The 70,669-nt window shown below is 42.2% G+C and overlaps 3 protein-coding genes and 1 pseudogene across 4 annotated transcripts; all 4 read right to left on the bottom strand.

The window, feature by feature from the left end:
- Window positions 1-173: 173 nt before the first annotated feature.
- LOC143160147 (alveolar macrophage chemotactic factor-like) lies at window positions 174-2,121 on the bottom strand. The gene is made up of 4 exons (XM_076337691.1): window positions 2,043-2,121; window positions 1,734-1,860; window positions 1,577-1,660; window positions 174-1,372 (listed from the first exon to the last, which is right to left on the bottom strand). The coding sequence occupies exons 1-4, from the start codon at window positions 2,119-2,121 to the stop codon at window positions 1,354-1,356; spliced, it is 309 nt and encodes a 102-aa protein (XP_076193806.1). The 3' UTR covers window positions 174-1,353.
- A 32,304-nt stretch (window positions 2,122-34,425) lies between these two features.
- LOC143160146 (interleukin-8) lies at window positions 34,426-37,817 on the bottom strand. The gene is made up of 4 exons (XM_076337689.1): window positions 37,631-37,817; window positions 36,732-36,867; window positions 35,843-35,926; window positions 34,426-35,249 (listed from the first exon to the last, which is right to left on the bottom strand). The coding sequence occupies exons 1-4, from the start codon at window positions 37,791-37,793 to the stop codon at window positions 35,219-35,221; spliced, it is 414 nt and encodes a 137-aa protein (XP_076193804.1). The 5' UTR covers window positions 37,794-37,817; the 3' UTR covers window positions 34,426-35,218.
- A 6,464-nt stretch (window positions 37,818-44,281) lies between these two features.
- LOC143160164 (interleukin-8-like) lies at window positions 44,282-47,925 on the bottom strand (annotated as a pseudogene). Its single transcript, XR_012995340.1, has 5 exons — window positions 47,919-47,925; window positions 47,384-47,491; window positions 46,460-46,592; window positions 45,275-45,358; window positions 44,282-44,666 (listed from the first exon to the last, which is right to left on the bottom strand). The product of XR_012995340.1 is annotated as an interleukin-8-like (transcript).
- A 3,061-nt stretch (window positions 47,926-50,986) lies between these two features.
- Window positions 50,987-52,918, bottom strand: LOC143160145 (interleukin-8-like). Its single transcript, XM_076337688.1, has 4 exons — window positions 52,817-52,918; window positions 52,497-52,632; window positions 51,616-51,699; window positions 50,987-51,017 (listed from the first exon to the last, which is right to left on the bottom strand). Exons 1-4 carry the CDS (start codon window positions 52,875-52,877, stop codon window positions 50,987-50,989), a joined length of 312 nt encoding a protein of 103 aa, XP_076193803.1. The 5' UTR covers window positions 52,878-52,918.
- Between the last annotated feature and the right edge of the window lie 17,751 nt (window positions 52,919-70,669).

The following is a 70,669-nucleotide window of genomic DNA, read 5'->3' as shown; positions in this document are numbered from 1 at the left end:
TACTGCTCTCAGTCCAGAACTCCCATGAAGGCAAAGGAATGCTGAGGATTGTAGTTTTGGAATGGTGAAAGTATATTGATGGGCGCAGCTTATACAAGCCATTAACTAAACCAACAAGATTTGATGTTGTAAGATCTGTCTTTTATGTTAACACATGGAAACAGACACCAGGCAAGTGTATCTAAATATTTATTTTTTAAAAAGCAAAACTCTAAGCAACAAGGGAAAATTTCTTAATTAGGAAACTTATATAGTAATAAAAACACTAGGAAAAAATCTTCCATTTGATTTACAGGAACTTATTACAGTTATTCTGGATAACTCATGATGCCTCTGCACAATGATTATACATATACAACTATGAGGGTTTCTTCAACATTTTGGAAAATGAGTAGATGAACAGAAATCATATGGTCTCACCGTGATGACATTTAAATACTAGTTTTTAAAAGTGGTGTAGATCCCCCTTCTTTTTAATTTTCTGCTGGACAGAAATATGAAGAGCAGAGGAAACTGCATATACACAACTCCAACAGGAATTTGGACTAGAATAAATAAACATCCAGCAACACAACAGCACATTCACTTACATATAACTTTATATATATTATGACATTATGCCATACAAAAAAAAGACATCACATGTCTAAGGTTGCAAGCAGCAAAACCCACCAGCTTCCTCAAAATGCAAACGCACAAGGTAAGCAGTGCTGTGCGTGCTAGGACTTCTGGCAGGAGAAGGAAACTACAAGTTGCTGATGAACTTGTATTGCTGACTGAACCTCTGGCTCTGGCACAGCAGGCTGCACGGCTTTCCCACAGTAGCTGGGAAAGTTTTTTTCCAGGCACATAGCTATACGATGTGCAAAACAAAACAAAAACGTGTTTTGGGAGGCAGCAGTTCCCTTCTTTACTCAGAGCTGCTATGTAGAATAAATGTTTCTATATGTTACTCAAGTCCTTACAAAGGTGTGTAGCATGGAAATATACTTCACGCTGATGCCAAAGCCTCAGCAGTGGTTTGCTGATGCTGGACCCCAGGCAGATTTTTTCCTGTGAAAGAATTCAGGATGTTCCCTGTATCTTTTCTCCTGCACAACACCCCAAAAGCAAGGTTTTAAAGGCAGTAAATTCGTACAGCACTTAGAATTGTGCTTTTCAGACAATGTCCAAATTAAAGATACATCTTGCATAGTACTTGCAATATTTAAATAAATACAATCAGATCTCATTACATTAAATAAAGTCTTCAATAAACAGGCTGAGCTCAAACGCAGTGCATTTCAAGAGAAGAAAGGCCCTGAAGCCTCAGGCTCAGCATCATCTCCCCTCCAGCAGGTTTCTTTCCCCCCGTCAGTTTTTCTGTGTGGAGCTGAAAGCAAAAAGCCAAGAAGACAGAGATCAGCACTGCCTGCCATCACCTGCGAGCCTTCAGCTTGCTGGGAAGCGGGGTACGGGGGAGGTGAAAGAGGCTGCCCCTCGCTTTACCGGGGGGGGTTCTGTGCGTGTGCTGCAGCCGGGGCCGCAGCCGCCCCGCTCCTTCCCGGGACACCCCCGCGGTGCACCCGGCAGGTACCTGTTGAGGATCCTGGTGACGATGAGCTTGACCCAGGGTGCGGAGGGGCTCAGGCAGACCGTCTGTCCCTGCTTCGTCGTGGCTCTGCGGGGCGAAGAGGGGGGTAAGGCCGGGGCCGGGGCCGGGGCCGGGGTGAGGACCGGGGCCGGGCACTTACATGACCTCGGGCACGGCGCAGTGCGGCCCCTCGGCGACGAGCTCCACGCGGGCCAGGCGCCGCGGCGGGATCACCTCGGACACGGTCCGCACGCAGCGGCAGCGCAGCTCCCCGGCCAGCGGCGCACCTGCCAGGCGGGAGGCGCCGCCTGAGCCTCGGCTCCGGGGCCCCCCGCGGCCCGACCCGACCCCCCCCGACCCCCCGCCGGGCCCTGGGGGCGCCGGCACCCCGCGCACCCCTGCCGGGACCCGTCCGCGGACGGCTGGGTGCCCCCGGCTCAGCCTGCCGGGCGGGCCCGCAGCCGCTTACCCCGGCAGAGAGCGGCGGCTGCGGCCAGGAGGAGGAGGAGGAGGAGGAGGAGGAGGCGGAGGCGGAGGTGCGGGCTCATGGCTAGTGCTGGGGGCGGAGGTGCTGCGGGAACCGTCTCTGCGGCCCCGTTGTCCGGGGGTGCTTTTATCCCCCGCCGAGAACTTTCGGGGAATTTCCCGGGCGCGGAATGGAGCCGAGGGGGGTGTGCCTGGCTGGGCTCCCGACCTCCTGTGCCTCGGGCTAGGTGGGGCGGCCGGGCCGGGCCGGACTCGGAGCCCCGTTAGCCCCTTTCCACCGCCGGGTGTCGGGTGCTGAAGGAGCGGGGCAGGGAGAGAAGGGGGGCTGCTCCCTGCCCCGAGAGGCTCCCAGCACAGCGGCTCTTTCAGGTACGGGGGAGGGGGAAGCATTTGTGCAGAGGAGTGGCATAGAAGGCTTGTATTAGTGGAGTGTACGTATGGAAATTTGCGTGTCTCCTAGTTGCAGGAAAAACAGATTTGCGGTTTTCAAAAGGCAGGTGAAGAAAGGGATGCTCGGGGGAGCAGCCCCCACTGGATGAGAGTGCGTAGTTGCACGGGGTTAGCCAGCAAGGCAAGGTCCAGAGCCCAAACCCTCCTTCGGCTCAGCACCATGCACATCTTTGTCTTCATGACCGTCAAGGCATTTTGCTAACTTTTGTTATAAAGCAGCAAAAAAGCAGTTTTCTGGGAGCTTTTAAAGAAAATTAGATGCAATTTTTCTGAGCTTTATTTACACATAGGTTTAGTTCAATTATGGTCAAAGCACTTTCTTTTATGATTAGTTTTGGTATGAAATATGACTTTGCACGTCCTTTTTTTGCAGGCGATCCTCTTTCTCTCTTCCACAGGTACTTGTGAACGTGAGTGGAGTTCAGCAAATCAAATTGTTCCTGGGTCAGGCTGCCATGTATCTTGTCCCAACAACTTGAATGCCTTGTGTATACCTAAAGCTTCTAGGTCAGTTTTTTTTGTACCACATGTCACGTGTTGCTTTGATTTATGACATGTTTATGGCTATGCAGGAATTTAAGATTTGCAAGTGTGTTCTTAGATCTCCCTTCCCCTGCAACTTTCTAATCTTTATTTACTTAATAAATATTTCTTTGCTGTAGAATATACATCTGAAACTTTAAGTGCTAATGCAAAACCAGATAAAACCAGTCAGATTTCAGTGAAACATTCCTGGTTTGTGAAGAAGAGATCTGCTCATGAATCATTATTAGAATGACATGAAACCAAGCATGTTACAGTGACTGTTTTGAACTGGCTTGACTTGATTATCAGGGGAAATTGACAGTGTTTCCTTATAAGAATGCTGTCAGTTGCAAGAAGTAGCTTCTTGCAACTGAAGTATTGTCCTGGTTTCGGCTGGGATAGAGTTAATTTTCTTCCTAGCAGCTGGTACAGTGCTGTGTATGGATTTAGTATGAGAATAATATAAATCCAAATTTTAGATTTGGATTTAGTATGAGAATAATGTTGATAACACACCGATATTTTAGTCGTTGCTAGGTAGTGCTTACACTAGTCAAGGACTTTTCAGCTTCCCATGCTCTACCGACTGAGAAGGCTGGAGGTGCAGAAGAAGCTGGGAGGGGGCACAGCCAGGACAGCTGACCCAAACTGGCCAAAGGGATATTCCATACCATATGTTGTCATGCTCAGTACATAAACTGGGGGAGTTGGCCGGGGGGTGGTGACCGCTGCTCGGGGACTGGCTGGGCATCGGTTGGCAGGTGGTGAGCAATTGCATTGTGCATCACTTGCTTTGTATATTCTTTTATCATTGTTATTATTATAGATATTAAGATAATCCTTTTCTGCCCTATTACACTGTCTTTATCTCAACCCACGAATTTTACTTTTCTTTTTAATTCTCTCCCCCATCCCACTGGTGGGGAGGGGGAGTGAGCGAACGGCTGTGTGGTGTTTAGCTGCCTGCCTGTTTAAACCACAACAAGTATGTAGATTATGTTTACTTTTTTTTAGAGACAAGCTAAGTAATCATTGTATGATAATGATATTAACAGGACAGAACAGGAATTAACTGTAGGTAAAACTATACCGGCAGGGATGCAAGATGGAAAGCAAAATAAGGTAATTTTTGAAATTACAAGGATCACAATACAGTAATCCTATTAGAAGATTTACTGTCTGAAAACAAACCCAAGTCAGGACTCAAAAGAGGTAAGATGTAGCATGTGAATCAGTCCTAGAGAGAGCTTAATTAGGTGGCAACCTAGTGGTACACAGAGACTCTCATTCCTGAGCTTTGTCGTCTACAGATCAGATAGCTCATTTGGCTGCTGGCTTAGTCTCTCGGGAGCCATGTGGGAAGATTGTATGTCATAAGCAAATGGCGATTGCCCCATGTAATCAGGAAATATCTAATGACTAATTTGCACCCCTTTCCAATTGCAGTTTGGTAATGACATCCTTGGAAGCTGCTGGCTTGTAGTTTGGTCTTAACAGGAAATTATGTGGTCAAGACGTATTTCTGTCCCGTTCACTCCCCCCGCTCCCCAATTTCACCCCTCCAGTAAAGTTTGTATCATTTGGCCAACCTCAGAAAGATTTGACAAAGGGCTATCAAGGGATATCAGCCAAGTTAGTACAAGTTTGTGGAGAGTCAATGTTGGATGGAGGGAGAAAGAGCGCCAGACCAGCACTGCCACTGAGGGAAAATCTGCAGCATAAGCTGTGCTCTTTCCGTCTTGCCAGCTAGCCAATCCAGATGTTCCTGCTTGCAGCCAGTACATAGCTTGACGTTAGCTATCTCCTGTGCTGTCTCTTGTCCAGCTGTTTAGGTATGATTAGAACATGAAAAACATTGGGGAAATGTGAGGTGGCTTATATGGTTTGGGGAGAAATGGAGAGGTTACAAGAGAAGCAGCTGTGGACTGTTGTCTACTAGAGGACATAGAGGTTGTGCGGGAGTCCAGAGGGTGTTACATTGAGTAGATTGGAAGAAGCATACATCTTTAAATCTGGGCCTGTTACCTTCCTGTGAATCATATGCCATCACTTTTTTTTTTTTTTGTTGAAAACTGATTACTTTTAATGAAAATGAATTCTCCACTGATGTGTATATGAAATTGTGCTTAAAGCTGATGCATCATGTAACTTGGGCTTCCGTCTTCAAGACAAAACTTTGTAGCAGAGGTGCTCTTCCAGGCTCTATTTTTGCAGCCTGACTCACCCTTCTAAGTAGTAATAGTAGCAGTAGACACCGCTAAGTAGTGTTGCATGGTTTTTTTTGAAGCCAGTTGAGTGGCAACTGAAGAGGTTGGAGCCAGGGAGAGGCAGGGGCGTGCTTTCCTTGAAAACTAGAGAGATTCCTTAAGAAAACCATAAGAAGCACAGCTGTTAAGAATGGACAATTGCCCACAGGTGCTTAGGGGCAACCACTAAGCGGAAAAGTTAGAAACCTTCCCTGGGCTCCCTTGAGATCCCTTGAGAGCTTAGGGGTGGAGCCACCATTCCCTCCAGGCTGTAGCACCACGAGCATTGCACTGTGACTTCCCGGTATGGCTGCCCCAAGGAAGTGCCATGTTCTTTGCAGGACAGCACTAATGAATGCGGATTTTATTTGCATATGTGCATTACTATGTTGATAGGAACACACACACTTGAGTGACCTTAATCTATGGGAATCGGGTGCCCTATTCCACCCTCATAGACCTCTGTGTGTCCATAGCTAGTTTTCTCCTAAACGTAGCCCTCACAAGCTGAACAGCAAAACTGAGGCTTACGCTGTATTACCAGGAAGAAGGATTTGCCCAGCTGTAGCAAACCAAAGCAATAAACTTGCAATAAAATGCAAGTTAGGATGATGCACAGATAATCCAGTGCAGGTCATTGAAACTATCATTAGCAGATCCAGCTCTGAATAAATGTGGAGAGCAGATCTGTTGAGTAAGAAATTGTCGCTCATACACAGATTACGTTTTGCTCTTGGACAGTACACTTGAGTAAGGACAGTTTACGTGACAGTGCTTGGTTTTATGCTTGGATGACTGTTCACAATATCTGAACTGTCAGACTCATTCCACAGTGGTTACTGCTGAGGAAATTCCAGAAGTCTCCTGGGATCTGAAGCGTGAGGCTGTTCTGGACGCAGAGCAGCAATGTGTGAAACTCGGCAGTCAGCTCACCAGCAGAGGCATGTGCTGAGATGAGCAGTAGTCAGAGAGGTCGTGAACATGATGAGATGCAGTAGGCATTACAGAGCTTGATCCCGTGAGTCAGTACTTGCTCAAACAGGCCTGGCACAAGGAAAATGGGTATCTCTGGGAGTATTTCAGAAGGCAAGACCACCTGCCTGAGCAAGGCTTTGTACTTGCAGACTTCCAGATCACCTCTAGCTACCTTCCATGTGAATGTGGGTAGGCTCTCTTCAGTCCAAATGACAGCAGCAACAAGGCTGAGCTGTAGATACATCTCCTGGATTCTACCCTTTCCTCCGGCTCCCCTCACCACCTTTGGCACATTTCCTTTTGAAAGTAAGGAAAAGACAGGGAACAGATAGCATCACATTAGCCAGAATTTAGAAAGCTGAGTTCTTCTGTGCCTGCTGCCATATCTCCTTCATTATAGATAAGTCTGTCATGTGTTGGCTTGCAGGTGGTACATATGTGCTTGAGTTAAGTTTAAATTAGTGGTGGTGTCAGTATAGCTATAACAGAACTCATCAGCGTGTTTGTAGTTGCCTTGTTGAAGTTACCATTCAAGTTACACACCTTGCTTAGGTTCTTTGGTAGGAGCTGCTGCGTGAAGATACTCTGAAATCCCTCAGTGTCCTTAGCGTGGGCCTCAGGGTTACCGGAGCACAGAAAGCCGTCCCAGCTTAGGCAGGCCCTAAGGAAAAGCATACAGAGTATTACTGGGCACATGACTTAATGTTCTTTGTGTTGTCCAGTTGTTAATTCATGAAATGCAGGAAGTGATTCTGTTGCTTTGTTGCATGCTTTGGCTGCTTGCCTTTCCACAGCAGGTATTTGTAGTGAGAGCATGCATTCACTGGCGGCAGATCCAGAAAAGCTAAAAGACAGTTAAACAAGAGGCAACGTCTCTTTCATTTCAACAAGTGAGGACTTTTCCTAACTGCACAAAAATGAGTTTGGAGGATATGTCCCAGATCCAAGTCTTAGGTCAACTTCTTAACATCGTCTAGAAACCATTTAACATGGGCAATCTCTGAAGAGGCAGGGGTGTTTCCTAACAAGTCAGGTGTTTCCTCCGGTCATGGAGGAATTCATGCTTTGATTAGGCATGAATTACGTTCTGATTTGTAAGAGAGAGCTAGAAAAATGTCAAGTCACTGCTGCCAACTAGTGTCTACAGTCAAAGGATATATACTGCTGATGTCCCCTCTTATCTTAATTATTATGTTACTTTTTTTCTTATACCAATACTATGTTTCATAGTATTTCCTAGCTATGACAAGGTGCTATTCCCTAGCACCTATGACTCCTCCTGTGGATCCAGCTCTGTCGTGAGGTACAAACATATTAATCTCTGCTCTCAGAGAGCCGATACTGTGGCTTTTCAATCTCCGGGAGGATTTGCTGGAGGATTTAGCCAAATTTCAATTTCATGCTACAGTTTTGTGCAAGATATGTTTTATATCTATCAGATGTTCTATTTCCTTGAATTTCTTTGTGTGTTTCTCTAGTTTTGAATTGCTTCCAGTCCATATTCCCTTGTAAGTAATACCTGAATATGTAAAAAATACAAGTGTCCCATTGTTCAACTTGTGTCACGAAGGATCTCAACTCAGTTTTGTCAACTGCATCGTGGCACACATCACACGCTGTTGTGTGCTCGTTTCTTTAATACCTTTTGAGATGTTAACATTTGCATTTAAAATGATGATCTATAACAAATGATGGTCAGTATTTTCTTCCCTGTCTTCTTGGATCTTCACCTAATTTTAACATTCTGGAGTCCTTAGGTCTGTCTTTTTCTCCTCAACAGAGTTAGAGGTTCTCCTTTACCTGTGTTCATTGGTGGCAATAAGAGCATGAACAAACACACTGTTAATACCTGCAAAGGAATGTGTTTGTATTACTCAAGCATTACCTTAGCAAATATAAAGGGTTGGCTTTGACATCAGTTCGTTTGGTAATAATTTATCTTTTTTTCAGTTTCAAGTGCCAACTTATCTTTTCTGAGGTAGATAGCTAAATGGGTTTGTAGTTACTGCCACACTGTGACCTTACTTTGTGTGACTCCTGGACATACAACAATTTCAAAAAGTGCATAAACTGACTGGCTGGTGGTGGACTGACTGGTTCTGGTATTTTATACCTCACATATAAGGGCAAGAGGGGCTTCATTTTGAGGATGGGAGCAAATTGTTCAAGCAATTTGTTCTTACCCCCACTGAGCGGGAAGAACCCCCAGGCTTTTTAGTGTTTTTGATCCTGGATAAAGATTACAGTTGGGTCACTCCTTCCAACCCCCGTAGCTGTTCAGTTGATAAGCCTTTGAGGCTTATCACAAGTCCTGAAAGGCATAAAGAGCTCCTCTTGGCCTTACCAGCAGCTGAAAATGCTCTGCATCTTATGAACTTCCTGCAGGATTTTGCCCTTGGATCTGTAAAAACATCAGGAACAACTCTTTATTCAGAAGGTGGAGTGGATCTTTTGCTGTGGGCTGTTAGGTCCTGCTTGTCTGCCAGAAGCAGGCAGGTTTTCCGATTGCTGGGGCAGATCTTGGTTCTGTGGTTTGCACATTAATTCAGGTTTAATTATACTGAATATGCAGCTGGCTGCTGCTGCTTGTGTATCTGGCTCTAACATCCGACAGCAGGACTTACACTTTGCCAGTGCCTTGTACAGGCATGATACAGCATATCCTGTAACAGTTGACGATTGTTCCAGTGGTGTTATCTAAGCATGGGAGAAAGGATGCAGAGCCAGCAATATGCTGCCCTTGTGCTGATACTTTCTAGGTAGTAATATTTGCAGTGGTGGGTAGAAATATGTGGGGCTCCCCAGGGAGCATGATCAAAAGCCTGATAAAAAAAGTGGGGTTTTTTCAGTTTGAAAACTTAAAACAGTATTTTCAGTTCAAGCTGAGCAGCTCATGAGCAGTAAAATGCATGTTTCACTTCAGGGCATTGTTAACTAAGATGAAGATTTTGCTTCCCAAGGGGACCCCTCAAAGAAGCTGTGAAAATAAAGTCCTCCCATCCTTATACTTTAAGCCTGATAGCAAAGATTTCCCTCAACTGGGAAATAAGCTGTTTCAAAATAAATACATTAAAATTTGTTACATCTGCAAATAGTTGGAAGTAAAGTAAATATGAGTCTCTTAAAAAATGAACTATTCACCCAGTTAAAAAATGAATGATTCACCCAATAAAAAAACCCAGCCCAAAACCCCAAAACAACAAAAAAACCCACCCCAAACCTGGGTTAAGGCAATTTCAGTCCAACTAAGTTTTCAGGTTCAGCGGAGCTGAGTAATTTTGGAGGGTGTGCTTTGGATAGTTGTGGTCTTTTGGTTGAAGTGATGACATCACCTGAGAAAGCAGTGACACGAGACTGATGACCACGTGAAAACGGGAAAACTTGTTGGAATCATCACAAAATCTTTTAAGTCTTCTCCTGTGACACAGTCATGGTTTAACCCCAGCTGGCAACTAAGCCCCACACAGCCGCTCGCTCACTCCCCCCCGGTGAGATGGGGGAGAGAATTGGAAGAGTAAAAGTGAGAAAACTCGTGGGTTGAGATAAAGACAGTTTAACAGGCAAAGCAAAAGCCACGCACGCAAGCGAAGCAAAACAAGGAATTCATTCACTCCTTCCCATGGGCAGGCAGGTGTTCGCCATCTCCAGGAAAGCGGGGCTCCGTCACGCGTAACGGTTACTGGGGAAGACAAACGCCGTCACTCCGAACGTGCCCCGCTTCCTCCTCTTCCCCCAGCTTTATATGCTGAGCGTGGCGTCATATGGTGCGGGATATCCCTTGGGTCAGCTGGGGTCAGCTGTCCCGGCCGTGTCCCCTCCCAGCTTCTTGCGCCCCCCCAGCCCGCTCGCTGGTGGGGTGGTGGGAGAGGCAGAAAAGGCCTTGAGGCTGTGTGAGCGCTGCTCAGCAGTGACGAAAACACCCCTGTGTTATCAACGCTGTTTCCAGCACCAATCCAAAACACAGCCCCATACTAGCTACTGTGAAGAAAATTAACTCTATCCCAGCCAAAACCAGCACAGACACCCACACTTTAATCCTCTATGCTACTTTCATTGGTTGCATTGCACTGAAGGAAAAATGAAGAAGCCATACTTGACTGACACCCTAGAAGATAATAAAGCTGCCATCTCAGGGAATACTTTCTTAAAGCACTTTGAGTGCTATGTGTCGGTTCATTCTTTAGTATATTTGGACTCTGTAGTAAAATCAATTACATTGTTCCTGGCAACAGAAAATGCCTGCTATTTAGTTGAAAGGAAGGAAAAAATAATATTGCTAAGTTTGCTTAATTCTCAGTGAATTATCCAAAATAGCATACGAAACTGCAAGAGGGACAAGTATTCATTTCAGCTTGTTAAAGGGAGGTGTTTAGAGAAGGAGGTGTTTGGATGAAAAACGTCGATCACATTTTTGATAAATGCGATCACCACTGAGGTTACTGTCAATAGTTATCTTCCCCATTATCTTGTATTTCTCTCTTTTTTTTTTTCCTCCTTTTTTAAATTTTCAGATTGGTTGACTTCAGATAGCCTCAGTACACACAGGGTACAGGAATATGCCAACAAACGTGAGCACACCACTTTTTCTTTCTTAAAATTGCTAGTGAGTACTGGTGTCAGGAGTACACAGAGAGGTCAGAAGAGTAAGTAAGCTAGAGGGATTCTATAGAAAATGGGCTACTGAAAAAAGCAACTTGTGATTTGCTTGAAATTCAGCATTTTTACCTTTGGTTTTGTTCTAAATAGTCAAAATTCCCATAAAATTATATCAATCAGGACATTGACTGAAAAGAATCATTTCACTTATTTCCAAATACTTTTTTCCTGTGAGATCAGAGTTGTTTAATTTAGAGAAACAGTTTGCCATTAGTGTTTGAATATATGCTTGTATTTGACAAAATCATTACTTTCTAGTGAAGTTTTTCAGTTTGTTTGAATCCTCATTGTTCTAGTGGAGCACTGTTCCATCAGCACACTTCCCATCTGGATGGCCCTGGCTTGTATTCATGGTACACATCATTTGAAACAAATGGTACTCAATACCTCTCACTGAGAACTCACTCTTGTAGACCTTATTGATCCAGCATTACCAATTTGCTGCTTATTCTGTTTCTTTTAATAGTCATTTTAGTATCAGAAGACATTTGCATGCTCTCCTTCATCCTTTCCTCCAAGCAGGAATAGTAGTATGAGAATTTTTCAACAAGGAAATTATTCTATAGCATTTGGCCTGCCAACAGGTCAAGTGTGTGCAGGTAGGTTTACAGCTCTTTCCAGTGTTTCTTACTCGATCTGGTTTCCTGCTGACTTCGGGAAGAGATTTGGGTATGCAAAAAACACTTTTTTTTTTGGTGTTAACTAGGAGTGGGTGAAGCTACAGTGTTCAATATGAACTAGCCACGACAATGCCTGTTTTCTTTGAATATCTTTTTATTAAAATTGTGTTCACAGTGAGCAGTGCTTACGTAAATTGCTTCTCTTGTGTAGAATGACGGTCTTTGCTATCAGAGGTGAAGTACCAAACAGAGAAAGCCCAGAGGGGAGCGAGAGAGAAGCAGGAGTTAGTGCGGCGTTGTGCACCCTACCTCTCACAATAGGAGCCTGAGGACACAGGGACTCCACCTGTCTTAACTTTCTGGGAAAGGAATTAGCATAAAGTGAGGAGTTGATTGATAGAATTTTGACAACAGGAATTCATTGAGTCAGCAAACATGTTTTTATTGGCTTGATTACCGGTCTGCTGCTGGCAATGTCTGGCTTAGTCAGCCATGAACCAGCCCGGATTGCTGTGCATTTGTTTATTGGTTATTGATAATTCAAACATAAAGCTTTCAGAGCATCAGATTTCTTGACAAATCACTCGCTCTTCATTATTTGTGTTGGGTGACTAAGTGCCTTTCACATAAAGATCCGACACCTGCATGGACAACTCTTGCTTTTCAGTAAGAGCAACCGAGCTGCGTTAAATATGAGTTAGTACTTAAGGAAAGACTGTGGAGGTTGATGGTCCAGAAGTTCTGGGGGAAGCACAGGCTATAGTTCAGATCCTTTTAATGAAAGAGAATAGAGCCTATGTGTTCACGTAGTGGATTGTGTTTGATTTTAAGCATGCCCTTCTGCTTCCAGTTACAGTATGCTATCTACAAACCTCTCCCAGACCCCACGTGGCACAGTGAGGAGCACATTAAATTTTGGCTCTGGTGTTCTGCTTGCAAATACAGTGAACATTTGTTCTGATTTGGCAGGAAGAAGGAAGTAAAAGTATATGGGGTGTATTCAGATTTTATTTGCACCCATTTTACACTGGTATCGTTATGTTACGGTGCTGGGTTATGCTTTGTTACGTGCAAACACAAGCTGTCCCGAGGCATGGTTTATATCCTTACTGACTGATGTTCAATAAAGTCTTAAAAGCAATGGCATATGCTGGTTCCTGCACCTGTGTTTCATTCTGCAGAGGCAGGTGCTTCACTGTCCCCAAGATCTGTTGAGCTTTTCCAGCAGTTGCTCAAAGTGTTGACATGCAGATACGGGATGTATTTTATGAAACTAGAATTCATTAACTTGCTGAAATACTCTTGACGCTTGTTTAGCCACCTAGATCTCCAGGTCTGATGAGTAATTACTTTACAGGGCCATCTGCTACTGTCCCAGCAACGTAACTTTTTGGAGGGTCAACACCAGACCATTTTGTGAAGCAGTTAGCACAGCAGTGCTAGTTAGGCAAGGTACTGGCGCTATCATGATTGTGCTTGGATTTGTGAATGACACTGAGGTCATACCACTGCAGTTTGTAGCTTGTCTGGAGGTTGTTCCAGGATTTTGATGCAAGGAAGTATGATTTATCCTGACCACGAGGGGTTTTTTTCTATGCAAAAAGTAACAAAAAGGTTAATAACTTCTAGAAGCTTCTGATGGGTGAAATTATTTTGTGGAGGAAACCTTAGACTTGGGCTTTAGGTTGTTCAATCAATACTGTTTCTAATTGTAGGCATTAGCATCTACATCTGATGTGACAGAAATTTGGAAACCTTGGCAATTCAAGTCAGGAGCTCTTTTTGTCAGTAAAACTGCTGAGTAAATGTACTGTTGACCACTTTCCTTTTTCACTCAGCCAGTATAATAGTTTTGCAATAAAAGCAATGCCAAAATAAGCCTTGCATAACAGGATGCGAAACCTATCAAACTGCACTTCTGGACTTCTATGGAGACTTGGCCAATCCTATATAGCTTCAAATTTCTTCTTGTAGTGGAAATACCCTTCTCACTGATTGTTCTTCTGGGGTAAATTACTTTTTTTTTTTTTTTTTTGAAATTGTGGTGTCTCTGACCAGCAATTTAGATCTGGTGATTTCTAGACTAAATGAAAATTTACTGTCCCCCACAGTTTTGAGAGGAAGCTCAGTTTGCCCATTTCGTCCTTAACTTCTGCTCCGTTCTGAACTGGCAAGTCTGCAGCTAGCCTTCCCCTCACGGCAGAAGTTTCATGTTTGCTGTTTCAAAAAAAATGTTTTCACCTCTAACCGCACACATCTTGCAGTTTTCTTTGGAAGACTTCCAGCCCCTGTTTTGGAACATTATAGCTTATTTTGAATCTTCTCCATCTCTTGGATTTCATAGTCTCACTGTCTTTTGATTTTAATTCCTTTCGTCTGTCTTCTTCCAGCCCCCTTTCACACCCACCCACCCCCACTAGCTCCTTAACTTACTTCATCTTGTTCCACCAGGAATGCTAGCTGACAGTGTATCTCCTTTGCAAACTGAATCTACTTCTCATACTAGTGTCACCTTTTCTTGTTATTGGTGATTAATCAAACTTTGGGAGTTCAAAGTGCTTTTTCAGTCAGAAGAAAAGATTTGTTAATGGAATTAGATATTTTTCATGTAACCCCATGTATGCCTTTCTTAAGGAGCCAAACGCCAGATGTAGCTTCCCCACTTCAAATTCCTTTTGTCCAGCATCTGGCAAAAGCCCTGTCTCAGTGTGTTTTTCTACTGCACTAATTCAACCTGCACCGGGCTCTTTTGTTTGCGAGGTTCTGGTGTGCTTGCCTACCTGTTATCTCTGCCTGGTTTCTACAGGAGCTCCCTTTCTCCCACTAATGTCCAGCCAGGCAGGAAGTGTTCGTGCAAAGCCAAGCTCCCATGGCTATTGTCCACAAAGCTGGGTTCAGCCTGCGGGGCTACGGCAGCCTGTCCTGACTGGGGCATGGTGGAGTGGCCTGCACAGTCCCATTGCGCAACTTTAACAAAACACTGGCAAGACTCTTGCTGAGTCCCAGGAGGATTGTATGGGCCTAAAACAACTTTTTTTTGGTCTTAATACTCTGACCTTAGTCTAAACCACAGGACAGTTCTTTGAGGCCTGTCTTTCAGCCTTTCTTTTTGATGGTATTTTCTGAGTGTTTCTGTGTTCTTGTGTCCTGTATTTGGATTACAAAATGTGAGAGGCAGTAATCGCCCGATTACCTATGTAATTACACCTTGAGCCCTGTATAGTCTGGAGGCATTAGCATTTCCCACCCTGAACCTGGAGATTTGACTGTTGAACTCCAATCGGTTTGCCTCTGGGGATGATGAACAATGTCTTGCTGTCACCACCTACTGCTGGCTCTTGTCTGTGCATTTTCTTTAGTAGGCATGAGTTTCCTGACAGTGGGGAAAAACAATTAAACCAAACCAAAACACCTGAACGTCTCCAACCAAACATGTTTGCCAACACCCTGCATTTGGGCGGGCAATCTCTGAGAGGTTTCCTGCATTGCATCAAAGAAACAGTAATAGCAAAGCTGTTGGGGTGCAGAGGGATTCACAGAGAATCATCAGCAGAGCCTTCAGCACAAAGAGTGGAGTGGTAAGCTACTGGGTGGAAGGGCTATGTGTTGTTTAAGCTACAGTGGCACATTGTCATGTATTCTACAGGTTGTTCTCTCATCAGTTGTACAGTTCATTTTTCATTATGCATATAGTTTGAAAACACCATCTGTTTGTTCTAGGTGGTCTCTCTTGCATAATTATTTAGAGAAAGGTAACTAAATGCTAGTGAGGGCTCTTCCCTGTGTCTTGTGTCACTTTTGTTTATTCTTTCTCTATTTCACCTATATTTTACTTGAAAGTCAGATTCCGTCTTTTTCCTGGATGATATAGGGGGACTTTGAGAATTAACTTCCAAATATGAAACGTTTTCCAGATTTCATTTCTTGGGGACATGCTAATAAAAGGTTCCCATAACATATGGAAAATAAAAAGCTGCCTGCCTCTGCAGAAGTAAGAGCAACAAATGGTTAGCTTCCCTGCTCAGTCGATTCCAGTGGGAGGAATGGCCCAGAAACTTTAACTTCTTAGCTGCAAAATCTTCACAATTTTTCTTACTGCATACTGGGTAGATCCTGAGGCACCTGTGAAGCCTGAAGCAAACAGATGTATTCCCCCAAATTTGTATCTCTAAGATACTGTCTGCTTCCAGTGAACTTTGGCTTGCTAGGAAGAGTTCAGCTATGCTCTTGTTTATGAACAGCTGAGTTCATAGTTGGAAAACTGTTAGTGCTACTTAAACAAATAATGGATGCACACAAACAAACATAGCTGCCAAACCCTCAGCAGCATGGCATCTGGAGCAGTATCCTGAAGACAAGTTACAATAAATCATACGGGGCTCACAGTATTTCAGAAGGACAGTGACAACTGCAGCTAATTGCATTTTCTAACTAACTCGATGAACACATGTTTTAGATGTTCCTGTCTCAGTAGATAAAAATTAGATGCAGATGGTATTCAACATGGACTAAAAGCTCTCTGCTATGTTGCAGAGTACTAAAAAAAATTGGCTTATCTTCTCTCTTCCAGATGCAAAACGTAACTGAGTGCACTCATGAGATCTTTAGTGATCTCAAATATTCCACTTTTAAATAAGTACGCAGAATCTGTATTTCCTTGTATCATATTTGATCTCTAGCAATGCTGGCAGGTATGTTTAACTTACAATCTTTTCACCCCATAGAACCTCGGAAAAACAGAAGACCAGTTTTTAAAAAGATTTTTTCTGTTTTTAAAATGCCTTCCTTCTGGAGTTCTGAACTTACATGGTTACTTATAAAACTGCTTTAATGTTTGGGTTTTTTTTATCAAGCAGATGGGCCAGATCTGAGGGGTTTCTAGGAGTCAGATCTAAAAGGATTTTTACAATGTCCCAGATTTTAGGCCTTATTTTGAGGTGCCCAGTTGTCCCCTTTCACAGACACTGAGTCCACGTGCTCAGGCTTCCGGTTTCCAGGGCCAAGTGAACAAGTTCTTATTTGTATTCTCCCCCTCAAAAGACCAATTTCCCTTCATAGTTCATTGTAGAACCTGTAGTTAACCTACTGAGACCTGCAAATAACATCACCAGTTTTTGTGCCAAGTAACAGGCCTAAATTCAGGGTTCAGGGAGGTAAATTTAGGAAACAGGAGAAAGTTCCAATGAAATCAGATACTACTTTGATTAAATTGTTTTTGCTTACAAAGAAAGCACAAAGTTATTTTTGCCTGGATGCTAGTGGCAAAAAATTTGTTTACACTGTTTTTTCCAGACAGCACTTAGCCCAGAGTGTCCCTAGTGTTTTCTGAGGAACATACTCTTAGTGCTTTTCTTGGCTGAACGTACGTATTTGTTTATATCCTGCTTCATTTCCATCTCCAACCTTGTCTTCCTAGTATATGGGAAAGAGATGTTTTCCAGCCTGGTGCCTGATTCTGTTCCCTGCATGTCCAGGTTTCTTTCCCGTGGAGACCAGGATATGGCAGGGGATGATGAAAATCCAGATGTTGTCCCGACAGGGAGTCAGGATGCAGCTGGATCATTTGTGCAGCTCCAGGAGTTCGGGAGTGCCCTCAAAACCGTCATTTTAGATGGAGCTGCTGGGAATGGGTATTATCCAGTCTGGCTTATGTCAATCAGCAATATCCCTTTAGTTGTGTGTGCTTTTCATAGGTCTTTGTTTTGCATGGTGAAATGGGCTTTTGTTTTGCTGCTAATTTTTTCATCTGGAAAAGGCATTACTTGTTCATAAAAAAATATTACTAATAAAGGACAGTGATTATAACTATTAGTTTCAGTGTGATTTAGCCTTAGCCCATGACGCTGTATATACTGTATTTACTCACTGTCATTTGTCTTCTGAATCAGTACCTCAGAAGCCACATGGAGGGTGTGCTGGGATCTTGATGCCATCCATACATGCTGTTCTTATAGTCCTTCTGCCATTCCTCCTGGTGCATCCACACCTGGACATTCCCCTTCATTCTCTATTCAAACCAGTTTTAATGTGGATATCATAAGCCTGTACAGCGTGAGGCAACCAGTGATATAAAGCCGCGTGTGATGAAGAAATCCTCATGCTCATCTAGAGCTCTTTTTGCAGATTATCTAAGTGTTCCAGGAGTCAGTTCTCACATGTTGTTTCTGCAGCATTTGCAGGGCTAACCACAGCAGTTATGAGAGCCATTGACGTAGCAGGTATAAAGAGGAATCCAGTCCCAGTCTTAAGAAGCGTTAAGGATGAAAACGTCCCAGAACAAGCTTGTTTCAGGTAGGTAAGTACATACTTGGAGGCTAGTTCTGCATCGAAGTAAGGTGTCTGTGGATTAAATAAATCAAGCAAGGCTTGCTCATAAAGCAAGTTTCATTGTTTGAAAATAAATATTCCAGAGACAGATCATCCAAGGTACTTAGATATCTACTTCCTATCTACATAAGGGGCTAGGTGTCTTGACAGACTTTGGACAGTGAATCAAAACTGAGCTGCTGCATCTGTTCAGCAATATAGCCTAACACTGTGAAAAAGGTTCCCACCCTCAAAGTACGAACACTGGATCCACTTGTCAGGCTACTCCTTAGGTAGTGCAGTTTTCAGCCTGACATGTTGGTATGAGATACTTTATTTCTGGTTTATGGTAATATGACGGGCTGTCAGGGACTCCTAATGCAGAAGACAAATATCCCATCTATAGCTGTGTAGGTGGCTGCATATGGTAGGAGCCTCAGGAGTAGCAGAAATATCAACTTGTACAAAAAAAGTAGTGGATGGCTATTATCAAGTTAGTGTATCATGGTCATTTTGCCCAACAAGGGCCTGGAGTTGCCCTGTTTCCTGTGAGAGTGTGTGACACAACGCAAGAGAGCTCAGAAGAAGCAGAGCTGCCCCTTGATATCTGTCCTCAACAAATGACTGTGGGATGGTGTGAAACCAAAGAGATGAAGGGGAAATTGCTGCCTTGTAAACAAGCTGCTGATTATCAGGCTGGTCAGTTAGAAATGCCTATCCCTGGGATAGGCACATACCTGGAGAAAGCCCAGGAAGGTATTTTCATTGTGTTTTGGGGTGGAGCAGTCTCTGGACAGGTCAGTGGTGAACATGCAGTACTGGCTGTCTTGGGTTTTCACTTTTTCGGTTACATCTTAGCCTAGGCAACAGGAAAGCAAAAAGTCATTAATTATAGCACACATGATATGCAAACATCTCCAGGTATCCTTGGACACAAGCTTTTGTCTGTATACTACCAGCAGGTAATGGAGTAGATGCACTGGGGTTGTACTTGACACAGCTTCTGTACAGTGAATGCAGCAGTGATGCTGAGCAGGATGAGAGAGAGTACAAATTAGGAACCTCGAGGAAACGATGGTGCTGAGGGAGGTGGCCGCACCCCTTGGCTATTGTAATCATTGCAATAATGTAGCGCTGTTCGGAGAAAGGAAAGTGCCCCCGGGAAATAAGAAAATGACTCAGATGCACCAGCATCTCATGACCAGCTAGGAACCGCTCATTACTCTGTACTTACAAGACCTGTGAACTCAGAGCAAAGCTTGAAAAAGCACTTCCAGATACCTGACACAGTAATAGTGCTGAAGTATAAGGGAGGGACAAAAAAAGAAAGAAAAATCCGACTGATAATGAGGGTCTTGTTCCTTTTCAGCTCTGTGAAGGGCAGGACATGTGGCACATGGATTGAAAAGTACTTGCACACTGTCTCCAGAATACTTTTAGCATTCAAAACGGGAGGAAGGGAGGGTGCCTTTCAGAACCAAAACCACCACGTTTACCATGAAAACATCAGCCATAAGCATACATGCAATATACCAAATGCCCAACAGCACAGATTAGAATTGAATGGAACAGTGCAGTTGACTGCATTGAGTATATATGCTCTGCTCATTATGGTTAGGGTGTTTACTGAAAAATGTCTCAGTTTCCTTGAGCAAATAAATGGCTCAGTTTCTGTGGTTTCCCCAGAAATGGGGTGGGGTTCAAGTACGTGCTATTTCTAAACCTTTTATTTGCTGTCCCACAGGAAAGAAATTTGCATTGTGATAGAATTTATACCTGTTTCTTTCAAAGCCAGTTACTGTAGGGTGCTATGGGGTTGAAAGTCTTTGGTCTCATAGAAACATACTGGGTGCCTTGTAAGGACGGCAGTAGTGAGCACAGCTGTGGGAGGTGCGCCCAGGTAGAGGAACTCCTCCGCTTAGTGACAGAGCTCCGGGAGGAGGTGAGTAGGTTGAGGAGTATCAGGGAGTGCGAGAGAGAGAGAGAGACTACTGGAATCACACCCTACCTTCCCTGAGACAGGCCCAACAGGCAGACAGGACGCATGATACGGAGGATTCCCTATCCTCTCTCCGCCTGGCTGAACACAGTGACTTAAGGGATAGGGGGCAATGGCGACAAGTTCCTGCCCGGCGCAGCAGGCACGTCTCCTCTGTGACTACCCCACCTTCCCAGGTGCCCTGGCATAATAGGTATGAGGCTCTGCAAGTGGAACCGAACAATAACGAGGATGATGGTTCATCTAGCTTGGAGGTGTCGCCAAGGTTAAGTTGGCCTACGCCCTGCGTCAAAACTGCTTCCATAAAGAAAAAAAGACGGGTCATTGTCATAGGAGACTCCTTTCTGAAGGGAACAGAAGGCCCAATATGCAGACCAGACCCACTTCTTAGGGAAGGCTGCTGCCTCCCTGGGGCCTGGGTTAAAGATGTGAAGAGAAAGCTTCCTGCCCTGGTACGGCCCTCAGATTATTATCCATTATTGATTTTTCAGGTAGGCAGCGATGAAATTGCAACAAGATGTCTGAGGGCAATCAAGAGAGGCTTCAGGGCCTTGGGACGACCGGTTAAGGGATCAGGAGCACAAGTAGCATTCTCCTCTGTCCTTCCAGTTGCAGGGAATGATGAGGGAAGAAACAGGAAGAGCCAGCAGATCAATAACTGGCTCCAAGCCTGTTGCCACCAGCAGAATTTTGGGTTTTTTGATCATGGGTTGGTTTACATGACACCAGGCCTGCTGGCAACAGACAGGATACCCCTGCCTCAAAGCGGGGAAAGGATCTTTACACAGGAGTTAGCAGGGCTCATTGAAAGAGCTTTAAACTAGATTTGAAGGGGGAAAGGGAGAAAACCAGGCTCACTAGAGGTAAGCCTGGGGGCAGCACACCAATGTTTGAGGGACGGTGTGCTAGCGAGGTTCTTCTGTCTGTTGTCTCAGTGGAAGTAGGGGATGGAGATCCATGCGGCAGCAAAGATACAAGGGTTATTGATGTGTTAGAAACCACGGAAGCACCTGAGAATGGTCACGTAGGAATTAAGGCTTCTGCCCCCAAAAAGGTGGTGGGATCAATAGCCCTACTGAAGTGCATCTACACCAATGTATGCAGCGTGGGCAACAAACAGGGGGAGGTGGAAGCTGTTGTGCAGCTGGAGAACTACGATACAGTTGCAATCATGGAAACTTGGTGGGATGACTCTCACAACTGGAGTGCTGCAATGGATGGCTCTCTTCTTCTCTTCAGAAGGGATAGGCAAGGAAGGAGAGGCAGTGGGGTAGCCCTGTACGTTAGGGAGCATTTTGATTGTCTAGAGCTTAATAATGGTGACGATAGGGTTGAGTGTTTATGGGTAAGAATCAGGAGGAAGGCCAACAAGGCAGATATCGTGGTGGGAGTCTGTTGTAGACCACCCAACCAGGATGAAGAGGCAGATGAAATATTCTATAAGCAGCTGTGGGAAGTCTCACGATCACTAGTCCTTGTTCTCGTGGGGGACTTCAACTTACCAGATGTCTGCTGGAAATACAGTACAGCATAGAGGAAATAGTCTAGGAGTTTCCTGGAGTGTGTGGAAGACAACTTCCTGACACAGCCGGTGAATGAGCCAACTAGGGAGGGCGCCCCACTGGACCTATTGTTTATGAACAGAGAAAGAGTTGTGGGTGATGTGATGGTTGGAGGCCATCTTGGGCATAGTGATCACAAAATGATAGTTTTTGACTCTTGGAGAAGTAAGGAGGGGGGTCACCAGAACTGGTACCTTGGACTTCCGGAGGGCAGACTTTGGCCTGTTTAGGAGACTGGTTGACAGAGTCCCTTGGGAGGCAGTCCTGAAGGGCAAAGGAGTCCAGGAAGGCTGGACATTCTTCAAGAAGGAAATGTTAAAGGCGCAGGAGCAGGCCGTCCCCATGTGCCGAAAGACGAGCCGGCGGGGAAGAAGACCGGCCTGGCTGAACAGAGAGCTTTAGCTGGGACTCGGGAAGAAAAGGAGCGTTCATGACCTTTGGAAGAAGTGGCAGGCTACTCAGGAGGACTACAAGGATGTCGTGAGGTTATACAGGGAGAAAATTAGAAGGGCCAAAGCCCAACTAGAACTTAATCTGGCTACTGCTGTGAAAGACAATAAAAAATGTTTCTATAAATACATTAGCAACAAAAGGAGGGCTAAGGAGAATCTCCATCCTTTATTGGATGCTGGGGGGGGAAACATAGTGACAAAGGATGAGGAAAAGGCTGAGGTACTTAATGCCTTCTTTGCCTCAGTCTTTAATAGTAAGACCAGTTGTTCTCCAGGTACCCGGCTGCCTGAGCTGGAAGACAGGGCCGGGGAGCAGAATGAAGCCCCCATAATCCAAGGGGAGATGGTTAGCGACCTGCCACACCACTTGGACACACACAGGTCTATGGGGCCGGATGGGATCCACCGAAGGGTACTGAGGGAGCTGGCAGAAGTGCTTACCGAGCCACTTTCCATCCTTTAGCAGCAGTCCTGGCTAACCGGGGAGGTCCCAGTTGACTGGTGTCATGGTTTAACCTGGCAGGCAGCTAAACACCACACAGCCGTTCGCTCACTCCCCCACAGTGGGATGGGGGAGAGAATCGGAAAAAAGGTAAAACTTGTGGGTTGAGATGAAGACAATTTAATAGGCCAGAAAAGGAACGGAAAATAATAATACTGATAAAAGAATATACAAAACAAGTGATGCACAAGGCAATTACTCACCACCTGCCAACCGATGCCCAACCAGTTCCCGAGCTGCAACCCCTGGCCCCGGCCAACCTCCCCAGTTTTTTGTTCAGCATGATGTCACATGGTATGGAATATCCCTTTGCCAGTTTGGGTCAGCTGTCCTGGCTGTGTCCCCTCCCAGCTTCTTGTGCACCTCCAGCCTCCTCGCTGGCAGGGCAGTATGAGAAGCTGAAAAGTCCTTAGTGTAAGCGCTGCTCAGCAACAACTAAAACATCAGTGTGTTATCAACATTTTTCTCATCCTAAATCCAAAACACAGCATGATACCAGCTACTAGGAAGAAATTAACTCTATCCAAGCCGAAACCAGGGCAACTGGAAGTTAGTAAATGTGACCCCCATCTACAAGAAGGGCCGGAAGGAGGATCTGGGGAACTACGGGCCTGTCAGCCTGACCTCGGTGCCGGGGAAAGTTATGGAGCAGATCATCCTGAGTGCCATCACGCGGCACATACAGGACAAGCAGGTGATCAGGCCCAGTCAGCATGAGTTTAGGGAAGGCAGGTCCTGCTTGACTCACCTGATCTCCTTCTATGACAAGGTGACCCACTTAGTGGATGAGGGAAAGGCTGTGGATGTTGTCTACCTAGGCTTTACTAAAGCCTTTGGCACCGTTTCCCACAGCATTCTCCTGGAGAAACTGGCTGCTCGTGGCTTGGACGGGCATACTCTTCCCTGGGTGAAAAACTGGCTGGGTGGCCGGGCCCAAGGAGTTGTGGGGAATGGAGTTAAATCCAGCTGGCGGCCAGTCACAAGTGGTGTTCCCTAGGCCTCCGTATCGGGGCCGGTTCTGCTTCATATCTGTATCAATGATCTGGACGAGGGGATCGAGTGCACCCACAGTCAGTTTGCAGACGACGCCAAGTTGGGCGGGAGTGTTGATCTGCTTGAGGTTAGGAAGGCTCTGCAGAGGGATCTGGACAGGCTGGATCGATGGGCTGAGGCCAGTCATATGAGGCTCAATGCTGGGTCCTGCACTTGGGTCACAACCACGCCATGCAGCGCTACAGGCTTGGGGAAGAGTGGCTGGAAAGCTGCCTGGCGGAAAAGGACCTGGGGGTGTTGGTCAACAGGCGGCTGAACACGAGCCGGCAGTGTGCCCAGGCGGCCAAGAAGGCCAACGGCATCCTGGCCTGTATCAGAAATAGTGTGGCCAGCAGGAGTAGGGAAGTGATGGTGCCCCTGTACTCGGCCCTGGTGAGGCCGCACCTCGAATACTGGGTTCAGTTTTGGGCCCCTCACTACAAGAAGGACGTTGAGGTGCTGGAGCGTGTCCAGAGAAGGGCAACGAGGCTGGTGAGGGGTCTGGAGCACAAGTCTTATGAGGAGCGGCTGAGGGAACTGGGGTTGTTTAGCCTGCAGAAAAGGAGGCTCAGGGGAGCTACCTACCACAACTACCTGAAAGGAGGTTGTAGCGAGGTGGGGGTCGGTCTCTTTTCCCAAGAAACAAGCGATAGGACGAGAGGAAAGGGCCTCAAGTTGCACCAGGGGAGGTTTAGATTGGATATTAGGAAAAATTTCTTCACCTAAAGGGTTGTCAAGCACTGGAACAGGCTGCCCAGGGAAGTGGATTCACCATCCTTGTTTAAAGGACGTGTAGATGTGGTGCTTAGGGACGCAGTTCAATGGTGGACTTGGCAGTGCTAGGTTAATGGTTGAACTCCATGATCTTAAAGGTCTTTTCCAACCTAAATGATTGTATGATTCTATGATTCTGTGAAGGAGTCTAGAATCTGTTAATATATGGTTATCAGGAGTAAAAATAAAATAAAGCTAAATGTAAAGGTATAAGGATTGCATAAAGCCTTTGCATTGACTGGTACCAGTTAAGATCATCACAGGGCATCATTGTGCCCCAGGCTCAAGCTATTAATGCTGTAGTTAAATGCTATAGCTCAAATCTTGTTCGCACTTCACGCGACTTCTAAAAGTGGACAAACTAGTGTGTTGCCATTATGTGAATAAACCAGAGTGCTACGATCCTGGGCCACTGTTTAACAGCTGGTAGCAATGGTCTTTGTATTGGTTTGAATGGTCCCCATCCCACTACAGATATTCACTCCTAGCCTTGATTCCCTCTTGTTGATTACACAAACACAGGTGTTCATAGAATGAATGAGTCAAGAGAGAGGAGCTAACTCTTATTTTGTACCACATTATTGTTCAGTCACCAGTTCTTAATTGTGATGCACCATGCAGCTGCACAAACATTTGTGCCTGCATGTTAGGCTACTAAAGGGTTGGAAGAAATGAGGAAATGTGGAGATGAGATAGGAGAAGAAGGGGGATAGCAGCTTCTGCTGAAGGCAGCAGTGATGTCAAAAATTATTTTTAAATCTCACTCGGAAAGAAATGCCCTGGTGTGGAGCTGCACAGGCACTTCACCATGCAGAAGAGCTGAGGCTGGCCAGAAAGAGGAGGTTAGATGAACCCAAGAGGTTAGTGTGTTTGCCGATGCTATACTTCTTATCCAAACAAACCTCAATGATCTTGAGTGCAGATGTCAGAGTGGTGAAGAAAAGGTAAATGACCTCCTAATGTAGCAGGGGCAAAGCAGCTTTTTTGCTTTTTTGAGCGCATGAGGAACATTGTATCTTGTGGCCTATCGTGTGGATCTGGTATTGTTTGCAGGCTGTTTTGGGTGGAAATCAGAAACCTCCTACAGTGCAGTGGTTGAAATCAGTTGGAATTAAGCATGTGCCTTGATTAAGTTCAGTTGCCCTTTAAATGCTGGGGAAAAAGTTCCCCTAAATATGTATCTGCATCTTTAATATCAGGGGGCAATTGATTCGGAATTTGATGGCATTATAGTAATTTCAGATTCATGGTGACTGAAGTAAAGAATACCGGTTGTCTTAAGCTGTCAGAGACCCTAAACATTAGTGTAAAACAGGAGAGAATTCATGTAGGCAAACATATTTTCTCACTCAGATCAAATACGTGGCATTCAGAAATATTCAGAATGTGGCCATTTAATTTACGGCCTTTCTTAAAAGTAGAAAATTCAGGATTTCCAACGCTGCAGCTCAGAGGACATTTTTGATCGCAGGGTCACAAAGTACACTTCGTATCCGTCATATCTGATTGTTGTTACGGTAAAAGGAAGCAAATTGAGTCAGTGAGTCACATTGTATTAGAGACTAAGCCTATGTGCTTAAAAGCAATCACTACATTTCCATGGAACAACATTGCTGGGCTTCAGAGTCCCATCACCGAGGCTGAAATGTTGATCTGAAATTACTTCTTGCATTTCTTTATCGATGGAACCAGTTGTTTGTCAGCAACAGATAGAATTCAGAGCTCTTAAGAACTAGAATAACAATTTGCTAGCGGCAGGACGTGTGAATTGGTGTGAGTTTTTTTGTTGTTGTTTGTGTCCCTATGGATAAAGGGGCAATCTGTAAAAGCCTAAGCTGAGGTCGGTGCTGGAGTTAGTGGTGCTGTTATGTCATGCCCGTAGTGCTTGGGGTGAAATTGGATTAATATCACAGGAATTAATTTTGCTCATTTTTGAGCATCTCCAGAAATTTTGACCAAATGCTATTACATGTATCATACTTTGTCTGATTTCTTGACACAATAATAGTTCTATTTGTCTGATTTCTTGACACAATAATAGTTCTATTTGACTGGACAATAACCTTTAAATATTTTGTTGTTTGAGAAAGCATCATTAAGCGGGTACTATCAGACACTAGCACTAGAAGTAATCCTATACAAATCTGATTCAGGCAGGTCGCCTAGTTCTTGTGTGACTTTTAAGTTTCCTTCGTAAATCGCATTGGATTCTGATGTACACCAGAAGACGTAGCAATGGCCATTGAGGATCAGAATAAAGGTCATGGAAATTGGTATTTTATTCCTGAGCTGGGGATGCCTTGGAAAAGAGCAGATACCTCAGAAAAGAGGAAAAGAAGAGGACAAGCATTTGGGGCTACTTGTCCAGAATATTCTCACACTCTAGCCAATTTTAGAGCAGGGATTTCCTGACCTGGATGACATTTCTGTGCATCCAGGTGTCCTCAGTGGATCTTCTTCTGTGTTCTTGTTGAATCTTCTCTTCGGTCTCCGTGCACTTTTGAAATAAATACACAAAATCCTTTGGTGAGAAGTTCCCCAGGTCAAGTATTTGTTCCATGAAGAACCACCTCTTATTGTTTGTCTGAACTTTGCTTCCTTTAGCTTTACATGATGGCCCTAGTTCTCATATTAGAAGAATATTCTCATATTGACAAAACTTGAATAAAGGATTGCCTCTGATCCTTGTTCTAAACTGCGTAAATATTAAAAAAATCTAAAGGTTTGTTTTCAAGCACCTGGAACGTGATATAATCACAATTTATGGTTAGTTATATCATATTAAATATGCATTAATGCCTCTCCAAATATTTATTTGTTATTGCTTTTAAGTCGTACATAGGTGCTTCTTCCATTTGTACAATCCTTTTTCATATAGAATAATTGTTACAGTGGAAAAACAAATACAAACCAAATTCTGTGGCTCTGTTGTAAAAAGTTAAGAAAAATTAATACTGCATAAAGGAAAATATTATCTGAGCCAGAATGAGGTTAGACAAGCAGAAAATAGGACAAAAACAGTTTTCTAATGTGAGTGGACTGTTTCTTTAAATATATGCCAGGAGTTCAGAGTAAGTACTGAGCAGGGTAGGTAGCTTTTTCAAGGAGTGTAGGCTGTTGAAACTGAAACTCATTTGTCAGTTTTATCACAGCTCGTGATACCAGGAAGAGCGAGGGCAGCAGCAATGCCGTTCATGATTAGATAAGAGATTTCAATCTGTGCAGGTGTCACTTGTTCCAGAGCATTATGGACATCTGGGAAGTGTAATTCATCCTCTCTATATATCACATTCTCAGAATTTTTGTTTGCTGTTCAGTGGTTGGTTATGTCATAAAAAATTCTTAAATGTTGCAAAAGATGAAGTTTTCCTGTGAGTGGCATGTCACCCTGGACTGTAGTGAACTTGCTGTTCACACTAGAAACCTTGCTAAGGACAGAAATGTAACCAGACATAAGATAGGCACAAATTTATAGAAAAAAATCCATTTATGTTGTATCAGCAGTATAGTTTCACTTACTGATTTCTGTAGCTTATTTTCTTGGGCGCTGTATTTCCATGTCCTCGCTTGCCATTTTGTATGCTCAGTGTGTTAACAGTTAACATGTTTTAAGACTTTGCCTTTTTGCTTTTTGTGGAACATGTAGTTTTAGTGGAAATGACAGAACTATATTTCAAACCCAGGGTTGTAGATTTGAACATAAAGCCAATTTCTACTTTTTCTTTTTACCTATGAGAAAAAACAACTACCGCTGGCCGCTTTGTTTTCAAGCACATTACAAGGGAGGAGTGGCCTACCTAAACAAACAGAAAAATGAGTCCTCTCTCTGTTTTGATTGCTTTCCTGTCCTCATCAAGAGTAATTTCTTGTCAGCCCAGGAGACTTGAATGAAGATAAGCATCTCAGATGTATCTGTTTGCCAATCGATTTTGGCTGTTCTTTTTAAAACTGCCTAAGGATTTAGATGCTTTGTTGTCCCAATGAGTTTTGGGGTGGTTTTAGTTTTAATTCACATAAGGTTTGTGTAGTTTCAGTTAGTGGAAAAACCCAAGCTGAACATCAGCGGAGGCTGAAATCTGAAGTGCTGTAGGCACTGAGGAGGATTTCACCCCGGATATCTCTGTATGGGAAGGAGTGCTGCAACAGTTCTGTCCCATGTCCAAGATTGGGTGGTGGCAGGTGATGTTTCAAGTTGGGTTCTTTGGTCCTTTCCTGTGTTTGGTATATATTGTTTCTCCTTACTTCTGTGAAAGCCTAACCAAAGGGAAAGCATAAGGCACTCACCTGTTGCATGTGTACTCATTAATTATCTCCCATTATAGCAGGTAGCAGTGCTTTCCTGAGTACCAGTAAATAGGTACTGGCTTTCAGTTAGAAGACCTTTCCTTTTGACCACGGTATTAATTGTTTCCTTGATGCTTGTGCTTTGCCCCCACGCAGTGGCTCATTCTCCTGCAGTCTTATTCCTTCTTGAAGTTCTGCATGAAGTAAAAAGAAACACATGCGATCCAGGCTTTCACTAGCATGTCCAGTCTTACCGTTCATGAAATCTGCCACTGAATGCTTTAGCATTCAGCTAATGGGGCAAGAATGTCTTCTGTTAGTGCTTTGGTGTTATTGATGCTTCATAGCCATAAACAGAGCTTTCTGCAAGTGAATGGAGGAGGACAAAGTTTGTTTTCGCAAAATGTATGTGTTCCTTCTTATTTGGATTTTAAAAAGTCACTACAAAGTGAGACATAAAAGGTCCTGTCAAAAGTTAGCAGTAATCACTGCTGAAGATTGCTATAGTTTGAATATACACTAGCAGAACTCTAAGCGAGATGGTAGTCTAGAGGATGGGCAAATGTGTGCCTCGTACATGTGTCCTACACTTCATAAAATGGTAAAGAAGGAAAGAATACACTGCAAATAGTTTAAAAAAAAGTTACCATTTCTCAGAGTTAAGGTTTGTCTTCCTATCATCTGCCTATGTTTTAGTTTCTCTTAAGTCATTCATTATTTCTCGGAGGGAAAGTCTCCCTGGCACCGCCCGATTCCTTTAATTTGCCAAGCGTCCTGTGATAATAAGACGGTAGAAGTGAGATGAAATAAATAAGAGACTAGCTTAGGTTTGTGCTCAAGCACAAACCCAAAGGCCAAGCACCCCTCAGCTCTATTACAGCGAGCATCCTCAAGTCAGTCCCCTGGAACTCTGGGCTTGCATCCCCTGTGGAGCAAACACAGCCTTCTGATCTTGTTTGTCCCATCAAGGTAATCTGAACAGGCCGTCACCGACACAGGCGCAGTTCGAGGGCAGAGGGGTGAGCAGGAGCCCAGGGGCCTGGCATTTTTCTTTCTTAATCCTGGGAATGCTAGCAGTTCATTCAAGATCCTCTCAGCATTTTCACACTCGTGTCTTGATCCCACTTTCATAGCAGAACAAAACTGTCAAGAAAGAACAGATATGAATCGAAGAACCATAAATACACTCATTGCCCTGTCTTGGTGGCAGAGAAAAAGATGAAATGTGTACCCATACCCCTGGGTATGGGAGAAGGCTCCCTTCTCCATGATATACTTACATAATAAAGAGGTCAACAAATGTGATAAAACATTTACAGAGGAGGTCCCTAAAGGTAAATAGAAGTGGTGAGCATTTCAAGCTTTTACAATTTTATTGACATTTTGGTTTTAGCATGGACAGTTGAATTCTGATTCTCTTGTCTGCTTGCAATCTTGAAAAAAATGTGACCTCAAAAAAAGAGGAGGAAAAGAAGAATTGTCAGTATTTTTGAAGTCTCATTATTTCTGTGGAAGCATGTGATATGTATCTTTAATAAAAAAGCCAGGCTGAGAGGGTGGACTTACTTATTTGGTCCTCTTATGAGCTATGCAGCTTTCATCATTCTGGAAAATAGTTGCAAGGAAAAGCTAGAAATCATTAATCTCAGGAGCTCAGTGTGAGTGTTGCTTCAGTGCTTAAAAATTCGTTTTGGCATTCTGGCATTTTGTATTAGCTGAGTCAGAAAAGCCGCTTAACCTCTCCTCTTTCTGCTGCCTTCTCAAAAACTGAAGGCTCATTTGGAGGTAAGGTGATTAACTGGGTCCAAACGTGCTCTCAAAACAAGCTACTTGTCTAATGACCTCTTATTTCCACAGATTTTTGTAAGGTGTATATGTATGAAAAACAGTGCTCTGCAAAAGAAAAAAATATTAGATTTTCCCCAGTTTGCCTATCTTGCAGTAAGGAATAGGAGAAATTGATAGACTGATACTGGAGTTGCCAGTGCGCCCTTTGGAGGGAAAAGTCTTACTTCACGTACCCTCTAGAGTCATTGGCTGAGTCGGTGGACATACAGGCAAGTGGGATCTGGTCAACCCAGTACAACTTTTTTTTCCAAAAAATGTGATCATGTTCCTCATGAATTTTAACTTTTCATGGAATAACATAGTTGGACCTGTCAGAGGTTGATAATTGTTTAAAATAAATGATATTTGTTAATGATGCAAAATTACTGAGCATGGCTATGTTGAAATCTGGCTGCAGAAAGTTGTAGAAAGATGTCACAATGCTCCCTGTTTCATGAAAGGGCAGATGAAACTTAGTATCAGTGAGCCTAGTTATGCCTATAACCTAACTGTATGTAAGCAGAAGGAATCGTAAATTGGCTATTGTCACTGAGGAAATAGATCTGGGTGTCACAGGTTTGATGGTTTTATAGAACTGTGTACAATGTCTTATGGCAGTCAAAAAGGCATCTAGGGTTTTAGGAAGCATTTAGAAAGGAATTACGGGACAAAAAAGAGAAAATATGAGAACATCGTATTGCTTTCAACGTGTCATGTTGACAGCAACCAGATGTATGTACTTCTATAGCGTGTGATTAAACGGTAGAAGTCATTGTGACAAGATGCTGAGCAGGCCAAAAGTACGATGGGTTTGAAGAAAGTGCATTGTAAGTGCTGTAGATAGATACGCAGCTGTAATAGTACAGAGTGTGCACTTGAACTCTTGCTAAGCATTAGATCTGACTAAAGGAAAACAGCTTATTCCTTTTGTAATTTCTGAATTGCGCTTAAATTCTCAGCCTACCTTCCAGATTCTTCCATGCATAGCATCTTCCTCTCCAGAAATCCACAGAAATTGTGAAGTCATCTGTGCACTGACTGGCACTAATAGTTATTACTAAAAATAATTAACTGCAGGTAATATTGAAAATAAATTTTCACGATGGTTTTCAACAACAGAGATCTCAGGCTTATTTTTATAGGTGGCAAAATTCTTGTTTCACTTTTGCACACAGAAACAAAATGCCTGTTTGCTGACCCAGAAGTTTCCGTGGCAGTCTGTATAATTTCCAAAGGATCCATTTCCTGTGGAGTCGCTCATAATAGCCTGTTATAAAAAAGAATAAATGCAACGCTTGGAATAAGTCTGCAATATCAAGCCAGCGCTATGTGTAATTTTCCTGGGATTTTCCCATGGTATGTGATAACAACATAAGAAATGCAGTCATTTCCAGAATGGGATGCAATCCATTGACAAAAGCAAGTAAAGCATGGATAAGGCATCTGTCACCTGATACATAACCAGGATGTTTATATTAGTCAATATTCAGCACAGGCAGAGAAGTGGAGGCCAGCAAACCAGTGTTTGTATTCTCTATTCTTCTAAGGAAGAATTAAAAGTATTTTTCAGGGACTTTCCAGTATTTCTTTCAATGACTTCCTCTATGGTTTGCAGCATGTATACATTAAAGAGAAATATACTTTTGGTATTATAAGAACAGTAACATTGAAACTCGAGGGAACAAATTACAGTTCGTGATTGAAAAGGCTCTCGGTACAAAAGCAGAACTACAGCAACCGTCCATGGGAGGGGGATGAGGAAATGATGCGAGGTTGTTGCTTGGTTGTTTGGTTGTTCCTACTGTTCTCTTGCCCCCAAACTGAGATTGTTGGTCAACGAAGGAAATGAAAGTGGTTTGGAAGGAAGATGAAGTAAGGGACCAAGAAAATAGCTGAGGACAGAAAGGACATGCAAACACCTCGGCTACATTTAATTGCGAGGAGAGGAATAGAGAAGTGAATGGAGGGTGATGAATACACATAGAATCATAGAATAGTTTGAGTTGGAAGGGACCTCTAAAGGTCATCTAGTCCAACCCCCCTGCCGTGGGCAGGGACATCTTCAACTAGAGCAGGTTGCTCACAGCCCCGTCCAACCTGACCTGGAATGTTTCCAGGGATGGGGCATTCGCCACCTCTCTGGGCAACCTGCACCAGTGTTTCACCACCCTCGGCGTAAAAAATGTCTTCCTTATATCTAGTCTAAATCTACACCCCTTTAGTTTAAAGCCATTCCCCCTTGTCCTGTTGCAACAGGCCCTGCTAAAAAGTCTGCCGCCATCTTTTTTATAAGCCCCCTTTAAGTACTGATAGGCTGCAGTAAGGTCTCCCGAAGCCTTCTCTTTTCTAGGCTGAACAACCCCAACTCTCTCAGACTTTCTTCATAGCAGAGGTGTTCCATCCCCCTCATCGTTTTCGTGGCCGTCTTCTGGACCCGCTCCAACAGGTCCGTGTCTTTCTTATGCTGAGGGCTCCAGAGCTGGACGCAGGGCTGCAGGTGGGGTCTCACCAGAGCAGAACAGAGGGGCAGAATCCCCTCCCTCGACCTGCTGGCCACGCTGCTTTGGATGCAGCCCAGGATACGGTTGGCCTTCTGGGCTGCGAGCGCACGTTGCTGGCTCGTGTCCAGCTTTTCATCCAGCAGTACCCCCAAGTCCTTCTCGGCAGGGCTGCTCTGAATCCCTTCATCCCCCAGCCTGTATTGATACCTTCTGACAGGGTTGTAGAAATACAATTTAGATGCTAATCGAAGTGGCCAAGGGCAGCAGAAGCTAACATGAGATCGGGAAAAGGAGAAGATGGACAAGAACATGTAGTTAGCTGCAGTGAAGTCTCAGGGTCCTTCCTTTCATTGTGGTGCAAATGTCCTGACTCTTACCGCCTGGTCAGCTTTCTGGTATGTTACACAGACATGCACGTGCACGCGCACGCACACACACACACACAAAGACTCTTACTAAATAGTCTACATGTTATCAGAGGGTGCATTTTTCTCCTATGGCTTCTGCACGGCCTGATAACTGGAGGGCTAGAAGGCACATTGTTTAGAGTTCAAGTGGCTGAACGCCTCAAACTGATGCCAAAATAATATGGGTCGAGGAGACAACTGACATTAATCTTAACCGCGAAGGGTCTTCAAGAAGAAGCGAGCCAAAGACAGCTCTCTTATTTTACGATCACAAAGTTACCTGGCAAAAATCCTTGTTCTGTTTTAAGACTATCTAGATCATAGGTAAAAGTGAAATAAAAGTGTGCATGCCTCAAATAAACAGGTATACAATATTTTAAAGCAGTAGGCTTTAAACCTATGCGCTCTGTCTCTTATTCTCAGATCCCTTCCTGAAGATGCCCAACATGTCGCTGGCTTTCATTTGGCCGCTGTTGCACTTGGAGCTGATGATTTCAAAGAATTGTTAAGGATGGATGTTTTATACTACTGTCTTACGAACTGCACTGGGACTCCTGTGGGAAGATGCATTACACCCACGAGGGCTGTACTCTCCCACAGTCCCCATGGGACAGGAGATGGAGTGGGAACAATATGAAGCATCCCAGTTTATCTGCCAGAATCCTTCCTCAGTGTTCATATGCGGTATGAGTGCTTCTCTCCCAAAGGCACTGAGCATCAGTGCCTCTGCATGATGGGGAGGAATAGCTGGGCCTTTTAAAAGAGGCAGGCATCGTGCACTCAGCACTCTCCATTTCAGGGATCAGAATAGGAAGCAGTTGTTATGCAAGGGCAAATGCTTGATATTTGGGTACCCAGAGTAAAGGTCACAAATTCCCATTTTGATAGTCAATAGTGGCCTTTTGATGTAGTAAAGATTTACAACTCTGGGGCTGATCTGGACACTGGCAGTGTTTAGGCATCTGAGGGTAAAATTCGCTTGTCTGCAAGGTACTTAAATAAGGAGCCTTGCCCTACAGCCCACCAGTCCCCAAGGACTGGGAATAGCCTGAAGAAAGGAGAGTGAACATTTTACCCTACCCTAAGAATTTGTTATTGCATTCAGTAATGTCAGGTTACCATAACAGGGTGAGTTATGGTACTATGTACTAAAAATTTTCATTTCAGTTCCATAAATCAGGCTGAGGTGGCAAAATGAAGCAGACTGTTTCCAAATAAAGGAAATGAAAATGTAAAATAACAAACAGATAACAAACAGATTTTTAATAGAAAACATTTAATAATACATTGTTGGCAATAATTACACTCTCACAAGCAAATTCTGTGTATGTAAGATGCAGTTTTTTCCATTAGCTGATTGAAAGAGCAATGGGATTGTGAATATTTCTTAAGAAATGAATAGTAGGAATGGAAAATCCAGTAGAAATGAAATAAATTATCATCATTTTCTCTCTTGTATAGAAACTAGTCAATAAATACATTTATAAATACCATGGAAATCACAATAAATAAATACCAAACCCACTGTCTTACAGATTCTGTAGGTTAGATTTTTAAAGTCAGAAATCACAGTTCACAGTTTAGCCACAGGCTGACTGTGGTTCAGGAAACTGTTGTTGACACAACATACTAGTGCACTCCAGGGGAGCAGGGGATTTATCAGTTTGCTGGTGTAATAGCAAAATAGTAAGGCTTAGTGTAAATAAGCTGTGCTGTAAGTGCATTGCACTTATCTAGTTCTGTTTGGCTGAAGTGGCTGCCAAGGGTTCTTCATTTCCTTTAGCAAACCACTTTTGCTATTCAGCGTCTTCAGTGTCAATGAACAGCGTGTCCCACAGACAACACTGATCATTTTGAAAGGCTTTCTTAAATAGATGCAGTTAAATAAATAAATAAATAAAATAATATAATCCATAATTAACATAACAACACTGATGCAGGAGGTGGAAGGTGGTACGCTGCCTGAATGATGCTTTTCCTGAATGTTTCTCTCAACGGAGGAGCGGGAGCAGTTTCCAGATTTTTTCTGTCCTGGTGCTTCTTAGAGTGGCGAGTCAGAATTGAGTTGAGCCCTGTTAAGAGGTGAGGGAAGAGGATAATTTAAAAGGAGGTTCAAGAACGGATATCGCTGCTTAGCATTGGACGAACAGGTAAGGATGAGTGGTCTGTTTCCAACTCTATGTGCTATCTTGAGGCATAGAGAGAATAAAATGTTTTATGTTTTGAAAGCGATTACTGAAATCCCAGTGTGTGCGTATCTGGTGCCCAGCTAGGAAACTTCTGCAGCATGAGTTTCTGCATTTACTCGCATCAAGAAACTCATTAACTCGGAAATATGAATTGTTAATATATGCTACTGTAAGTAAGAGGAAGATGAATTTTTTAAAGCCTCATTTTCCAAGGGAGCCAAACACTTCTGTGTTCCTTTCCCTCCAGACGGAGTTGCCAGTACTCAAAGGTGTAGTAGTGAACGTATCAGCTTGAACGAGGACCCTGCAGCAGAGTCAGAAAGACTAAGACTAATTCTATAATGAAACAGCAAGTTTCCTTGTTCTTTAAATGTAGTTAAGAGAAAATGGAAAGTATCACTAAGAAATCCTACAAATTGGCTTTTTTTGGGAGGTTTGCCACTCAACTGCCCAAAGTGAGAGGGAATGGGACTTACTTGGCCAAAATTGCCTTTATGATCAGCTGTACCCAGGGAGCAGTGGGCTCCAAGCACACCTCTCTGCCGTCCTTCAGAGTAGCTCTGCAAAACAGGGAATAAAGAAGAGTCAGGAAACGACTACATAGATTTGTTTTACTCACAGAATGTAAGACTGCATTTTTAGATGAGTTAGTGTAAGTTCATCCCGACTGCTCTAGGTTACACTTGGCCATTTTGTTATATGTGTTCCACAACTGAGGAGACTAAAGCCGTCCAGAAGTTGTGTGAGTGTGTGTCTGCTCTCAAAGCAGTCACACATTCCCAAAAATCTTTCTCAATATATACGGGTACTTGATTTGAATTTGTTTACTTTAGTAGAGCTTTCTTACACAACGATTGAAACCTCCAGTGGTGAAAAGGTGTTTCAGCAGTATAAGGATTTCAACATTTTAGTCCCTCCTCCATGCTCTTCAAGACCAGCTTAGTTTCATTGTTTCCCTAAATGTGCTTGTGAGGACTTAATTTTTCTCTCTGAGACTGACATAGACTGTTTTAATGGGAGTTTTGTCTGCCTAATAATTGCAGGATTTAAACTACGTTATTACCTCATGTATTAAGAACTGACCAGTCCTTGAAATTCATGTTCTACCACCAGAAATATTTAATATGTCCCATGACAGATAAATAATGATCAGTTCAGGAATACATAAGATCATAGAGATGATGAAAAACATGATGTATTACTTAAAACTCTCTCTCTCAAAAGAATAACCAAATCCGACTACATCATGTCAGCCAGCAGGTTGACAGTCATACTTGTCATGAAGCGTAAAAGGCCCTGCAGCGGCAGCGGCAGCAGCAGCAGAGTGTAGATGAAGAAGAGGGAGGCTTTTGCAGAGCTACTTACATGACTTCAACGTTCTTGCAGTGGGGGCCACTCTGTGTCAGCTTCACATCTTGAATCGATTTAGGAGGGATGAACTTTGAATGAGTGGCTATGCACTGGCACCGGAGCTCGGTTCCCATCCTTGCCAGGGCCCTGCCTGTGAGCAGAAAAGGAAGATCATGGTTTGAGAGGTGGTCTTACAGTCATTGTATCAGACGTAAAGCACAACTGCTCAATTTTAACAACATTCTCAATTAAAATACTGCATTTGTCCAAGCTGCCTAAATCCTCACTGTATAAACATCAGTTGCTTATTTGTTTTAGAGGAGCTGGTGCCCAAGTACATTTAAAACTAAATTAACACATCTTTTTGAAATAAAACCACATATTTCGTGGTTACTGGTACTGACCACACTGTACGGTTAGTTGCATCATTTTAATATCTGGATCGACAAACTGGCAACTATACAGATTGTATAGATTTTTTCATTAATTGGAGGCTTGTCCATGCTTCTGTGTTCATATTGTTCTCCATTCCCAGCTATATATTACTTGCTTGAGGCAGTGTAATCATTAAGTAACAAATATGAGATCATAAACTGTTCTTTGTGTGGGAAGGGAGAGAAATATTCAAACACTTAAGAAGAAGATCCTGTCTCTACCTGCATACACTTCAAGTGAAACATAGAAACAAAGCAAATTGAAGTTGCATCCTTAAAATTTTTCCCACAAGATGTCAGTAACTCTTCAATACAAGGGCTACGTGGTAGATTTTTGACTGAAGAGAAGTTGCTGAAAATCTCTCAAAAGAAACTAATTTGCTGGAACAAATATAAAGCTACCTCTCTGCAAGGACAAGCATCTCAGTAGATGCCTAGACAATACTACAGCCATGGGGATCTTGGGAGGGATTTACTTACCTTGAGACATAGCCGCTGAAATCAGGAGAAGAGCCAGGACAGCCACAAGTTTGCCGTTCATGATTAGACAGGAGCTTTTCACTGGATCGTTTAGCTCTGGTTCTGTGGAGCGGTGACCTCTCTTGTCCCGGAGGATTGCTGATGCCTGATCTGGGCGATCCATCTTGCTTATATACCCTTTTGTGCCCAGCATGTGTGCTCTGCTAGCATGTAGATTGCGTTAGAGGAATTTCCCAGATGCAGTAAAAGTGAGTCACATGACTGTTGTGAAACTCCTTGCTAGATGACGAGGAATTACTCTGCTGAGAATGATATAATGTATTAATTTATTAAAATATGTAAATAATAGCCATGCATTCCAATTTCTTTTGTAGACTTTTGGAAATTTTGTGCTTTTTCTAATGCATACCCTTATTTAGTAATATAACTTTATGACGTTACATTTTCAGTTGTAACTTTTTTTTCAGTTACGTTTTTGTTGTAATGTTTTATTATTTTCTTCAGGGTAATAACTGTTCTTTGTAGGGATGCCAGATGTAGACTTGAGATACTTAATTTCTTATCTCCATTTATGGTGATAACTTCTACTTATTTGATTTTAAGCCACTGAAGTGCAAATCGGGCAGTGCTGAAGTCACTGAAAAGCTTTTTCACTGGCATCAGGATTTTACCTCAGCATTATTTTGATGTTAATAATTTTAATTTTTTGTTCTTTTTTTCTGTTTAAGTGGCATCTTACAAAGTAAATTCATCTCTAATGCTATCTGTTCAGTAAAGGAATTGAGGCTGCAGTATTCAAAGCTTCCTGTGGGAAGCAGATATTAAATTCTGAACGGCTTTGAACATCATGCCTGCATTTTTCATGTCACACATGTTAATGAATGATAAACAGAGGAAGCTTTGTATGCAAACAAAATAGCATGACCTGCTGAACGCAATTGCTTTGTACATCTAGATATTTTAATAAGTCTTTTCTGTAATCTTTTTTGGTGACCGTAACCCTAGGTCTTAGCAAAGGGAAATAACATTAAGTATTATGGCAGTGCTATAGACATTTCCGTTAAAGAACCTCGTTGCATGAATGCTGGGTGTTTATTTGCTGTGGCTGGTAGAGATATTACCTTGTGAGGGAGACAATTTCAAGGGAAGACTTGGGCTCAAATGCTGATCTGTTGCTTAAATGAAGATTTGGTTTTTTAACCCATCTGGAGTGCATGTGATTAGGAGAAGCCATTCTGTTTCGGTGCCATAAAAACATTGTCCTTTTGACCATGATGTCTTTTGCTGCTTGACATCTCCAACCTCAAAGCTTCATGTTTCTGTGCTATGTGGATTTATAGAGGTACTTCTCCCCAACTCTGAGGAGTTTGTAAAAACTCAATTATCTTTAGCATGTAAAGCATTAGAATTTATTTATAGTAATAATTTAATAGTTTGCCCATATTTTATTACGGTTTCCTGTGTACCATTTGTCATTAACTTACTTGATAAAAGGAACTTTGTGATGAAAATTCATCTGTTTCCCATTACTGTGTCAGCTGGCCCAAGAAAAGATATCACCACGTTTGTGTCTCCTACCTCTTACTGAGTACTGAGTCAACAAAAGATACTGATTCTGACTCCTAATGGTGCTTCTCCTTAGCTGTATGTCTTAGAGAGCTTTACTGAAAAATACATTTAGTTCTCTGAAGGCGTGAAAAAGGAGAGGACTTTAGCAGGCACTGAAGGTTATGTTTTATTGTTTATGTTGTATTACGCTGTATATGTTATGTTAAGCTAACTGGCATCAGATTGTAGATGTTGGAGCTTTAACCAGTTTACTTGCAACGAGGTTTTGCTGATTCTTTCCTTTTGGGTTCTCTCTCTTTCTCCATGTGTCTCTACATATGTATGCATGCACACAGGGCAATTAAAATTTGATTAGGGATCCCCCTTTTCTTAGTTGCTATTTGCAGCTTTATTATCTAATTTTGGTGTGCGCTGAAATGTCATTCATGTCCGAGGCAAAAAAAGAAAATTCCCCCGCAAATCCCCAAGTAAAACCAATGACTGCTTGTTCTCCTCATCACTAGACTCAGCTATTTCCTGAGTGTGGCAGTAACAGATCTGCAGAAATCCCCAGGTCAAAAGTGAAGCCAAGAGCCAACTCCACTATATGATTAACCCTGCCCCTGAGCTAAGAGTAAGTATCTGTCTAAAAGAGCAGGCTGTTTGTAATGAAATAAAAATGTTTTCTGAGAGCTAAAGCATCTCCTCTACCTCCACTTTTTCTCTGATGTGACACAGTTTCATCGGGACTATGTGAAGGAGGTGTAATAGAGACGATAGTGGCATAAATAGGTTGAGACATGAGATCGAGCCCTAAGGCCAGGCACTCCGAACCTCTGTTCCTGGGAGTGCCGTGCTTCGCCCAAGTTCTCCCTGCATCCCTTCAATACTTTGCCCCGGATCTTGTCCCAGCCCCTGCCTATGGGAATGCCAAATCCATTATCTGATTTTGGCAGCGTGTGTTTTCCCACCAGCCATCAGAGATGACTTGTGCAAATTGAATTGCTGCTCCTTTTGAAGGATAACATCGCTGAGTGAGCTGATACCGCTGCAAGCGGAGACCTTCCGTACTTAACCCTGTTAAAAGCACGCTCGTAACGAACAAAACAACAGTTATGCAATAATCCGATTACTGAAAGACTGCTGAAAAGGGAAGTAAATACTTCCTTTGCCTGTCTTTTAAGGCAGGGTATACGATGTGTTCTCCGTGCGGCAGGATGGAAACTAGTGGTTTTTCTTTTTCATGACTCATTGCCTTGTCTAATGAACACAAAAGTCAAAAGGGCATCTTTTGGGATCTTGACTGGGATCGTTTAGAGGCTTTGCATGTAGCAAAGGACACCCAAAGACAAAGGACACAGTGAGGGGGATTCATGTGTACTCTGCTGACCAAGACCATCATGAGGGTTGGGGGAGAGCTGGGCTCCAGTGCCTTACTGTTTTGAGTTGTCCCAGTTCCAGAGGAATGCTCCAGCCTCTGGGCTGATAAAGTTGCCCTCTCTAAGAAAATTAAGAATCTGTGTTGTTTTAGACAAATTTAAACCTCTCACTTGAGAAGTTGTGCACACAAGACCCCAAAAGCCCAGGAGACAAAGCTTTCACTGGAATGAGGGTTCAGTCTGTGCAAGCTGAAGTCTGTCAACTCCTGTCTCCTGTGCGTCCTCTCTACCAGCCTACTCTTGTTCCCCAGGGAAAAAATCCCACTCTGTCTTCTGAAGCCACCTCCTTTTCCCCACAAAGGGCTTGACATTCACCTGCCGTTCCACTTGACCTGCGGAGAGCAGAAGGGGCAAATACAGGGGCTGGGAAATAATTGCTTCCGCTGCTCAGAAACTGGGCACAATGTTGTGCAAACACTTGTGGAAGTTTAGCATGAGGCAGAGCGTAGGGAGCAGATATACGTAAAAAGCAGAGAGTCTCCTAAACATCTGTTTTTTGACTTGCTATATGAGGAAGCGATAGCAAAGAAAGGAGAAAAGCTTAGGTCAGTTTGTGATTTTTTTCGGACTTAAGTGTCTAAATATAGATGGTTGTGTACCCTTAGTCAGATCACAGTAAGTGCTGGACTTTCCTGAATCCCTCTGGAATCATAAAATAACGGTACAGCTTTTTAGTTGATTTGCCTTTTAATTTATGTATTTATAAATATAATAGTATAAGTATGTATTTATGTGACTGCATATTTATTTATGATATATGTTTCAGCTCTGCTTGAAAACTGTCAATACTGTATTGTAGCTTTCAGTTAAAAAATTGTTGCGGGTTAAATGAAATGTTTAATTTGATCCAATTCTATATGAAAAGTCATTGACAATATTAATAGAAGGTATCTAGTAATATTAGAAAATAATGCATTAATATTCATTATAATATTAACATAAAATATTATCAAATATTATCAAATATTCGTATTAAAATAAATTCGATCTACCTGGTATTAACAGAGGAGATGATACTAAGTCCAACTAGAGAATTGTTAGGGACCAGCAGCTGGGGTTTTACCTGTTCTATGAAGGCTGTGTTTACTGCTTTAGTTGCATTTCCCTTTTGTGAGCTTGGCAGGAAGCATTTTCTAACTGTGGAAGTAAGATATGGAAGTGGCGGGAGGAAACACATGGTAAGTCTTAAGAAGTTTGTGCTGGGAACTTTTGATTAAATTAGAAGTGGTCAGTAGACATAATATACATCATGCATTCATCTCTGACTCTTAAAATGTCGCTTGGTGTTATCTTACTGTCTGCTTAAACTACAGCCAATGCAGCTTGGCAGATGTTAGCCTGAAGACTTCCTGGCAGTGCAATCGCAGCAGGGTACGCATAGAGATGGAGAGTCTCTCTGTAGCACTCAAGTGAACGTAGGCAGATAGCCTGCCTATAAAAGAAGTGCAAAAATGTAAACGTCTGAATCTTGAATAAAAATATACCTTTTAGTACTATAAATGAGACCTGTTTTGCATAAAAGCTGTTATATATAAACTTGCTTATATAGCCAGCTTAACAATTCAATTGGAATCCAGAATTGCTCTGTTTGGGGGTGCCAGTGGAGGTCATTCCCTATCAAGAACGAGACTGTTCTGAGAGTTTCCTACATGTCTGTTTGCAGTCTGATGTTCTGTCTAGCCTGCGGCTATCCCCCAAACCCCACTCTCCCATCCTGGGGCTCAGAAGATCAAACTCCGCAGGGCAGTCATGATATTTTCCCCTGTGGTCCTCCATTGCTCTGACCACATATCTCTGGTCTGGTGATTGCTGCTAGAGTCTGCACTTTAGCGCTTTCTATCCTCAGAAACTAGATTTATATCGCCAGGCATAATTGACGTGTAGCAAATCATTAAGAGAAAACATCTTTAACACCGTTTTTGACTGTAGAAAGAAATTAACAATAAATGCAATGGGACTCAACACACTAAACTGATGTTTAGTCTTATAAGCAGTCTCCTGGACCCTTGAGCAGTAACATTTGACATAATAAATATTTAAGCTGCAAAATCCTTTTGCAAAGCAAAAAATGTGGTCTATTATAGTATCAGGTAGAACTAATGTGAGAGAAAAAAAATTGCAAAATATTTCATGTTATATTAAAATAAATAATGTGTTTTTTTCTTCAGAAATACGACTTCTAAACTTCTTTTTGTATACATGTATATATGTGTCTCTGCCTGCATCTTCCTATCTGTAAGTGGAAACTACAGCACAATAAATGTCACGTCAGAAATAACACGGGTAATTTAGTATCTCTAATTTTAGCTGCTTCCTTCTGAAAGCCATTAACTCATACTCGTGAGGCTACCCCGAGGCTGGCAGTGACTTAGAGCTGTTGATGAGACATAGCGAAGCACCTCACAGGTGGTAGTTTAGGTGTCAGGCCATGCTTACTTGCTTGCAGCTGTGCTGCAGGTACACCCAGTCAAATACTGTTTAGCTAAAGTCACTTGCAAACACTCTATTTCGTTCAGTCAGTCACATTTTAATCAGCATTTCCCATTCCAGTGAGTGGCATGTCTCACAGACCATTTTAAAGATACGCTGCCAAAAAAATTATTTTCTGGGTACTCATAGAAAATTAAGTAATCTTTGGTCTTCGTAGAACACATTGCTACAGCTGTCAGGAGCGGCTGGTGGAGGATCTCTGCCACTTTCTCAAAGATGGTTCTTTCATGGAGAAATGGGTGTGAGTTCACTTCTTTCATGGCCACCCAGAGGTATCTCACTTCTGAAAGAAAGAGATCTGGTTTGCTTCATCACTTCTTGTGTGGAGCATTTGTTCATCTTTGTTGCTTTACCTTCAACCTTTCCCAACGCTACTCTGTCTTCTTGGAAGATGGGAGCCAGGGGCTGCACAGTGCTCTGCGTGTGGGTAAATCTCGCAGTTACACAGTGGCATAACAAATTTTAGTAGTTGGTTCTTATTCTTGCCCTAGTAACTCCTAACGGCATGTTTGGATGGGTTGGGTTTCTGGGGTTTTTTTGTTTGGTTCTGAAGTTTTTTTCAGTGCTGAGCCCTGATCTGATATTCCTATCGTACAACTAGCATAATCCCAAGGTCTCTCTCTTATGTGCTAATGGTCAGCCTAGAATGCCTCATTTTTGTATGAGCTTTGTAATTTTTACGTATGTCAATCACTTTGGCTACTTCCTGCAGTGAATTTCACGTGGTAGTTTATTGCCTAATCAATGAGTCTCCTAAGGTCCTTTTGCAGTTCTTTATAGTTGAGCCTAGTCTTTACTACTCTTCATTTAGTATCATCAGAATACTTCAGCTCGTAGCAAATGACCTTCCCAGACCACTTGTGGATACGCCACGCCAAATAGGACCCCACACAAGCTGGTGTAGGAATCCACGGGTGATGTCCCTTTATCAAAAAAAGCTGACCTTTTTATTCTGTCCTTCATTTCTGTGTATCCGCCTGTTATGTAACAATTTCCAAGACTTCTTTCTTAGCCTCATTATTTCTCATGTGTGGTGAGGGTTGTGAAAGGACTTCAGAAAGACAGTTTGACTATACCTGTGGGACCTTCCACATCCATAGGCTTGTTGTCACCTTCAAAGAACTGTAACAAGCGTGTGAAAGAAGACTTCCTTCAAAGCTACACAGACTCTTCCTTATTATTCATGTGCATGTTTATTCATGTGTTTACTAATTGTGTCCTTTCTATTTCTACTTTAAGTAAGGCCATTTAAGGGTAACTAATTTCCTGTTTTTTATTCTTGTCTTTACCATACTAAAACACATTCATTAAGCTTGAACTCCTTGATCCATCACAGGCAGAGTTTTAGAGATAGACACAGCAAAGGAAATAAGTAGAATCAGCAACCGTCTCAGGGAAAAAATAAATAAAACAAATGTAGTAATGTAGCAGAAGGGGGGGGTCTCCTCCTTGACATTCTCATCAGCAAGTGTTTCCTCTCATTTCATATCCTTGAAAAACTCCAAGGCATATTTTTCCTTGACTTTTCTTTGATTGGTGACTCAATATTGTCTCTGGCCCTGTAATTAGATGAAGTATAAAGTGAATTCAGCAATGTATTAACGAAACAATTATCATTAATACAAGCTACAGGGAGAGCAATAGGTGCTCACAAGTTGTTAATGACCTATTTTTACTGTACCAACCAACTGACATATGTGCAAAGACAAAAAAATCCTGTGTTTACACAAGTTCGGCTCCAATAGAAAGGACTTCCATATGCCTATGTCCAAATTGTGTGAAGCACGGACATGATTGTCCCCATTTACAGCAGTGAAAGCTAATAAGCTTAGAAATGCCAGCTGTAAATCTGAATTGCACCCAGAAAGAGGAAGTGAGTCTGTTAGAGCTTGATTTTTGGAAGTGTCAAACACACACCCAGATTGTGCCGTCTCTCCGTGGATGTTTAGGTGCATCATACCTTTTGGATGGCTTAACACACAGGAAAGGTAGCAAAGCTAGGAAACGATTTTAATCTTCAGGCATTCAGAAATACAGATTTAGAGAGAACTGTTGGGAAGAATAACTAATGCCTGAAGAGGGTGAACAGTTTCATGCCAAGAAATTAAAATATGCCGTCTAAAAATAGCTTTCAACTGAAGCTGTTCTAGTAAAGAAAACAACTTACCTGGCCAAAATAACCTTTACAGTGAGCTGGACCCAGGGAGCAGTGGGTTCCAAACACACTTGTCTGCCACCTTTCAGCATAGCTCTGCCAAGAAAGAAACAAAGACGTTAAGGCTGGGTGAGAGACAAAGAAGTTAAGGCTAGGCGGATCCCTCTCACTCTCCTAATGTTTTGAAATTTATCTTAGCTATTTGTCAATTAAGTAACCGGAGGACATGGTACAAACTTTTGTTTATTAAACCTGTTTGGTATTTTCCAGCTAGCATTTCTGAGAGAACTAGGGAAAAATGACTTTCCTATACTTTTTCTATGCTTGGGCATTTAAGTTTGGGGGTTTTTTTAATGAATTATGTCGATATTGGTGCTTATGATGCAATCTTTTTAATGAGCCTGATGAATTCTTTATTTGGTTTCTGTTCTCTATCTGGTCATAGTTTAGCAGATCTTTCAGGAACTTAACTTGGAAATTTTTTTTTTTTTAAATCAAACCTGGCTGAAATTGCCAATTACTAATGAGGTGGAACTGGATGACACGCAATGCTGCACAGAGGGTATGATCGTACAAGTATTATTTGCTTATGAAACCATAGTGAAAGCATAAAAACCTGAAAGCTACCTTCTGTTTACGTGAACGCATTGACCCAATTCATGTGAATAGTTCCTGATGTGTCTTTAAATGAAGCTTACCATATTTTTTTACTTTGTACTCACATGGATTTTACAATTTAAGTTCCACGCTCCTCGCACAGGACAGTGCTCAGTAAGCAATTCTGACATAGGGAGTAACTTGGCGGCATTTCAAACTTTGCCACATGCAGACCAAGTTAGTGGAAATTGTTTAAATTCATGTCAATGGGATCAAGATTGTATCTTCGATTGATTCTTCATTGCCTAGATCATTAATCGTGCCCTGAATGTGTTACGGGGATCTAATTCTCTCCTCTGATGTTGGCCATAATTAAAATACTAGCGTAGAGAGACTTTTAAAATACTGTCTGGAAGTGGCTTGTAACATTGGCAGGAAATAAGCTCATTCCTTTGGATAGAAGTCCTAATACCTTATACTTAGTGTCTATGAGGCTTTGCAAGGGATATATAATTCCACCCAAAGTAAGTAACTAGGGTGTGAAATGCCAAGCCACTTCCTCCTATTGAAAGCAGGATGCTATTTTGCAAAAGCGCTCACACGATTTCCACATTTTTGCAGCGAGGTCCTCTTTAGCTTAATCTCACATTCTGAATAGCCTTGGGAGGGATGAACTTGGAATGAGTGCTTAGGCACGGGCATTGGAAGCCTTCTTCCTCTGTCTTCGCAGTGCCTTACCTGTAGAACAAAAATAAGTTATGTCTAGGTAAATGAACGATCTCATTATTTGCTCCTATGAAGCAGAGAGTATTCCCCTCTGTCAGCCTTATTCTTGTTACTCAGGCACTCTGATTTGCTGAAGACTGTGAGATAAAATTCACTGCATCTGCCCAACAGCAGCAGTTACATTTTCAGGGCTGCTGGTATGCAGATGCATTTAAAGTTAAACCTGTCTCTCTAAGTGAAAATACTTAGATGTTTTCATAGTGCATTTGTGCCTGGCCAGATTCTACACATAAATTGCATCACTTGTACAAAGTAGGTTGACGTCATTAACTATGTCCACATATTGTTTAGTAGTTTCTGCCATGATCATCTGCTCGCGTTCCTTATTCTCTTCTGCAAATTGCATAATTTTTGCTTTGAGAAAGCACTATCATCAACCTGCCTACCAAGAATAAAAATACAAATAGGAGAAAGTTGTCATTTGGAAAAGAGATGTATGGAGACGTTTAGAAAAAAGGTCCTGTCTTAATTCAAACATTTCTTAAAATCTAGGGTTAGGCAAGTATTATGGCATAGGAATAAACTAATTTCCTGACAGAAGCGTATTTCACCCCCAGAAACGGCCACAGTATCCTAACAGATGCAAATACAAATGATAGTTTTTATTTCTGAATGACAATTTATTGAAGATGCACATCTCTCGGAAAAAGTCAACATTAACATAGCATACGCCCACTTGCATTTGCGTATGTATATTTATTCATTGGTTATGTGAGTTTTAAGAAATCATTTTCTTACCTTCTGACCCTGCTATTAAGACCAGATGGAGAACCAAAGCAACGGCAACAGATTTGCCATCCGTTGCTGCGCGGAAGTTTTCTTCTTGACAGACGTCCTGCTCTGCTTCTATTTCACATCAGGTTTTATACTGGAAGGGTGCACTCCCAGCAGCCTAAGTGCTGAGCAATTGCGCTCCAGCACAACGTGGGAGTTCTGTACGCACAGGTTTCCTAATACGTGAGAGTGTTGCATAAGAAATCCAAATCCCTGCACAGTCCGTTCAGTGGCACTTCAGAATTCCCTAATGTACTTCTGCTGCTGTATGTTTTTAATTCTTTCTTTACATTGTGATTATTATCTATCACTTTCTGTTTGCACTTCTTCATGGGACATTAGTTTAAGCAACAATGCTGAGCTTGCACTTGGAAATCAATACAGCATTACCAGGCATCCCCCCAGCCCAAAGCAGAGAGACCTTTTTTCCCCCTCTGAATGTAGAATTTCTGTTCAGCTCTTTGTATTGAGTTTAAATGCCTTGTGCAAAAACTTTTACCCAACATAATTACGGGAACTTTTCATCCCAATCTTATGGACTATATTTTGGTATGAGTCTAATGAAGTTACTTAGCCAGTGTCTTATGAAGGCAAGACGTAAGTAGTTTCTATTGTTCTCTGAAAGGATTTTGTCATTGTCAGTTTGGCTAAAGGGATTTACATTCTTAATTCTGTACTGAAAAGCTTCTCTAGTCATTGAACAGGAAATGATGAGCTTAAAATGACTGAGGCATTGTCAGCTAAGTCACTTAAGCTCTTCTGAAAATTTCATTTGTTCAGAATATGAAAAGAGAAAGTATCTGGCAATAAGAGTTGTAATAACACCTAATTAAAATAAGCACTTAGGAAGTTACTTGTTTTTCTTTCTAGCCTCATGCATCTAGAATAATCGTAGGTGTTTAAAACAGAAGATAAACACACGTCAAATGTGAAATCTCTCAAGTATGCCTCAGGAATCTGTTTGTAGACTGTGTATGGTTTAGTCATTGGGTTATTGGACATTCTTATTTTTGTGAGGTGAAAAAAAGGTGGTCTCAAGCAAAGAAACTGGAGCAAATTGTGATCTGATAAAGTATGTTGTCCATGTGAATTTCAGTACTTTACTAAAATTAAGAAAGCAATTGGGTTTTGAAAAGAAGGAGCCTGCCAAATGAGAGCCTTGGTATTGTATGTAGGGGAGATGGCAGTTTATCCTGGACATACACAGTGTCTGCCTTTTGCTCACTGGGGAGCAGGACAACACTGTGGATATGTTAGCTAAGATTGTTAACTAGTTCATAGCTGGTTTAATTGTTAAGTGTCTCAACGTAAAAATATTTTGCCGGGAGAATTAATAATTTCATGGAGTCTGAGTTCAGCTTTGGAGAGACAGTATTAGCAAAGCAAAAACAACACAGAAGAACAGCCCACATTTGACAAAGGTAGTCATCAAGTCAGAAGAGCTGCAGTGCTTCTCTTAGCAGCCTCTGGGAGCACTGAAACACATTTTTGGAAGCCTGAGGGTTGTTGTGTTCCTAAGGAAGAAAAGAAACACAATGTTTCATCATTTCTAGCCAGCCTCTGAATCATGTCTCACTGATGAGCGATAACCTATGGAGAAAGAAGGGATATGGTTCAGCCGCTCTGCAGATGCCCTGCCTGGGTCCTGAGAGCGCAGCCATCGCTGAAGTTTTGGACAGAAGAATTTATGAGAAGAGCCCTTCCTTGGCTGTGATTCAGCTCCCAGTAACTTGACTGGGCTTTTGCTGGTGACAAAAATTACACGCTTACTGTAAGTATCTGTATAGCACTGAAACTGGTGCCAGTCCTTTAGGATACACACATAGTTTTATGGGCGTGCATATAAAGGGGTTCTTCCCCCCCTCTCCCCATTCTTGGCTGATATTTCTGACGTGTTTACCTCCAAATTAGATTTCTGAAAGAAGGCAGCTTGTAAAAATCACTCAGAAAACAGGAAGGCTTAGTGCTGTAAGACGAGTCTGAACAAAACCTGTCCCCTTGCGAAACTTTGTCTCCTTTACATTCTGGGGATGAGGTGGGACAGGCGCAGAGATGGGGATAGGGAGCAAAGTGTGGTTGGAATAGTTGTCATCTTGCACAAGAGCTTGCTCAAACAGTACCAGAAATTCCCTTTTTATCTTGCACCATGAGCAAACATGAGCTGTTTGTTCAGAATACGGAGTGGCTCCTTATTGGAAAAGACCGAAGAAAAACAGGTATCAAAACATTTGCTCAACTTTCCCATTTTCTCAAGTGTTTGTTGCTCGTATTCCAGCCATTTCTCTGTAAATCGCTGTGTCACAGGCAGATGTGTGGCCGTGCAATCGGAGTTCTATTTATTAGGATTTCTCCTGATGTAGTCCTCCCTCCTCACTGGAATTAGGGAGGATGCTCAGTGACTTCCTTAATGTTTATCAGGTTTCCCTGCTTATTTAAGTTAATGAAAAACCTTGTTCGGTGCCAGATTCTCAGCTGACGTGCTATCTGAGCACCACCGCTGCTATGGCCTTGGAATTTCTGTGACTAACCATTATTTGTTTATTACATTATCTCCATGAATTTTATCACCCAGACCTCTGAAAACACCGAGTCTGGCAAGAAAAGAGGAAGAAAGTAGATCATTTTTATAATTCCTCCTATCGGAAACCACCTGCACTCACCAGAGGCAAGAATTTGCTGTTGTAATTAGCTGCCCCCAAACAACTCAGCCACCATTTGCCCTTCTGAGAACCCATTATGTGATACAAAATGAAAGAAAATGCATCCTTTTTTTCAGTTCTGTATTTCAATAAGGAAATTAATAACACACAATATTGAAGTGAAAACATTTCAACAAGCGTTTATTAGGTACATAAACATTTTCAATAAATAAATAAATAAATAAATAAATATTGAAGACCAACTACATTCTTATGCAAAAGTCAATAAATATGCAAAAGTAAATAAATAAAAATAAAAATATAAATAAAGTGCTTTTTTCTAGCCAAAAGATGCCATTAAAATATATGTTTATACCTTCACAACACTAATTCACAATAAATAATATCTTGAAAATGATGGCACAAAAACTGATGTCTCAGAATTTTGGCTCCCTAATTTTGCAAGCTCCCTTCTTCTGGTCAGTAGCCCACTCTGAGTGGCAGTGACCTAGGTACAGTTGATGCTACCTATCCGTGCTTTCCTGGAGAGAAGGAGTTGCTGGTCTTTTCCTAAACTGTTATCAAAAAGGGAAGGTGTCATTTAGTGAAAGCTCTGCTGAGAGTGCACTGTACTGATCCAGCTGTGTTTAGCAAAAATGACTCCAGAATCGTCTCCATCTCCTTTCACAAGCCATTTTTTCTGCCAGCTTTTTCTGGTGTCAGTGGTTTCTCTCCTACATAATGAGACCTCTTTAAAAGACTTAAAGTACTGTCGTCAGCTAACTACAGGAACAGGGAATCCATACTCTCTAGATGCTGTTAGAAGTGTGAATGTAGGATGCAGGAGGAGGTGAGCTGCCAGGAGCTGGATGAGCGTCTCTCCCATTTTTGCCTTCCTGGAAGAGTTAGGACATTTTTCTTCTTCATCTTAGGACACTGTCTCAGGTTTGGCGTTTGCCCTAGAAAAAAGGAAAATGGAAAAGGAGACAATTAGAACTTGTCCATGGAACAGGTATCACTCGCTGGGATCAGATGAAATCTACCACGAAGGGTTTGTGCTCCTGTGTCCAAGCGCCTTAAAAGCTGTTACTGAACGTAAGGGACACTGGTACATTGTGACATTTTCACAAGTACTCAGTAACTGTGGGCTTCCATAGTTTGATGCTTCATTTGACGCCTCTGATTTTTCCCCCACTTATCTAAATACCATTAGTTTTGAAAAACTGATTGTTGCTTTGTACCATTGCAAGCAAGAGAAAACCAGCTGATTAATGCCTGGATTTCCTGAGCACTTGAGCTGCAGGTTTTCGATACGCTTGTGCCTTACGAGATGCGTAGCTAACATTCACATGGGGTGTGTGGCACAATAAGGGATTGAACCTAATAGTATAATTAAAGCTCAAAGCAATCACAGTGTTTGTCCCGGTTAGTGAACACAAACGGTAGTAACTGTGTGAGGAGACAGAATTTTTGAATGCTTTACGCTGTACATGTTTGCTAGCTCATTTAAAATACAGTTTTTTGATAAGCCACGCTCACTGAGAACAAATGACTCACTTGTCCAGAATTGCCTTGATGATCAGCTTCACCCAGGGAGCAGTGGGCTCCAGGCACACTTCTCTGCCGTCTGTCAGGGTAGCTCTGCAAGAGAGAAAAAAGGAAGGGAAAAGGTCTACTTAGTGAATTCCAAGGCAATTTCCCTTTTCTCTCGTAACATCATTCTAGGTGTACGCTTACATGTTCTCCTTTACTTTAAGCTGCATCCGTTGAGGCTGTAGCCCAACATAAAGTTGTTTTTTTTTTTAAATGGTTTCATATCTTCTCATATCTGTTTGTTTGAATGCATTAAATCATTTGCAGGACTCACTCTTTTCAAAATTGCTTCTTTTTTTATGCCAGCTTGCTTTGTATTTGTGACGGTGTTTATCTGAAGGGCTAAATCTTTCCATCTTGATTCAGAAACTGTACTGCCCAGTCCATAGGAATATTGTTACAGTAAGAGTTCTGGAATTGTGACCGGATTGTATGACTGTATGCTAATGGTAGTTTTTTCATTGACTTAAGTAGAAGCGTGATCATATTTTTGACCTAGCCGTTAAGATTCATGTTTTGATCACTTGCTCAGCATGGCTCTGTGAATTTAATTCTCTTCTCATATGCTGGTGGAATTCAGAGCTTTAGAAAGTTATTTGCTGTCTGATGACTGCGAGTTTAGGTTGAAATATTGCATGATGTGTTTAAAAGTAGAGATTGGCAAAACCAACTTTTTGGTTGCTGCGACTTATAACACGTAGCATATCGTTCGTAAGAGCAACGAGCGTTCGAGTATCCACGCCTGCTGGCTTGTTACATCTTTCAGAGAACGCTTACATCATCCTTAATGTAAAATCTGTTTCCTTCTTGTTAAGTAATCAGGAGGATTTTGCAAAAGCACTTACATGACTTCAACGTTCTTGCAATGAGGTCCACTAGGGATGAGGTTCACGTTATGAATGAACTTGGGATGGATGAACTTGGAATGGGTGCCTACACACTGGCACCGGAGTTCAATCGCTGAGCGTGGCAGGGCCTTACCTGTAAAACCAGAAGAAAAAAAAAAGGTGGACTGTTTCACCGTTTCCACAGGAAGCACAGGAAGTTCTTTTTGCTTACAGTATTAGAATAGTTATTTGCTGCACTTGTAATACAGCATAGTACCTCCCCCGTCAGCATTTACACTAGCAGTTAGTTAGGAGAGCTTTAGGAAGGGTTTCTTTACCTTTTGTTCCAACTGCTGAGATCAGGAGAAGAGTCAGGACAGCAGCCACAGCCTTGCCCATCACGATGCAAGAGTGTTTCTTCCTTGAGTCGCCTGGGTCTGGTTCTGTGGTGAGGTGAGCTCCCGCAGCCCCAAGTGCCTGTGCTCTGGGACCTGCCGCGTTTATATAGTGCCGTGGCCTCCCCTGTGCACTCCAGCGTCATGGGTGGGTCATACCAAGGGAAACTCCAAACCTGTAAGATGCTACTGTGAAATGAGTCACGGGTGAGTGGGTAAGCCCCTTTCCCTAGGTGACCACGAAATTGCTTTTCATTAACAGAAAACACTTTATTAATTAAAGAAATATAAAAACATAAAATATGCACAAAATTACCCTGTACTTAGCTTTGTGGAATCTGTAGGGGGTTTGTAATACTCTATTTCTTGTGATTATTTTCTTCTGTACCTTTGTACTTTTGCTGTGATTATTATGTTACTCTTTGTAAATTTCCACTTCTGGTGGAAGGCATTTGATCTGTGATTTTCCATCTGTGTGTCTTTGGGCTTTGATTTTTTTTTCATTTTAAGACATGACAGAAGTAGGAGCTAATACTTTGTAGAAATGATAGGTACTAGAACTGGATTTTAATGAGCTCCCCTTCTCCTTATATGCAATTACATTTTAAAAAATCTTTCTTTATATGCTGAGAGAACGTCTGCAGAAATACTTACGGTACTTGTCGATACATTAAAACCTAGCATCACTGAAATAAGCAACTGAATCCAGACTGACTTTGTTGTACTATTAAGAACATACGGAATATATTATTGTGATATGAATTGCTTTGCCTAATCAGGTGGATTTTTTTTGAGGATGACTGCTTCTTCTGAAGCCAAAACTTCTTAACTGTTTGCTGCTTTGAATTTGGGCAGAGGAAAATTCTAAAAGCCGCTGCAGGATTCTACTTCTGAAATAAATTGAGGCACTTTTGCAAATATAAATTTGACCCTGTAAAGAGAAGATTTCTTCTGATTATGATAAAATTAAAGGAAAAGTGAAGATGGGATCATGAAGGGGCATTATTCAGATAAAGTCAGAGATGTACAACCATTTTTATTAACAATAGAAAATAATACTAAGACACAAGTGGGCTTTTTTTGGGTTAAACGTTAAGGAATCCCGTTATTGTTCTTCTGCCAGGTAATGGAGACAGTCAAAGGAACAAAGCATAGGGCCAGATAGGAATGAATATAGGTTTATTGGTGTCTGGCTCATCATGAAGGACACAGAGATTTATGTATTGCAGACTGAAATTCACTTAATATTACCGTATATATCAGTGTCTGTAATTTTACACAATTTACACAATTAGGTTTATAAATAGCCTTAGAGGATGTGTTCTGAACAGTAGCCTAATAAGATGTGTAGATATGGAATTAAGCACCTGTTTTTCCTGTACGTTTTCAGCTTGCAGTGAGCATGGCTGGATTAGCTGACGTGAGCACATAAGCACTTAATTACAGCCCTTATGTGTCAAACGAGAGATCTGCCTAGTGAGTATCCTCTCTTCAATCATGGCCATCAGCAGATGTCTAGGAATGTGTAAGAAAAGATCAAGTGTGTTTCAGACTTATCCCACTCTGAGCGTGGTTTCATTTGATGCCTCCTGATTCTTTTACGGCAAAACAAGAGTTAGATATTGATCCTTACCCTGATTTCCATCTCCTTCATAATTCTGTAGACCTTTATCGCATCTCCAGGTGATCTCTTTTTACAAAATGTTGTCCTGTTGCCTGATAGCGGCATAGACTGGGTTGTTCATTCCTATCTCTGGACTTTTTATTTCCCCCTAACACACTATTTCCATGCACATGAAACTGTTTACAGAAATGCAAATTAGAGTATCCATGGAAATGTCCTCTGACCTGCATACAGGGAGAAAATGGAAGCATAAATTGCACTGCCTGAGGAGTGTAGAACTCTTTTCCAAATAAACCCAAGAAACTGTTCATTGTCTTTAATTTCATTAATGATTTTCATTAACTCCAAGATAAAATTATTGCTTCTGTATATGTATATATACACTGTATATGCAATGAAGGTGTTATTCTTTGTCTTCTTTGCGTACAACCTACTGCCTGTTGTGTTTTAAGGAAGTGTTATTTCTGCTTTCTTCTTATTCACAAAATGAGATGTTTGTGGCTCTTGTGCATTACTACTCAAATATAAAGAAAGGGCTTAGGTGTCTTACATCTATCATATATGACATAATGATTATAGTATAACAAATCTTGATACGGAGTGATGGGAACAACTGAGTAGAGTTCTGGAGCCCATGTTTTGACTTGTAATTTAAGAGGTAGTGAGCGGAAGACTTGGCCTGCAGAAAACCCACACTCAACAAAGATAAAATTCCTTTTGTGGTTACAGAGAGAAGTCAGAAATGATGAACCATAAATGAAAAGATCACATGTTTTATTGTAAACTCTTGTGATTTGGGCGAAAGCTGCTGTTTCAATTTATTTACGAGGACCTAGTTTTGGAGACGTGAGGCAGGTGAATTAAAAGCTGCTGAATTTCTTTCTAATGCATGCAGTCTCTGACTGAAGAGAATAATTCCTAAGCCTTAAATATGAGTATCGTAAACAATATCTGGTAGCATTCAGCTGAATAAACACTTTTTTTGTCATAAGGGTCATAAATATAGTTATGGAGAAGCTTCCATTTTCCTGGCATAAGAGTGCCTTAACACCTACCAAGTGATAAGATTTCTGAGAAGTGCTGGGCTTATCAGCAATATATGACACACAGGAATGCAGACTATCCTGCGCCCAACTTTTGACATTGATGTGTGGTACAGAAGTCCCTGTCCAAATCAGACAGCAAAGTGGTGCGTGCTAAATTAGTTCAAATCAATCTGTAGATGCTACTGCAGGCATAAAATCTACTAATTCCACTAATCAAGGCTTCTGTATCAGTTATGCTATGGCATAGCAAAGGGCAAGAGAAAGCTTGAGGTTCCCGAGTGAAAAAATTGGAGTTTCTCAGATCATTTTCTGTACGTTTCTCCCCAACTTTCCCTGACTTGTGAGTGACCTGGAACTTTACATTTCCTTATGCTCCCATGAGCATTGGGGGATTTCTTTCCCCTGGGGAGCCCCTTGCACTGCTCTGTCCTCATCTCCCTCAATGATTGCTCAATGGTAACTTTAGAAATCCTGCCTCATGGCTGGAATTTTAGATCCAAACATGCAAAAGATCATTTAGAAATAGCTGAGCAGCTGAGTCAGTGACTGTTGTGTGATTTTTAAAGAATATTAGGTTCAGCAGGAAAGGGTAGTCCTGCCTGAGCTTTAGATTCCCTTCAGGCAAGTTCTTCCTCTTATTTTCTTACACTTCTGTGACCCTGTATGCAAAATCTATGCATACTTTTGATTCGCAAAGGGAAAATGTCTCAGCTTCTTTGTGTCTTCGTCAGTCTGGGTCTGTAGTGTTATCTGTATTTTGGCGGTGAGACAGTCTCTACTGTGAGCCTTACCTGAGGCAACTTGACTGACTTGAGAGGGCCAAACAGAGAACTTACTTACTTACACTTACAAAATACCGTAAGTATGTCTTTTCCCCCTAACTATTTCTTAATTAGATAGATAGCAACAAAAACCCGAAGATTTTAAGTTTGCCAACGGTCACACTGAATGACATTTATATGAAAGATATGGAATAAACGGCTGTAAATAGAAATACAACCTTGAGATACATGTTTAGTACCTATCTTCCTGATCAGCTTCAGCAGTGTCTGGGTCAGCCCTCTACAAAACTATTCTTTTTCTCTTTTGTTTAGTTAATATGCAATTCTGAAAGCCTAACTCATTTTGATGAGCCCTTCCTCTCACGAAAGGCTCGCTGAAATTCATGTGGTTGTCTCTGCCCCTCTTCCTGAAGCTGTTCATGCTTGATTTTTACCACCATTAACAAGAATGGAAATTGCATTCATTTGCTTCTAGAAGTGCTGGTCATGGAGTGAATTGTATTTTCTGAATCAGCACCTACTGGGCCGGTGTTACAAAGGTCGCTGTGCGAGTGCCTTCACAAAGGAGTATTAATTAGTCATAAGGTTGCACAAAGTCTTCTGAGAACAAGGATGACAGCCAGAGCTCTGCTGTACCACAGTGCTACTTCCTCATAGTGCAGAAGATGATGATCCCTATTCCTGTATTTTCCGTGCGGCCTGTGATTCTTGCTGCAGAGAGGTACAGTTACAACACCTATGCTGGTGAATATTTTTTTCCACCTACAACACTAATGAAATCTCTGGTTTAGAGTCAGGAGAAGCACCTTCGAGTTCTGTCTCGAGAGGACCTGGCACGTGGATCTCCCTGCAGCACAAGCAAGTGCTCAGGAAAACATTATATAACACATCTAGAACTATCGCTATCGCTTCTGTCTCTCTCCTGATTTTTCTGTTAGCCAGCTTAATTTCCCTTTGTTCATCTTGCTAGCTGTTCTGCTTCAGCAAAGTCCCTGAGCCTCAAGCAGAACATTTATGGTTGACTCAGAACTTTATTCACAGTTTTCAGCAGCATGAAGGAATCCAAGATTGCAGTCCTTCCTTTCTGTGCCCTTTGGCCGATTCACAATACAATCATCAAAAGCCATTTACTGATCGGGTTTGATGGAAAATATCTGCCTTTGTATATTCCTGGGGTTTCCCTGTGTATGTAGTAACTGCATAGGAAATGAAGTCATCTCCAGAAAGGGAAGTAGTATTGGGGGGGGAAAAAAAAAAAAAAAGAAGAAAAGAAAGAAAACGGACAGGATGCTGCCTGACGCGTGATCAGGATGTTCATGCTACTCAACATGCAGCAACATTTTGATGGTTTAATTGCAGTAGTTGCACTTTTAAGAGAAAAAAATTGCAGTAGGATTACTCAGGGACTTTCCAGTATTTCAGCTGGTATCACCATGTGTTGTCTTTCATATTAAATAAATACCTTTTTTCATTAATCATCATAAATAACTAAAAAACAATTACAATACATGAACCAAAGAGTTACTCACACAAATAGTTTATTTAATGTGACAAGGCCAAGACTTCCAGGACTGAGCAGAAACAGTAGTTGAGAATAAGGAAAGGACTGGAGAAGATACTTAGGAGTAGCGCTTGCTCACACTCCCTCCCTTACTCCCTGGCCTCCCCTTTGCAAGTTTCTGTCCCCTCAGCTGTGCCAAAACTAGAAGTTTGTTTTCTAGGTAGCCTTTATCTACTTGAGGGAGGAGGATAAAGTAATGACAGTTTTTCCAAAGCTGTTGTGCTTTCAAGCCTGTTGCAAAGGAAAGCAGAATTAACAACCCCGTGCTACGTGGGTATTGCAATTCTAATCATCTGCCTACTGGTGTAAATCAGGAATAAATGAAAATCAATGGAGTCACGCTTTGGCATTGGATCTAAATCTGAAGAGAACAAGGTCCTGAACTCAGAGGCAGTGAGATGATGTGAAGTACAACAGCTACTAGGAGACGGAAGAGAGTGCGTTGGCCTCACATTCCTGTGTGTAAATCATCAAGGCATTTTTTATTTCCGAAGTTTCAGCTGTACGGAGGAAAAATCAGTTTGAACCGGAGATAGAGGGCTTATGTGTATGCTTCTTGCCTGCACCTGAGAGAACAAAGGGTGAAGAGAGAAGACCTTGGAGAGGAAGGGAACTGCAGTCTGCATTTTATCCACGAGGGCCCATCCCCATTATGTGGGAAGTGGGCTTCTCGTGGGACTGATTGTCATTGAGCAGACTGTATGTATGTTTACATCACATGAAACCAAGACAGAGTTTTTAGCTCCTTAAACAAAGACCTCTGACAGTGGAGCTGAGGGAAGATGCTCTTGAGTAAGTGCCAAGCCGGAGGCCAAAATGGAACAAACACATCCTAAGCAATGCGCTTCTGGTGCAGTCCTGCTGGTCGGACACTGCAGAAACATTAGCTGACTCCAAGCAGGTAACTCTTCCCTAGCAATTCATTTCTGCTGGTTTACTTACAGGTTAAATATTTGCCCTGCTGAGTGCATGGCACCGATTTTTGCATATTAACAATTTGTGTTTGTTCTGCTCTGTGGTATGTTGATTTTGAATGCTTGCTGTGGAAGAGATTGGTTTCCCCTATTAATATGTACAAATAAGACTTTGCGTTGCAGTTGTACCTGGGTATTCTGCTTCCTTTTGCAGTTGTTACAGATGCTGGGCAGAAGTCAGGAAAGTCAGCTGAGATGGGAACAGACCCCACGTCCTGTCTCTTCCCACCCAATCCTGCTCCTCAAGAAAAAAGAGCAAAGGCAGCACCTCCAGCATATACCTTTTCTGATTGGTAACGCTGTGCTGGAAGGTAATGATTTTCAGGGGAACCAAACTAATTTTTCTTGTCACCGGCTTTTGCTCTTCTTTCCTTCATTTCATGTTGTAATTTTGTTCCTATATCAAATTGAAAACCCCAGGGATTAAGTCACATTATTCTGACTTCGTGGCAAATCCTGCTATGGAGAACTTCCTGTAGCTCCAATGGATTTTGTAACACCGATCAAAAGCCAGCAGCAGGTCAAACAAATGCTTTAGGTATGACCTGTTTTGCCTTCTCCCACTCCTCATAGATAGGTAATAGCAAATCAGAACACTTGTGTGACAGGGAGAGTTTGTGAATTTGCACCTGTTTTTTTCCAAGCACTCACAAATAGCTCTCCAGATTTTTAAAGGCCCAGTGATACAAAGACAGAATTTGTATTTTTTAAGCCTCCGTAGATTGCCTGCAGTATTATAGCACTTTTGGAAAGCAACTCTGTGTGTAAAGTTTCTCAGGTTTTGTGAACTTGAAATTAAAAATACCATTGTTTAGCAGTGTAAATCTATGTTTAACCATCTTGGTAGTTGTACTCTGAATCATAGCTCCTCACATCCTAAGTTTCTAGTACGTTTGCAGTTCACCCTGGTGCTTTGGGGAGAGTGATGAAGCTATTCTTTAACTCTTCAAAAGAAAGGGACTTGACAGTTGAAAGTAGTCATTTGTCATCTGACCTACACACTTCCTACCCAGATTGATCTTCTTAATCTGAGGTAGATCCTATCTCTAGATGACCGATTTGCATACAGTATGACTGTGGGTCTGATGTTTACCAAACCACCATCAACCACGATCTGAGCTAGCTTGAACTGTCACGGTTAGAACTGCGAGTGGTTTTATACCTTGAGCAATTCCTAAGGTGTGTCCTGAACTTCTGAAAGCCCTAATCTCCCTCTGCCATTCCCACCCAACCCTCTCTTCAGTATTATGCTTCAGTGTTTGTCCTTTCTGGGCTTGGATTCTCTTTGAATAAAAGGCATCTTGTCCTATTTATTGTGGGAAAAGTATTTGTCATAGGGATTCAATTAAAGATGTAAAAATTATTCTTATATATCGCTGTTTTTCTTACTTCCAGCCCAGAGCTAATTTACTCTTATAAAAAGTAATGTAATTAGAATACAAGAATTTACCTACTTCAATTTAGCATAAACAGCTGTGTTGACACAGACCATTAGTGGTCGATGCCAAACCCAAATGTCTGAATCTTTAATGTAGATCAAGGATATAAACCTACAGCAAGGAGTTCGGTTTTCCCCAGCACTTTTTTCCTGAAGGTCTGCCAATACCTGTTTGTTAAGTCCAACCTGTTGAGGTATCCAATCCCAGTACAGTTAACCAGGAAACCATCCATTATGAGCGTAGGGCATGCACTGGGGATAGTCACCGAGACGAACGTTTAACCACCCACACAAAGCAATATCCCTTCCCCATTCTTCTTAAGTGTAATAACCACTGGAGAGCTTGGGAACCGTTAAGAGTCATTATAAGCTTCGATTCCAGCATATCTTTTATCATTTTCATTTCTGAAGTGGCATGCATGACTGCACACTGGCTGAAAGTCTTTCATAAAGTTCATCCTGTCAATCACACATATTCTTCAGAAAAGATTTCCATTGCTTCTGCAAAATCTCCATGATTTCTGCAGTTTTGGAGGACAAAAACTCCTTGGGTAGTAAGATGTCCTCCAGAAGAGTTTCTCATAGACTGTCAGAGAGTGAATGAGAAATGTAGGGAACCTAGGACCTCTTCTTCTGGTTTCTTTTTGGTTTTGATGAGGCTTAAAAGGTTATCTCCTGAAAAGATTGTCCTCATGTATTCTAGTTTTACTGTTCTACTTGAGGCATTTGGCCAAGTTCTGTTCCATCAAATCCACTAAGGATTTGCCAGTCTTAAAGGACTTGAGGTACTCTGAGACAATTTTTTGTCCTTTGTGTTTAGTGTGTCCTTCCTAGGAATCTTTGAGATTCCTACCCAGGAGGTCTGATGGAGCAACCTTAGAGACTAGGTATTCCTCAGAGCTGGTAGGAAATAAATGGAGCAACGTTGTAAGCTCACCATTCACTGTCTGATTTGTAACACAGCCCTGAGAGCATGAACTTCCCCAGTTCACCTTTTTCTGGTAGTAGCATCACATCTATCACCACAACTAAAAATGTTTTCCCTTTCTCTGAAGCTGTCGTGAACAAAACAGAGATTTCTCACTCCCTATTTCAGACAACCTCCTCAACAAGTCATTGTATGAATACTCTGGGTTGGAAATACTGATGTCCAATGGCACTGCAGGTATCATCTAACCAGACATCAGTACCTCTTCCTGAGCCAGATGGAGAATCACAGTTTCACAGAAGAGCCCTCTGGAGAACGCCCAGCCCACGCTCATACAAACACATGTGCACGCACGCACACACACACATCCTACCTGTTCAAAGCAGGGTCAACTAAAGCAGGTTGCTCAGGACCTTGTCAAGTCGAGTTTTGAATATCTCTAAGGGTGGAGACTTCACAACCTCTGTATGCTTTCATTTTATCTTAGAGTTTTGTCAGGAGCTCCTTGTTCATCCACGCAGGCCTCCTGCTGCCTTTGCTCGATTTCCTGCTTGCTGCGATGGACCGCTCTTGAGCTTGGCGGGGAGGTGATACTTGAAATCATCAACCAGCACTCCTGGACCCCTCTACTCTCCAGGATGGTCTCCCATGGGATTCTTCTGAGGAGATCCCTGAAGAGCCCCAAGTCTGCTCTCCTGAAGTCCACAGCTGTGATCCTGTTTTTTGCCTTACCCCCTCCTTTCAGGATCCTGAACTCTATCACTGAGGGTGCTGCAGCCGCAGTTGCCCCCAGTATGATTTATGCTAATAACAAAATCATTTTGGGGTGGTAACAGGAGAGTGACTTTTCTCACACCAGCAAGGAGCACCATTGCAAAAATTGTAGTCAAGTTTTTGCCAGAACCTGACTCTGTGACCCAGTGTCACCTGTAACAACAGGTGACAGGGTGATTCATGAATCCTGGCAAAGCAGTTAGGTGGTGACAGTTACTTTGGCAATATATGGCATTCAGAGTTGAAACCTTATGTCCGACCTTGAATCTTAGAAGATCTCATAGCACATTAACATGGCTGCTCTAACACTCCTCCTACTCTACATGAGCTTAATTGTTACTTTTGTGTTGACTGCAAATTTGGTACTGATCGCAGGTGGAGCGTGATGAGTGTTTCAAGAGTGACAAAAGTCTTCATGAGTATAGAAGGCCTAGCAAGCTAATACAGTTGGGACATAAACAATTTTCGGGAAATAGTACCTTAAAGAGTAATTACCGAGTGCCATATTCAAAGCATTTGACTGTCCAGCCTGAGTAAGTATGGACTTATGTACAATTGTGTTAACTTGGAGCCATCTTTGTTGAAAGCTTTAAGTTACACATGTGGAAGTGCAAAGGTCCTGTAACCACACTGCACCTCTCAGCTCTGTTTCTGGAATTTTTAAATGCTTTTCTGTGTGAAATGAAAGTCACTTTGGAAAGTATTGCATATAATAAAATTGTCCAGTTCTGTGTACCAGGAGCAGTGACAGGGGCTGAAGTGCTTTATCTTATTCTGTACAAGTGGTCGTTAGTTGTAAAACACTGTGCAATTATTAGTTCATAAGGATTTGGCTTGCGCTTTAGTGAGGGAGATGTAACAGTATTTTTGATCAGGGAATGGTTACTAAACCAGAGTTTGAAAACACTTTCCTTCCAGCTAATATTGCAAAATGAGCAGGATGTGCACTTGTTGACTTGAACGTCACTCTGTTCACCTTTCACATGAGTTTTTGAAGTACACTATAGAAGTGTGGGAAAGGGAATAGCTACAGATTACTCTTGAACTCATAGTCTTTGTTATTATAATCTTTAATAAGGCTTCAGTTTCAAGGTATAGAATTGGACAGGAAGGGAAAAAATGAGTTCTGGAGTGTATTTGTGCAGCCTCATTGAAATTTTTAGTCTTTTATGCCCAGTTTCAAGATGATAGAGCTCAATTTATCATTGACCTTTGAAGCACTGTCTACTGAAATATACATTCAGAATGAAAAACCTGATGTATTCTTTGTTGCTCTGGCGTAAATACTCCTGCCACAATGGACAAGAAGATCCTGTCCAAAGCTTTCTATCACAGTAGTACTTTTCATCATGTACTTTTTTCATTGGTGTTTTGTGGTACTTGTTCAAGAAGTTACTAATTAAAAATTGTGTGTCATGTGTTAACTCACCATAGTGCATTCTGAAAGGAATGCTTGTAATTCTGTATAAGCCAGTGCATGTCCTACTCTTTTCACAACCCAGTTTGAAAGGAAATGCCAAACACTGTGGTAATCATTTACCAAAAGAAATTCCAGATGAAAAGCATGTGTTTGTAGCAGAAGGCATAAGAGGAAAGAAGTTTGGTTTTCATACGCATTTTTTGAGTACTTATGTGATTTGTTGACAGTAAGAAGTGTAAACCAGGTGGCAGAAGTTCAGACAATGAATGAATTGCTTCCCTTCTGAAGATACTAAAAATTGCATTTTACCGTTTAGGCAGAACATTAAGTCAAGTTGTGTTGCACCATGGTGAGTTCCTCGGAGTCCTCCTTTATTGGCCTCTCCTTATTTCTTTTCTGAATCAAAGATATTTCCCAATAACCAACAGTTATTGTGCTGTTTTACTATGTTTTGGACAGATTAATCCAGAAGGGAATAGCGTTTGTCATTAACATTCAGTCAAATCAGAGTTTCAGTGGAAGACTTTTGGGACTTACTTTGAGATCTGGGAATAGGAACGGGCTGAGATTTCTGAGGTGCTTGTTATTACAGACTTGTTTTTTTCACTCCAGTGCTGGTCATTTTATTTTTAGGGTGATTCTTATTTATTTATTTGTGGGGGGTCCCATTTTATACTCTGGCTCTATGATAGTGGTAGTGAAATAACTGAAGAGACAGTGCAAAAGCTGCACTGCAGAGGTGGGAACAAGAGGCCAGGGCTGAGGAAGGCATAAGAACTTCTTACGCTGGCTTCCCCAAAGCTGTACGTCTCAAACTACATCCTCAGCTGTAACAACATAGAAACATAGAGAATTATTTACTGTAATCCATTGTATGAAGCATCAGATATGCTATATTATTAGCTGGCAGATAATAGCTGAAGGATTAGCGACTATTGCTCTAAAGCCTTAAAGAACGAAGGCGCCATCAAATTAAATTTTACGACACAGTGGAATTACAAGACATAATGACATTTTTATCACAGAACAAAACCTGTCTTTATTAAGCCTTACTACCATATAGGTCACTTCATTTTGTGGCAAGTTCAGTCACGTTGGCTCTCCCTGCTAGCAGCAATGGGTGTGAATTAAGCAAGTGTTGGATATCTCTAATAATATGCTGAATCCCTTAACCTGAACAGCAACCCTCGAGGGTATCGGGTACGCAGTGCTGCTCAGGAAGCAGTCAGGCCACACTGTTATTATTTCTAGTTTACATCTACTGTCACAACTATAGCATTACAGCTACAGCATTGTGTTGCATGCGAGTGCTGTGCTATAAAGGGAAAACAAGCAGGCTGGAGGCAGAAGAGCAGTTGTCGGCCAAGGTGAGTTGCTCACAGACGTGCCTCGCGTCTTTCAGACTGTGAATATGTCTCCCTGTGCTGTTTACCTGCAAAAGGCAATCTCGGTACATTGCATCTGCTGTTTTTCAGGGCCCTGTTCTCAAGCCCATGTACCAGCCATCACCAAATGAATCATTTGTTGTGGGGACGTCCAAAGGCCATTTTCATGTCATTCTTTTACTCGGAGGCAGGAACTTGGTAATGAGTTCCAGCAAGACAATAAAATTATACCCGCATCATGTTGCAATCTCATTGCGTTGCACAGTGTCATCCTGGGAACCCTGTGTAAGAAGTCACTTCTGCACTAGTGGCACACAAGCAAGGACACTGTCATTTTGAAAGAGCAGTGGTGATCCCTCTTTAAGGAGAGCAAGGCAGCTTCCCGCCTAGGAGTGGCAATCAGCATTTTAACATTTCTGCTAAGTGAGAATGCTTCTGCTCCGAGCAGGCAGCATTTCACCACTGTTCAGCCTAAGTTCCTGGTGTAGCTCATTAGCGGGTTCAGAATAATCATCTGTCCCTGTAAGAGGATCAGTAAGTGGATGCATTAGATCCTCTCTATCAGCATAAACCCAGCAGACAGCATACACTTATAAAAGTCGGGAATGGCAGAGAGTGCATATACAGGGTTTCTAGCAGCCCTTGCAGTCTTACCAGATGGCATCTTACAGCCTTTGGTGCAGGGCTTACAGCAGGCTGTAAGAATCTAGCACCAGCAAGCATCCCATTTTCCTATTTTTGAAGAGTATCTAGAATAATGGGCTACTTATCTGAAGCTGGGCTTTTGCACGCTGCCTCAGCAAAAATTAATAGTAGCGGTGACTCAGCCCCGTGGTGCTCTGCACGCTGCCCTGTTGCTGAGCCACAGCTCTTCAAAATTGGACAGAGCCTTTCCGCACCCCTCAGTGCTCTTGCACAGCCAGCAGCTGCTTGCTTTTGTCCCAAGCAGCGACGAAGAGGCCTGAATCACAAAGCTGAGGTCAGAATCTGGATCCGAAGCTCCCATTCCTGTGTGGGTATTTCAATACAGAAATTTTGTCTAAGGCTCAGCCCAAGGATATGAAATCACTTTGTGAGACGAAAACATAGGTGTGCGTATTTTCTAGTTAGTGTTATCTGGTGTGGGATGTGATGTTAACATTCTGCAGGCAAATTAACAGCGTGGCCTTTCATATTTAAAGTTGTACCCTTGAATCTGCATGTGGATACTTAAATAAGTGGCCTGATTTTCACATTTGTAACTGCTGTTGAAGTTGCTGGGTATCTGTGAGAGCAATAACCAAGACAATTTCCCTGTCTTACTTTAGAACTGCCCACGTGAAAGCATGGACCCATTAGGAATTTTCAGCTTAAGGCAAGTCCCTTGTGAAAGAAAAGTGTAAGGACAACCCAGGACAAAATCAGCAAGTAAATTACACTTATTGCATGTACATGATGTGGAAGATTCATAAACTCAGAGAAAAGACAATCACGTGCCTAAAGCATTAACCTGGAACCCCGGAGATTTCAGTCTAGCTCTTGGCTTTGGTGCAGAGTTTTGTGACTCTGGGATTAGGCCAGGATCTGCAAAGATCTCATCAAAGATGAGGCTGTCATCCTCAAAGGTCATTCCAGAACAAATTAATTACCTCTGAAGATTTAAGTTTTATTTCTTTGTGTCTGACTTCTGCTCTATAAAATTACATAGCTCTGTAGATTGAAGCTGGCTGTCTCCCAGGAAATGTGTTTGAGTTACCGTGACTTTTTTCTAGAGGTTCAGAAGAAGAAACACTATAAAGTATGCAGCATGGAGGAAAGGTCGTTTAAAGGCCTTGAGAACTGAGTGATTAATATTTGTATTTTATTAAAGAATATATACACTTTAAAAAACAGGAGCAGAGGATTGCCATGGGTTACGTGACTAAATAAAGTATTGGCACAGTTCTTAGACACAAGTACAGACCTCAGACAACGTAAGTGAAACCGGGTTTTCTTTTTCCAACAGTAGGGTTTGTGAGTTACCAAGTATACAGGATGGATCTAGAAGACCTGTGAAAGAAGCATCACCTTCATTCTGTGTATTTTGCGTGAAAAGATGCAAATTATGGGTATGAGCTTATCTTTAACACTTTAGGCACTTTAACCTTTCAAAATGGAAACAGAATCTGCCATTCAGAAACACAGAGGCTTGCTTTCTTCCTTTCTGAAATACATCTACCTTATAATCCTCTGGAAAGGATTCAAGCAATGTATTTCACCCTCATCGCATTTCATAAACAAATAAACTAACAAAGAAAAAAGCATTTGGGTTGGGTTACGGTTTTGCTCCACACCTTAGAGACAGGAAATTCAGCTACAAGTGACACACTGGTTTTCAGTGCAACCTGTTTTGTTTTCATAGTAATGCCAGTTATAGACAATCGCTGAAAGCTGAAGTGCCTGCCAGAAGCTGACGCAGGTCGCGCTTCTAATGCAGGATTTGCATGATTTATTTCTCATTTGCATTACTTGACCTAATACATTGTTGGGGATTGCAAGGGTCTTATTCACCGCACTGAAGTCACTGAGGTGATTTCCTTATCACACTTTCCACTTGTGTAATCTGATATGTTTTTCCCTCATCTCACATGCCATCTCACATGCCTTAACAAGATCGCTTAAGTGAAAAACACTACCAAGATTTTCTTCCAGTATACGATACGGTGCAAGCTTCCAGCATCTAGGCATCAAAGACATAAGTCCCACCACCTCTGCCATTTCTACAACATCAAAGTCCTTTCACATGTGCATAGTTCACCGGTCTTTTGAATTCAGAGGTTTACCGTTTCGGTTTAGAAGGTGTGAAACAGGTGAATATAAAAAGCATCTGATCATTTAATGACCATCAGAGGCCACGGGAATATTTTACTTCAAAAAGCCTGAGATGAAGCATTATATGAGTAGACGCCGGTAAGAAGGAGATGTTATAGGAGGGTACCAGCTGAGGATGTTGTTACTTACAGCAGAAATAAATTCACAGAATCCATTTGAAAGCATCTTTATTTAAACACAGATCGCAAAGCAAAACATCTCCCCTGCTATTACTTGAATCCCAACCTTTAAATATTTCTAAATTTATTTCCAATTAATATCAGCGTAATTTTCTATATCTTGAGTGAGATAGCAACCAGAAAATACTATGAGGAGTCAGCGCTCAAGTTTATAGCAAGCAGGCAAGTTAACAGCAGGTGGGTATCGGGGCCCAACAAGGACCAGCTGCTCCCTAAGGGGCTGGGAGCCAAGCACCATAACCCAGCAGGCAGGGCCGGGCCCTCGCTGCCCAGGCTCCCTCCCACAGTACCCAAGAAAGGTGAGCCAGGCCGGCCCAGAGATCACAGCCAGGTTCAACCAAGAGTCCACATCAGCAGGCAAGTTCACGGCAATGAGGCAAGTCCAAGGTCAAGCCGGAAAGGCAAGTGACAGGTCAGGGGTCCGGATCAATGCAGACTCAACGGCCTTTCTTCCTTCAGCTGCAGCCTGCAAAAACTGAAGTTTCAGCTTATGAGACCTTCTGTGACCTTTCTGAATGTCAGATTTCTTACCCAATCTTACCCAAATCTTCTGAACAGAAATAAAACTCAGTCTAAATAATTTCTGAACAGCAAAGGAAAAACACAGAGGTTTTCCTTCCAGTTATGGCACAGCAGCAAAGACCTTTCTGAATCTCTTCGCCTTCCATCTTCAAAGGACAACTGAGCTTTAGAGACGTATCCCTTTTTTTCAATTGTCCCCAGTGCATGCCTCTCAGTGTAAACAGTCCTTTACTACTATTCTGTGTGAGGTGACCTGCTCAGTGACAGATACTGAAGGGATTTTAAATCACACGTGCTCGCTCTGGGCTTGATCTTGTGGCCGTCACGAGCAGTGGCGAAGATTCCCAGTGTTGTGTTTCACGGTCCGGTGGTTGGCTGCAGATGCCTTTGGTTTTGCTGTAAGCTTGAAAGCGGCATGATTTTCAGAGTGTATCTTCATTTCTTTTTGTAAGCCAGGTATATTTGAATCTCAAAGTAGGTACCCAAAACCACGTGATCATTTGGAAAAGCCCTTGTCCATGGATTTCACCATTCTTACGTTTTTAATATTAGTAGTTACGTCACTAGTGATGAGGTTTTAGCCTAAATTTATTCATATTCCCAAGTGAGAGGTGTTACATAGAGGCAGCTTGTTACTATTAACAGCCATTGCACATTTTTTTTCTAGGGAAATTGCTTTTACTGTTGTAGCAGAAAAAAGAACGAAGCAGCATTCCCCCCTCGACATCACGCACAACGAAATTAAGTGTTTTCCTCCGCATTTCGGTCTGGCATTTATTTTTGAACAAGATGTAATAATACACTAGCAGGACACGTTGATAGCACCAGAAGTGTTGTCAGTGAAATGCGTCAGTAATGTAGAATAAAACTTAAAATAAAATGCTTGCCTCTCCTATAGATTTTGAACTGCATGTTTAAAAGCTTTCCAAAGTATTTTAAGGTTCTGCCCTAATACAGTGTCCAAACATAGGCTTAAACTGTGTTCTTGAGGATTGCTTTGAACAGGACTAGAATAAACTGATGCCCACGTGATTTTCAGAACTGGTGACAAAGAGGTACTCTCATTTTATTTTATGAGAAACAGCATAATTTATGATACTGCATTGAAAGTAACGTGCAGCAACAAGTTACTGCATGCATATACAAAGCACCCAGGAAATAGCAAGCTGTTGACTGGGTAACTGAGCCTTCTCTTTTGGACACAAGTGCTGCATTGTACTGTCATGTCTATTTTTGAGTTTGTGCTTGTAGTGTTTTGCTGCGTCTGTTCCGGGCACATCGGCCTGGTCCTGGAAATTGTCAGATTATCCATATGGGTCATTACTGGTAAGAAGCTTACGTTTATCAACGAGGTGCGTCATTCAGCAGCCTCAGTGAAAACTGTCTAATAGACGGTGAGGGTCTCATCCCGGGAGAAGTCCTCTCGACAGAATCCTCTTGTAGCACTAGTCCCAGTATCACTCCCTATCTTTCACATAAAGATTTTATTTGCTGTCTATTTAGCGAGAACAGCAGCCAGGTTCATCCTGCAGGTAATCCAGCGCTGGCATGCCTCCTAAGAACTGCAGCACACCGGTATCTCAATCATTTTAGGTGCTGACAGATCTAGCAGATAAGAGCTCAGCCCTATTTATGCGATTGCAGTGTTTGATGGGAGAGAATGTTTTGCCTCTTTGCAGTCTAGCAACTCATTAATCTGAAAGCTAAAAGAAAGGATTTTTTCCTATTCACAACAATGGCAGAAGCAGCCTCTTGCACTTAACAACAGAATGGGCTAGAGCGGCCACATCCACTTCTTGTTTTGTCCGGGACTTAGCATTTTTGGTCCAGATTTTTTCCTTTAATAATATTCAGCTTTGCTAGGAATATTGGGATTTCTCTTTGCAAGTGCTTCTGTAACAACTGCAAGCAAGCAGGAGACCGTAGTATCATTTCAGCTTCTTTGTCCAGGACCAGTTACCTTTTCTGTCATTGAACTGTTGTAAAGCTTATAACCAAAACCGGACATCTCATGCCCTTTTTCTGCTCTTATTTCTTGTCCAGGAAGATCTACTGATATCCCTGAGCATGGACTCATTTTCTGTTTCACATCCGCTGCCACAGCCTCAGAGTCAGCAAGGGCACCCCTTCGCTAGGGAAACGTGAAGTATGGTTATTCAGTATGGCTACTGGTGTACTGTGGAGAGTGTATGAAGGACAGATGTTTGTAAGTCAATTCCCTCCCTCCCTCCCTGCATTTTTATTCTCCTTCCCTCCCTCTTTTCTGCCCCAGGTCACCACAGTAAAATGCAGCACAATAAAATGCCATTACAG

Source organism: Aptenodytes patagonicus, chromosome 4 (genome assembly GCF_965638725.1).
Source record: "Aptenodytes patagonicus chromosome 4, bAptPat1.pri.cur, whole genome shotgun sequence".
Classification (NCBI taxonomy): domain Eukaryota; kingdom Metazoa; phylum Chordata; class Aves; order Sphenisciformes; family Spheniscidae; genus Aptenodytes; species Aptenodytes patagonicus.
This window is presented reverse-complemented; position numbering and strand designations above follow the sequence as displayed.

Excerpts from the sequence above, each read along its gene's own strand:
- LOC143160147 (XM_076337691.1), bottom strand. The coding sequence starts at position 2,121 with ATGAGCCCGCACCTCCGCCTCCGCCTCCTCCTCCTCCTCCTCCTCCTC. Across the intron at positions 1,861-2,042 it reads AGCCGCCGCTCTCTGCCGGG|GTGCGCCGCTGGCCGGGGAG; the intron begins GTAAGCGGCTGC and ends CCCGCCTGGCAG. Across the intron at positions 1,661-1,733 it reads TGCGCCGTGCCCGAGGTCAT|AGCCACGACGAAGCAGGGAC; the intron begins GTAAGTGCCCGG and ends TTCGCCCCGCAG.
- LOC143160146 (XM_076337689.1), bottom strand. The coding sequence starts at position 37,793 with ATGGATCGCCCAGATCAGGCATCAGCAATCCTCCGGGACAAGAGAGGT. Across the intron at positions 35,927-36,731 it reads TGCAAGAACGTTGAAGTCAT|AGCTACTCTGAAGGACGGCA; the intron begins GTAAGTAGCTCT and ends CCTGTTTTGCAG. Across the intron at positions 35,250-35,842 it reads ATAAAGGCAATTTTGGCCAA|GGCTCAACTCAATTCTGACT; the intron begins GTAAGTCCCATT and ends ACCTCTTAACAG.
- LOC143160145 (XM_076337688.1), bottom strand. The coding sequence starts at position 52,877 with ATGGGCAAGGCTGTGGCTGCTGTCCTGACTCTTCTCCTGATCTCAGCA. Across the intron at positions 52,633-52,816 it reads CTCAGCAGTTGGAACAAAAG|GTAAGGCCCTGCCACGCTCA; the intron begins GTAAAGAAACCC and ends CTGGTTTTACAG. Across the intron at positions 51,700-52,496 it reads TGCAAGAACGTTGAAGTCAT|AGCTACCCTGACAGACGGCA; the intron begins GTAAGTGCTTTT and ends TCTCTCTTGCAG.